The sequence below is a fragment of the Saimiri boliviensis genome, chromosome 4 (assembly GCF_048565385.1).
Source record: "Saimiri boliviensis isolate mSaiBol1 chromosome 4, mSaiBol1.pri, whole genome shotgun sequence".
Lineage (NCBI taxonomy): Eukaryota > Metazoa > Chordata > Mammalia > Primates > Cebidae > Saimiri > Saimiri boliviensis.
The window spans coordinates 75281715-75353803 of record NC_133452.1 but is presented as its reverse complement, the minus strand read 5'-3'; the positions used below and the strand labels follow the sequence as shown (position 1 = coordinate 75353803).

At 36.0% G+C, this 72089-nt stretch overlaps 1 pseudogene; it reads right to left on the bottom strand.

Annotated features, from left to right (window-relative positions):
• Positions 1 to 34760: 34760 nt before the first annotated feature.
• Positions 34761 to 58808, bottom strand: LOC101046791 (glutathione peroxidase 1-like; annotated as a pseudogene).
• Between the last annotated feature and the right edge of the window lie 13281 nt (positions 58809 to 72089).

Genomic DNA, 72089 nt, shown 5'->3' with positions numbered 1-72089 from the left:
GATAAAATAAGATAAACATAATAACACAATAGGAAAGCAGACCAAATCAAAACAACTTTTTGCCTCTTATACGACATCCTTAGAAGAAACTTAAATGTGGCTGAGTATAGTTGTGCCCTGTTTAGTTCTATATCCAATATATTCTTATTTACTAGTAGGTTCAGGCATTTTCTGTCTGTCTCTTTTATTTTTCTTTTTTATTGTTTCTACCCTTCAACCCTCACCTTCTCTCTCTCTCTCTCTCTCTCTCTCTCTCTCTCTCACACACACACACACACACACACACACAAAGTTTATGAAATCCAGAGTTATATATCTGGTAGATATTTGGACCGAGTGAAAATTACTTTATAATTTTATTAAAATTATTCCTTGTAAAATATTTCTTTGATAAAACATATTCTAAGTGCTAACACATTACAAAGGCACAGTTCTTTTTTACAACCACCACCACTACAATTGCCTAGTGTGTTATATTTGTCTTTTTGGGTATATACACATTGCTAAGTACCATAAGCATGCCATTGAAAACTGCTTATGGCCTATTTATTCTTCTGTCAATATTTATTTGTTTCTCTTCCATTGATCAATATTTCTTGATCTTAATTTCCATTAAATTTGTATTCATATATATTGTTCACTTTTCTTTCTTCAGTTGTTTTTAAAATTTGACAGACTAAAAAGCCATTATAATCTTGACGTTAATAACTCAGAAAAGGGCATGACTTTAGAATTTATACTTTTATAATAGTAATACATTATGCTTTAATGCATCTAAATATACAAGCAGCTTATTCTTAAATGGAAATAAGTTTTAAAACCGTAGTATAAACAGGGTTTGAAATTTCTCGAATATAAAATGACAAAAAAGTAATTAACTTAATATATTCATTCCTCCAAAAGCTTTTATGCAATGCCTTGCTGTTATTTATTTTCTTCACAGAATTGTGCACTTTAAATATTTAATCATAAAATTTCTATGGAATTTAAACAAGTGTCCTCTTCCAATTGTCTAAACCATTGAGATTAAGGCTACATTATGCCATTCAGATGCATCATTTAAAAAGGAAATTTATACTAACAACCTCTGGATTATAATTAACATTACTTAAAATAATAGTTGCCTATTCATATTTGATACATGCCTTTCTTGTCAATAATCTTATTCTATACAATTAAAAATTAACATGTTTGTTTCCATGGATATACTGTATATTTAGGTTACAGTTTAATACATGAGGCAGCTGTGCCTCAATGTTTAAAGAATGAATGAATGGATTAATAAATGACATAGGTAAATTAGTACATCTATAATCTATTGAATGTTGTATACTGTATCTATACTAAGCACTTGACTCTTAAAAATAAAACAACAAAGAAAACAAGTCTCTTCCCCAGGATGCCAAGGGCAGCTTAATTGGATTTGTATGATTAGATTATTTTATATTTCATCTACTTTCATTTGATATTTTGTGTTATGAGACAAGGTCTTAAATTCAGGTGTTAAATTAATAAGGTGTCTTTGAACTAGATCCATATTGCTCTTCCCCTAGTTTCTGAATTTTTCACCTATTTGCATCATATTTTCCTGCTGTTTCATCTCTTTTACTCGAGTGGTGATGGTTAGTTTGCTTAAACTGAAGCAAATCAATACAAATCGACATGAACATGAAATGATAGGTAGGAGAGACAGAATCTAGATAGACTGACTCAACATCTGTCCTAACTCACCCCAAAATTGTTCCTTAGCTTTTCTCTTCATATCATTATACTTTGTTTCTTGAAGATCACGGTACTCTCTAAGTAATGAGGAGTCTCCACACATTATTGGGAAAAACAGTTCTGTAGTAGAATGTTATAGGAATTTCCTGCTGCTCAATGAAAAATTCTTTGATTTCAAAATTTTCTGGTGAAACCATTGATTATGAAATAATGGCTGATATTTTTCATCATAGTAAATATTCTCAACTATGATTAAAATTAATTAAAAATTTCTTCCTCTATAGTGAGAAATTTTAGCTGAAAATATATTTTATGGTAAATGTATATATAATTCATATTCAATTCAAATGTGATTTCATAATTTATATGTCTTCAATTTTCAAAATATAGGTACAAATAAGGTCTATGCGTTGTTTTATATGCTGTAATCTTGGTGAAGCAGCAATACTTTTATCAAGTTTGTATCAACATTGTACAGATTAGCAATCTGTCTCAGGATTACAGTAGGCCCCACTTTATCCATGGTTTCAATTTCTGTGGTTTCAGTTATCCTCAGTCAACCAAGGTTCAAAAACAGGTGAGTACAGTGCAATAAGGTATTTTGAGATAGAGAGAGAGAGAGAGAAAGAAAAAGAGAGAGAGAGAGAGAGAGAGAGAGACCATATTCATATAACTTTTATCTCACCATATTGTTATAAATGTTCTACTTTGTTATTAGTTACTGTTAATTTCTTACTAGTCTTAATTTATAAGTTAATCTTCATCATAGGTATGTATGTATAGAAAAAAACACAATGTATATACGATTTAATACTATTTGTACTTTCAGGCATCCGCTGGAAATCTTGAAATGTATTCCCTGAAGATGAAGGGAGGGTGCTGTATTCATTCATGTACAGCTTTATATATGGCTCAAACCATACTGGCACATAATTTGTACACAACCAGAAATTTTTACTGTCAAGCTTATGTAAGCTAAGAATTTTTTAAAAGTCCTTGTATTTCCGTAAGTTCAAATTCATCCAGTGGTAAAGAGAAGTAAATTGGCAAACAGTGAATTAAGAGGAAGAGACTCTATATTCCAGTGCACTGAGCCAAGGCATTATTTTATTATTTCCTTAAATGTAAGGGCTGAATAACTTATTTCATTAAAAATGACGGTACAGTAAGTTGAGAATCTATATTTGCATATTCGGCATTTATGAATTAACATTTGATGTACTCTCTTCAGTCAATTTGTGCATATGCACAGACAGATTTTCATTACATCTAGAGCAAGCTGCTGCCTGAGATCCTTCAGACAGTCAAAGGACAGATCCTTCTCAAATTGTTTAGAAGAAATATTTGTGTTTAACAAAATGGCAGTTGAACCCTCCTGGACTTAAAAATTAAAGATGAAAGAAGAGAAAATATAACAAAAGAAAAGGAAAAAATTACACAGTCAAGTTCTTCTGTGGTGAGTTTACTGAAGCAATTAAATATTACTCCAGAGTAGAATATACAGTTCAGAAAACCACTAAAACTGAATCGACTTTAAGTATAAAACACTCATCAGGAAGCAGCAGTGACTTACTTAAATGACTTGTTTGAAAGCAAACAAAAAGTAATATAAAGGGAGTATTAACACTGCAAAGAGTAAATACTTTTAAAACATTGTTTCTGTGGAAAATCAGAGATTTCCATGGGCTACAAGTCTACCCCTTACTTGAAGGGCTTGGTTATTACTTCAGAAAAATTACTTTCTCTGGTCTTGCAGCCCCATGCAGAAACTGGGCAAAGTGCCCTGGCTGATTTCTCACCATTTGCAGCTAGGGTGACTGTAAACACACTGATTTCTTTCTTACCTAACAGGCTTCTTCAAAGATATTTCTTATAGGATATATGCCTACTTTGCTTTAATCACTGAGTAGAGAAGATTAAAATAACTAGGGTTCTAGATTTAAAAATATATCTATAGTTTCTACTGCTAAGAGTTCCAGCTTTTCTCTACAGGTGGCTTTTTTTGTTTGTTTGTTTTTAACTTTGTTTTTATTTTTTTCCCAATACAGAGAGTGAGATTAGATTTCAGAATTCCTGGTTGAGCAGAGAAGTCTCACAAATTCAGTGGTTTTAACTTTTTCAACAGTGTACTAACAATTTATTGAACAAACTAGTAACTGTTAGTTTTCTAACAGTTTAATGAACGACTAGTTTACAGAATAAAGATACTACCTTAAAGGACAACTAAATTGCTTTTAGTTTGATTGCAGTTTAATTCATTGTTGAAACATGACACATATACACACTTAAAACCTCCATTCAACATCGAAGAGAGTAGGGAAAAATAAAACTCTTTGAATGATCATCCTTGCTCTGTAAAAATGGGAGTGGGCAATTGGCACAAAATAGCTTTGGAAGTAGCTAACTTTGGATCTTGTCTCTGAACTGATATTCATCTAGCAATATTAAGCTAACTTGGAAATTTAGAAAAGACCAGAATATGACCCAGGCTTTAAAAATTAACATAATGAAATTTGGTGTATGCTGTGTGTGGATGTGGTAATGATTAGGTTAATAAGTTTTTACATTTTACATAAATAACTTTATTAATGAAATTAACCAGTAATCACAAATACAAACTTCCTGAAACTGCAACTGGATCTATTTTTTTTTTTTTTTCACTTTTAACTTTTTCAACTTAGGGTTATCCTTAATGTAATTAGATATTGTAGCTGTTTGGGTTTGTTGAAACACGTTTCTTATCTTTTCTAAATCTTTTTTTCTGAAACAAAAGGATTATGCAGGATTTGGAGAGGAGCTGGGAAAAACACAACAGATCTAAAGTCCTTTTATCTTCATCTCAGCAAATCTCTCGCCTGGACAGGACCAAGAAGTACTGCAGCTTTCTGTGCTTGTAAAGAAGTCCTAGTGAACTAATCTGCCAAGCATGGCATAAAAAGGCAGGAGCACAACCTGGTTCTCACTTCGCCCTCACGCTGTTGGATGCCATTGAAAGAAATTAATCTGAGCAGATTTAGGACTGAGGGCTTTATGTCCATATGGATTGGCAGTTGGTGAGACCTCACTATTAACGGTGCACAATTAATAAATAATATGTCTCTGTTTGCTTCGGTAGCTGTTGAAGCAATAAAAAGCTTATAAAAAGATTGCTTAGACAAAAGCCCCACATATGGGCAAGGTCTTGATCCATGCTGGATGTCTTCCATTCAGGAATCCCATTAGCATTTTGCATGGTACATCGCCTCCCAAACACCAATTTGTTATTCATTTTACCAAGATGGACCAAATGAGTTAAGTACAGTTATTAATAATTCTTTACATAAATAAGGAAGTGAGCAAATACATAAATAGTATTAAAAATATAAATAACAATGTTATCCTAGAATGGCATAATGTTATTGTTACAGCATGCAAGCAGAGATTGGGATAGAAGCAGCTCCCATTTAGGGGTGAAGCTACTGCTTCACAGGGCACCTTTGTTCACTTGCATGATAAATGACTCTAAGACAGCACTTCAGTTCTGATTTTAGAAGCAAATTAAATTTCAAAATTAAAACAAATTTAATTTTAAATGTCGCTTTTGTATCACCTATCTACAGCAGACCTTATCAAGAAAATCTGCAGGCTCTGTGATCCTAAGAGATTTTTGACCTGATTTAAATCCTGGCACTAAAAAAGATGAAGATACCAACTTATGAAGGCTTCTTTGAAAATATGTTATCTAGCAGAATGATGAAGTATGTTTGAGGACTATTCTGTATCTGCAAAATTATAGTCCACATTATATCAACTGCAATGCATAAGTAAATACATTTCAATTGTGTTTATTTTGTATTGGTGGCATAAGAGCGTATGCAACACCGTTTAGAGAAAAACAGTCTGATCACTTCATAATAACAGTGACTTTGGAAACCAGTTGAAACAAATAGAAAATGGAAATGAAAACACTTGTATCCTCTATCTTCAAAGGTTAACTCAAATATCATGGACATAAGTTGGCAGCATAGAATATGGCATTACAAAGATACCTTAACTTTTACTCATTTTCCTCTAATTTTTCCAGATAAGAGAGATTATTATCTGTGAGTACATGCTTGAGTTTTATTTTTCTTTTAATTTCTTTTCTTTTCTTTTCTTTTTTTAAGGAAACTTTTACACTTCTACAAGTAACACTTTCCAAGAAAGCCTGTCTGGCATTGGTGATATATAAATGACATTTGCAAATATTGAGCATAATTCGCCTTCTTTTGAAATTGGTCACAGCTTTTTCTACAAGAAATTTGGTTTAATGGATAGGTTGTATTGAGTCTGCAGATAAAATCAGGTTATTCTAGATATACAACATAAACTTCCCACATTCTCTTACACTATTGTAATTCTATATAATATACACAGTTAAAATTAGCATATAGTTAAAATTATTATATTTTATTTCATTTGAAATAAGTAGAATAATTGTATTATTTCAGTTGAATTATTAAATTTATTCATTGTCAAAAATCTGGGAGAATGAGCAAATACAATCATCAAATGAGAGAGGAAAAAAATAACTCTACAACTTTTCTGGAATAACACTTCTCGGGCTTTCAGTAAGCGATTGTTGAAATAGTTGTCACATTCTCTTAGAAATTACATAGTTGTAAGCAAACAAACCTTTATTCAGCATTTTTAAAATAAGATGTATAGGAGTAACTTTTTTCCAATGGGCCACATCCTAGGATTGGGAAAAATTATATATTATATTGCAATTTAGATTTCATATAATCATGGTAAGATGTGGCAGGCTAGGGCTTCTGTTAGTCATTGAGTTACTGCTTAACTGTTGGAAAACACTTTGGAACAAGTTCCCCTTCCCCCCAGAACTGTCATAAGCTCTTTTTTATTGTCAAGATGTCAGAACAGTCCATCAGGTAGCTTCTCACCTTAGAAGTGATTTATGATGAAAACTCAACTAGAGATTAATTTAGTTTTATCATCTTAAAAACTGCATAAAAGAATCTTTAAAATTACATATTTTTTTCCTGGTCTGTTAAATGCAATCCACAACAGAGCAGTTAGTTCATAAAAAGAACATACATTATGAGAATGTTCTAAATCTTCACATTCTGTTTATATTTTATTGCTCTTACTTAGGTTAACATGTGGTATATTCTTACAAAGCCTGATTGTTCACATATTTAATTTCTATGCCCATAAAGCCATATATTTTTAATACAATCCAACCAGCAGGAAATGATCAGACTCTACTAAATATTTTAATATTAGCCTGAAGTTGTGAAGTGAAATATAAAAAGGAAAGTGGTTTTAGGGCCTGTGACATTTCACACTATTCCATCAGTAATAAAGATATATAAATCAACCTTCTGGAATGCCATTTGGGAATTTTAAAATTCTAATACCTATACTATGAAATAATTAATGAAATAAGATATGTAAAGTCAACAATGAACCTAACACAGGAATATATTTCTTTTTGTTACTACCCCTTTTCCATTACTAATGCAATAATTTTTAATTTAAGGGATGATATATTTGTTACACAAACAGGAATTCTGATTGTTTCTAAATTGGAATCCTGTATTATTCTTATATCTGATATATAAAATTGCTGGTGAGTTTATTTCATCCTATGTTTTAGGCATATTTAAGAAATCACATGAAAATTACTATTTTTACAATCCACTTTCTTCTTCTATTTGTAAATTATTGGACTTTTATATTGTTGCTTTGAAGCACATTTACTTTGCTGATCATTCCAATTATATATTAAATGAATGGTTTAGTTGATGCAATCTTTGTGTGATAAGCAGAAAACAGCCAAATAGAAAATCTAAAAAAAAAAAACAAAAAACATGCACTAATAATTTTTAACTCAACTTCTCAAGTCAGGCTACATTTGAGAAACAACAAATAAACATAAGGACATTTCAATTTTTTAATAATAAAGGTTGATTATCTAAAGAGACTCTTCAAATACTCCTTGTCTCCTATATGGGTTGAAAAAGGCATTACTAAATATTTTGTAGATAATCTTTACAGAATTTATTTTGCAAATTATATTCACATTGGAGAAGAGTGGCATCCCCTAAAATTATTGCATGAAATTGGTTTGTACCATATAAAAATAGAAACAGAAAAAAAAAATCTCATTTCAAATAAAAACACCAAACAGTATTTGAGACAACATTTGACACAGTTGTTTCAAGGCATTAGAGTCTAATTTTTGAGCAATGTCAGAGAGAACGAGTGGTTCAGTTTAGGCTCAGTTCTGTTACATGGGTAGTAATATGTATCACATGCGCAAGGACTTCAGGGGTATACAACCTGGGGGAAGAGAGAATGGGGAATCTGGTAAGAGGGATGTCTGACGATTGACACTGCTGTTAAAAGATGTTCAGGGTTTCCTTAATTTCCTAAATATGACATGCTTGACTTTTATACACATATATATATATATTTAAACAATATATACATACATATATATGTATTTAAACAATACATTTCCTGCCAACTAAGTTTTAAACTTCCTGACAGGACAATTAACTTATTTTTCCTCTATGTCTGTAACCAGTGCATATAATTCATTTATTGCTCCTGTCTGTCTCATAGCTTAACTATTTCAAATGTTATCAATATTAGTCATTATATTATTTGAATGTCATCGCATATTTTATACATTTATTACATACACCTGCAGCCCTGACTTGGTCCCTGAACATTCACCTGAGTTTCTAACTGCCAATTGGATCTTTAGCTATTACCTAATTTTCAATGATCTGACAACATATTCACTCTCTTTTCCTAAATATATTTCACATCTCACATTATTTTATTTCTATCATTGGCATAATAATTCCCCCAAGATCCTAGCTTAAAAACTTGGAGCCATACCTGACTTCATTCCCAATGCCTGTCTGTATAGACATTAAATCACCATGCCCTTTTCCTATTTACTTCTATATCTTCCTTTTCTTTTTCACTTCATCTGCCTTGGTCCAGATCCTACCAGGGTAGCGGAGAGTAACACTGGAAGTGCAGATTAATTAACCTCCCTTAACCTTCTTAATAAACTGCTTTGACACATCTTTTCCTTAAACATTTAAAAGGAATATGGCTGCTGAAATGGTGTCCCATTTTCAGCTTACAATTTAGCAGCCTGTACCCTTTGATTACTTCCTATCTCTCTAAAGATATCCTCACTGTATTCTCCTAACAATTTCCTTTCATTCCTGCCTTATTTCTAGTTCTGAACATTTGTTTATCTTTTGTTGCCCAAAATGCCCTCCCCTTTCTTGTCTTTCCTTTGGCATCATATTGTCTTGATGCTTTAACTTAAGCTCCACTTACTTCACAACACTCTGACATCCACACTATCCCATCTCTTCTCAGCTGCTTTCCTTCCTAGTGTCCATGTTACTTGCTGGGAACTTAGCACATGTAGCTCTCTACTTTAATGTATGGTTTTCATGTAAAAATCCTATCTTTTCAACTGGGTTGCAGATGTGAAAAAAGGACTTTTTATTCATTTATATAGTTTAGTCTTATACATTTTATTTATATTCATTATCACTATGATTGATTGAAAGCTTTTGTTCAGGATTATGACTTCCATTTATTGCACTGGATACTATTTTATACTTTAACTTCCATAAAGGCAGTGTATCCTCAATGGCACACTGACTGTAGTTCACTGATTATTGATTACTTATTAACACTGCTTGTTACTAACTACTGTTCTTTATTTCATGTTCCTGGACTCTGATGTGGCACATGTCCTAATTGTTTCTTACCTAGATTATCAGGATAGCATCTCATTTTCAGTCTTTCTCTTCTTTAATGGTTTTATTGAATACTATTAACTATAGTCTGTGTGACTTTTCAGTATTACTACCAAAGTTTTTTGTTTCTAAAATGTTAAGTTTGGTAAGTTTATATTATGCACACCCTCAAAACTCTTCAGTGACTCCTAACTGTCCATAAAAAAGACATCTGTCTCCTCTGGTATACCTTGCTCTGTTTGTGACCTCTCCCTTTATAAATTTATACATTTGCAATAGTCAAGTCCAAGCATATATAATGTGCTGACCGCTGACCTCTCTACACCAGATGCACCTTAATAATTTTATGTCTTTGCTAATGAGATATGAGATTCCTTTATCTTGGAATTCTATGCTCCTTTAAAATACTAGTAAAATTTCTCTGCTTCATCCAAAATATCGCTTTATTGAAAGAAAATGTTTTCCTCTTCTTTGTTATCAGAGTATTTTGTTTGTACTTCTATTATGGTGATATTTTAGTCACCTTGTGTCAGAGTCATTTGTGAATACATATTACTTTTTCTGTGCTAACTTCTAAGACTTTTGAGGTTAGTTATTATGTAAATATGTCTCTGATTCCCATCAATGCTCGGCTCCATCACCACAGTCTAATTGGCATGCAATAAATTTTTAAGACATAATTTATTTTATTTTATACTATTTTTAAGAATTTATTATGCATGTTTCAATATAGAATTCTTTTTCCTAATTTCAGTTCTTACACTGTCTCAGGCTCATATTTTTATGTTGAAAACGGGATAATAACATCTGGTATTTAGAACTGAAGTATGTTTCCGATAAGTGGCTCATTCACTTCTTTCTGAGCACTTTCACATCACCTTCTCACTAATGACTGTTGTTTGCTTGTTTTTGTAAAGCAATATATCTTGGTAGAGTTTAGTTGACATTCTGGCTTCCCTAGCAGGCAGTTTGAGGAGAGTCAGCTTGTAAGAACTTTTTGAAGTTGGTTCTTTGGAGATAGGGGCCTTTATATGTATTTCCATGAAACTTTAGAAGAAGCAAAGACTATTTCTAAGAGCAATCCATCTCAAGTTTTAATGGGATTCTATAAGGGTCAGAACATTTTCTGTGCTTACTGGGGGTAATTTCATTAGTTTTACAGAGTACCAGAGAAAAAGACCGCTTTCTTCATGTGCCTTAGTTGAGTCATTTGACAACACTTTAGTTTATCCCATTGTGGTGAGATATGCCATCAAATTCCCTCCTGCTGCCTATACTGGGCCTAATCAATAACCTATACAAAGCAAAAAGAAAGAAATTGGAATTATCTGAAGTAGCAGCATGGTCATTCATACTAATAATTTATACATTTTGAAATTCAGTTTGGAAACATGCTAGGCATTCTGATATCTGTCTCTTAAAAAATTTTATAACTTCCAATATGCAGCTCAATGTACTCAACATAAGGTCCTTCCGGGGCATAGTTTGCAGCCAAATTCAGGGTTCTAAAGAAATACTGTGTTTATAGAAGACATATTTATGGATAAAGGTTCTGTGTAAACTTTAAATCAAAACAGTCTTTTTGTGTTAAAGTATCAGAGCTCATGGGCCCAGTCATCCTGTTTTCCTCACATGATCTGAGTGAGAATTCTTTGTTGAATTGAATTCAAATTTAAATTTCTTGTCGAATTTCTTGACAAGATCTTAAACATTGTGGCTGTTTCTACATTATCAGAATTTCAGGCTTCTACACAGGTTTATACTCAGTGAATTATGGCTTTAAATCTACTATATCAAAGAATTACTTCTAAATTGAAATACCTGACTAGTACTCAAGGCATATAAATCACTGCTTCATGCATAGGGCAATATGAGACATGAAATAAAATCTCAAGTAAATCAATGAGCAAACAGAACTTTAGGACAAAGGAAAATGACAGTGAAAGAAAAGAATAAAACAGATAAATAGAGAAAACATGAGGTTTTCTTTTATGGTCATGAGTAGGATTTTAAATCTGAGTCTACTTTTGATTATTAACTTGCCACAGTTCTGTGAAGGTCATTAATTTTCTATTATCCTTCCTCTATTTTCTGACTGGGAGGAGAATTCCTGTATGTAGTACTTTAGATGACATTAGGATTGGGAATTTGAGAAATTCTTGTCATAGTAGGGGCAGAAATTTTAAAAAACCATGGTCACATACACAAAAGAAAAAACAATTTCAAGATAGAGAAAGTAATTAAGACGGAGGAGTGGATCATTAGTGTCCCAAGCTTCAGCAAAGACAGTAAAGATCAACAACCAAACTTGTCATTCGATTTAACATCAAGCAAGTCACTACTGACCATATGTAAGAAGTTTTAGTCAGGTAAGATTAAGGGGTTAATGGCCTGTACGCAGTTTGGAGGTTTGAAAATGAAGGTTTCGGTAATAGAAAATATGCATAGGTTATGTTTTCAGCAATGTTGATGATTAAGAGAAAAAAATAGATGAAATAGAGGGCCATGTAATTGTGGAGGAAAAGTTTTATTTCAATTTATTATTTTGAGAAACACTTGAGCAAAGTTAAATTCTGAGAGATAGAGGGAGACATGTGTATATGTATATGTGTGTATGTGTGTGTGTGTGTGTGTGTGTGTGTACATATGCATGCATATATATATATACACATATATATATACATATATATATGGAGAGAGAGAGAGAGAGAGAGAGAGAGAGAGAGAGAGAGAGAGGAGAGAAGAGAAGAGACCTGAGAAAGAGAAAATATGCAAGGTAAGGTAATTTCTGAGTAACTGCTCTGGGATCCAAAGTAGTAACGTGATGAGTTTGGTCAGGAACCAAGGGCAGTGGGGGAGGGGGGCCTTGGAGGTTGGGGGAAGAGGGACTTTTTCCCTAGAGGAAAGTTACAGGTAAGATGCACTATGAAGTAAGAGGCCCATTGATGCGTTTTAGGATAAAGTCAGCTGGGAATTAATATTTATTAAACAGATATTGGCATTAGCTAAAGATGAAAAGGAGAATAAAAATGAAGAAAGATGTAGGAAGAAGGGAGAAAAGGAAGACAAATACTATAACAAAAGATTTGCTAAGGCTGGGTGCAGTGCCTCATGCCTGTAATTCCAGCAGTTTGGGAGGCTGAGGCAGGTGGAGCATAAGGTCAAGAGATCGAGACCATCCTGGCCAACGTGGTGAAACCCCATCTCTACTAAAATACAAAAATTAGCTGGGCTTGGTGGCACGTGTCTGTAGTCCCAGCTACTTGGGAGACTGAGGTAGGAGAATTGCCTAAACCCAGGAGGCAAAATGCAGTGAGCCAAGATCGAGCCACTGCACTCCAGCCTGGAGCCTGACGCCTGGAGACAAAGCGAGACTCTGTCTAAAAAAAAAAAAAAAAAAAAAAAAAAAAAAAAAAAAGATTTGCTAAATTTTTTTAGAGATGATAAGCATCAAACAACTCTGCAGAGCATGACTTAAGCATAACAGAGCTTTGAAATTTTGTTTTCATTCCATCCCAAACTGTTATTTTGCATGATATTTATTGTCAAATGCTTGAAAAGGATACCCTGAGTCTAAGATAAAAAGTATTTCAGCTGTGCCCCCCAAGTAGTTCCCTGTTTCTCTACTTTTTCCATATATATAATTTCTCCACTCCTGGTTGAGATGTTCTACTTTTTGATGGTGATTTTTTTCTTAAACCTTTTACATGCGTAATTGAATGAACATGCTTACAGTTAAGGAAGGCCTTTAAAACTGAGTGTTTCCAAGGGAGTGAAAGCATCAGCTTAACTCTCTGGCTTTCAATGTTCTCTTTATTTTTGGCCTTGGGGAAATCTCCTTGATTTCTCAAGAGCTAAGCTGTACACTTAAATTGATGTTTGTTATATATTACTCAGAATGTCTTAGTGTTTTGAAGTAGGATGATATTAATGATGTCTTATCTTCCATATATTTAGAAATAAAAATCTTGGTCTCTTGCTTCTCATGCTAGAATTATTTTTTTCTTTGCTCGTATTCAGTACAATTTTCTAATTCCAAACTGTTCCTAAATTTTAATTTTAATTTGTAGAAACGCCAATGAGAAATTGTGGAAGGTGAAGGAGGAAGTGCTAGTATCTACCTCTGTTGCTTTTTGTGATGGGCTCAATTTCCCTACACTGTGCTTTGCAGCTGTGTCAGACATCTGTGGGATGCCCAGATTCATTGTCATTTGGACCATGTGGGAATTTTGCATTCTCAGTTCTTCCTGCTCTTGGACGCCAATCTTGTCAGACACTTATACTCCTCTCCTGAGATAGTAACGCTCTACCTTACTTGGTAAGGCAGGGTGAAATCCCTTTTCATGGAAATAATGTTTTCTTCTTCAACTCTGAACTGAAACTCGGGATTCTGTTTTGGCAGTACCATGACATTTTTTTGTATAGCACCACATATGCCTTTATTTCCCATACCCCCACTCTGTCTCAGTTTCCTTATCTGTAAAATAATCACTTTTTCCATAGTAGGTAGCAGTGAATTTAACCAGTACTACAGTCATAAATGACTTGGGTCATACTAACAGAGCGTTTAGTTTTTTTAAAGAAAACTTTTTTATATATCCCATGTTAGTTTTTGTTAAATTGAAAATATTAATTCTAAAATATATTTATTTTTAGTTTAATATTTATCAAAGTCATATCATCATAACTTAAAAATTAACTACTTCCCCAACACATCTTACACACACATACATAAGCACACATTGCTGATATTTGCTGGATTTTTTTAATAACTTAATAAGAATTCCCATTTTAAGATAGTAGAAAAAATGTTTTAATTCCAGTTGGCACAAAAATGTCCCCCAAAGATGTCCATGTTCTACTATCTAGAACCTGTGAATGCAGAGTTTCTCAACTTACAATGAATAGACCCATAATAAGTTGAAAATATCATCAGTCAAAAATGCATCTAATACACCTGACCTAAAGAACATCATGGCTTAGCCCAGCTTACCTTAAAAGTGCTAAAAAACACTTACATTAGTCTACAGTTGGGCAAAATCATTTGGTCACACAGTACATTGTAGAGTATTGGTTGCTTACCTTTGTATAAGCATGGCTGATGAGTAGCTACAGTTCAATGCTACTGCCCAGCACTGTGTGAGAGTATTGTACTGTTTATCTCTGGCCCTAGAAAAGACCAAAATTCAAAAATTCAAATTACGGTTTCTGCTCAATGGCATCACTTCCCACTATTGTAAAGTCAGAAAGTCCTAAGTAGAATCATCATAAATTGGGGACAATATGTGTGTATATGTTACCTTGCATGGTAAAAGTGGCTTTGCAGCCATGACTAAATTAAGAATCTGGGGGTGGAGAGACTATCCGGATTGTTCTGGTTGGCCCTATATAATCATAAGGGGCTTTAGGAGTGGGAGGCAGTAGAAATGCAGTCAGGAAGGAGAAGGCAATGTGATGATGATAGAAGCAAAGGTTGAAGTGATGTGGCCACATGCCAGAGTGATGAGAGCCTGCAGATGCTGGGAGAAGGAAGGAACAGTATCCCTGGAGCCTTAAACTCTACCTCTTACATAATTTTCTCTTGAACAGAGTCTCCCCTGCAGATGTTGGAGAAGGAAGGAGGAATTAGCCTGCTGACACCTTGATTTTAGTCCTCTGAGCTTTCAGACTTCTGTCTGACTTCCAGAACAGTAAGAGGATAAAGTTTTGTTGCTTTAAGCCACTAAGTTTGTGATAACTGATGGACACTAAAACAATTAGCAACTTAAAAATGCATGAGAACAAATATTTATTTGCCTCCAAGAATAAAAAAAAACAGTAAAAATAGATATTATAATAGTAGTGGTAGAAGCTTTCAGAAACTTAGATTCCATTGTTTATCAGACATTATTCTGGATGACTTTATTTTATTTAATTCTCATAACAGTACTTTAAGGAATACATTACCATTCTCCTTTTGTAGAAACAAAAACATAGAAAGTAATTTCCTCGCAGAATAAGTGTCATGGCCAGGATTTAAACAGAGTACTGTGTGTCATCAGTTTAAAAACTGGTATATTATATAAGCAAAACACAAACTAATTAAGATAATAATTTAAACATGGTTGAAAGAAATGTTGAAAACCTGTGATAGGCAGAGTTGTGGATCAAATAACGGTTTTCAAGAAAGTTATGTTGAACTCCCAGTATCTCAGAACGTGATCTTATTTGTAGATAGGGTTTTTTTTTGCAGAAAAATCAATTAAAATGAGGACATTAGATGGGTTCTAAATCAATGTGATTGGTTTTCTTATAAAAAGAGAAATTTGGAGAGAGAGACTTTCATATAGGGTGAATGCTATGTAAAGATGAATGCAGAGATGAGGGTGATTCTTGTAGAAGCCAAAGAATGTTGAAGATTTCCAGCAAACCACCAGAAGCTATAACAGAGGTATGAAACAGATTTTCCCTCACAGACCTTAAAGAACTACATCTGAGGATATCTTCATCTTGGATATCTAGCTTCCAAAACTGTGAGGCAGTAAATTTCTGTTGATTAAACCTCCAACTATGTGGTAATTCATTACAGCAGTTTTAGCACACCAATAAAGAAAACCATAGTGATAATTATGATAATAATAGCAAAAGACACCGTAGATGTTTTTAGAATTTAGTACTCAACTCATTGTAGTTATAAAATAAAAATGTAGTTTTTACAAATTTTGTATTCTATTTATTAGTCTAGCACACTGTAATAATCACTTTAAGGAGACATTTGAAAAAAAATTTCTCATTTAATTAAACATGTAAAAACATTACAAATGGCATTTATATAGATAACATTCGATTTCCTTTTAAAATATTTTAATTGTTTGTTTTAAACAAAATCTTCTTGAGTAATTAAATAACTTTCAATCGATTCAACTTATAGATATGTTGACTCCTAAAAGCTATTAATGTTCCAATGCTATATATAAATGATAACATTTAAACTTAAAATTATAAGCCTAAATCCAGCACTGAGTTAGACGTTTTAATTTATTCTCACAGATTAAACTCCTTTAAATCTTTAAGGAACGTAAAATATCCAATATGTACTAATTCCTTATCCCAAACACATAAAAGTTATGAGGTAGATTCTCTCAAATGCTCTTACGTGCTTAATTCTAAGTCTAGGTTGGAAGATACAAGGGAACAGAAACAGTTTATCATTCCAAACAATTCTGGGGTTACTTTCTCAATTTGCTGAGGTTACTCATATCTTTGCATAAGTGGGAATTCTAAGCCTTATTAACAGCCTGTAACGTGCACTTAAAGAAGAAAATAGTCTTCTGTTTCATATGTCTAAGACCTGAGTCAAATCCTTACTTGCTTTTCAAGCCAAAATGAATTCTGCATCCCCACCCATGTGGTAAACCAGCTGATGATTTTTTACTTTCCGTGGCTCTTAAAAGCCAGTATCAATAGGATGTTAGCAATGTGCTGAGCACAGGTGAAAGTACCCAGGATTACTAACTCATTTAATCTGTGGATTGTGATTCTAACTCCCAATGGGGGCTCACAGGTTACCAGCATTAGTGAATAAGGAATATCTACTTTGCGTAACCGAAATATGCTATAACAAGATGGATGAGGTGGTAGAGCTAAAATTTGTTCAGTAATAATATCTAGGATCAACACATTAGATTTAATTTGTTTGAATACAACCAATAATACTAATAAGGGAAATGGAATACTACAGAGCAACAGATCTCAGGGAATAGCAGGCACCGCCGATGAGGCCCAGCACAGGACTGATACACAGCAGGCCTCCGGAGAGAGCAGGTGTTGGCAATGAAGAAATGACTAACGGGCCATCACATGCATCCCATCGAAAGGTTAAGGCCCTCTGTGGCCTTCAACATCCACTCTAAAGCATCAGAGTGTGCTGTGTTTGTTGGTTAGAAGGTTTATTCTGGATAGATGAAATAACTTCATAATAAAAAATTTTATGGTAAATATTTCAGATATAAATATAAAATATTTTAAATTTTACCTCTTACATAATTTTTTCTTGAACATACAAACAGGTGAACTGAACATAATGTGGTTCAGTGTAGCATTCTGACCCCACACATTTGATAAAGTTTTACATGTATCTTATAATGTAACGCAAACCCGTATGAGTTACCAAATAAGGAATTATGTCTTACAGAAGTTAGTGAGGTTACTTCGCAAGGAGCAAAGGTATTGAAACACAAATCTGTTTGAATCCCAGGCTAGGAGAGAGCTATTGGGTACTGCGTTATTTTCACTGCCTAGTGATTTTAATGAGGTCTTAGAGCCTTGCATTTTGTCCAGGAATAAGATATCTTCTATACCTCTCTATCCTGAAATTATTTTTTTAAAAAAGGTGTTTGAAAATTTTGTAAAAACCTATTCTTCCTCTCCCTGGAATTTGTAGTGAATAGGAACTAAAAATAGGACAATGAATGAAAAGATAAAGATACATCCTCACTACATTTCCTATATTTTCTTTGGATTGAGAGGGAGGTTCATTCCCAGATGGAAAATAGGAAAGGGAGGTGGTAAAAGTTTGGTATTTCAAGTGATCAAACTTGAATAATGGCAACATTTCAAGTCACGGCCTCATAATGGCTGCAAATCTTGGTGCAAATCTTCCCATTATTGCAATGATTTAATACATACAGCATCCCAGCAACTTACATTTTAATAAGATGACAATTTATTGCTGAAAGTCTTTCAAAGCTATTTTTACTTCTTTTTTCCCCTCTTGTTAACTGTGGAAATATTCCTGTCAGTATATTCCATCCTGGCCTTGTTATGGAAGTGGTACATGCTGTTGTGGTTTGTAGCTTTTCCTTTGTTAGGGTCAGAAAAAACATTCTGGGTATCTAATTTGTAACATTCCTTTTTCTAACAGTTTGTGTTCATTTTTAAAGCAGTAAGCTTTATTTTTTTCTGTCAGACAATCTACGAATTATAAACATAGCACAAACATTCTTGAACATGATGAATCCAAACATTTTGCAAACAAAAACCAAAACTTCAGTTTACATTTTTCCAAAACACTGATCTCTATATTTATTGGTTTTAGCTTGTTTCATTTAAAGCATGGTCAGAGTCAACATTTAATATAATATAAAGCTACCCAGACTTAATTTTCCCTACCTAGACAGACTCTGATCTTGTTCCAATCCTACCTTGAAAGAGGATCAGCATTTTGGTGGGTTTTAGCTCCACAAGACCTGAGACTTCTCCCTGATGACTTCATGGGGGATGAAGACATTAAATAAAGACTCTCTGGGCCACGTCTCCTTTTCCCCTGAAGATTCCCTTTGACTTTAGTCAGACACTTTGCCTCCTGTTTCTCAGATATAACACCCAAATAACACACCAAATGACTTTTTGAAGTAAACCATTTTAAAGGATTGTTATAATATTGCTTTTGAAATTATTTTGCTGGAAGTGACTTAAAATAAAATTACATTTGGCTCTGCTTGTACTGCATTAATCAAAACTTATGGATTCTTGCAAAGTGAAAAAATACAACCTAAAATTCTCATGCATCATGACTTTTTTTATGAATTCAAATTTTAACAATTAATGGAGTTGACATAGGTTATGCATTTGTAGGCATTTAATTAAAATTTAATTAAATATTTATTAATTTTCACTTTGCAAATTTCTTTTTTGTTTTGGAGCTGATGGTTTTCTCAGGTCGGACATATTTTCAGAAGGCCCTGTAGATCTGCAGATCCTTGGCATTATGTCTTTGAGTGCTGTGGATAAAATGGCCACACCACTGGAAAAATTTACCCAATACTCTTATCTTTTTAGCCATAAAGCTCAACTAGCATCACACACTCAGAAAATCTAAAGCCTTGCAATTAGCAGCCCCTATTCCTCTTGAAAGATGTATTTGTTATTGCTGTTGTTTTTGTGTATCCCTTTACATGTTGTGGAAATATAGAACTAATAAAACCAAATCCTTCATGTGAGAGAATTCTACCCTTTTGAAATAATGTTTCTTTTCATATTAAGTTCCTAATCTCTAACCAGTGAATATTTGCAGCCCTCAGCCAATCTACATTAGCTGCTTTTATGTAGGTGGAACATCGTGAAAGATACACTTTCTGGCACAGGAGAAAGTGTACCAGCAGTTCGGCCATCACCACCTGCTGTCTCTACAGCTAAAACACAGCCAGAATTGGACTGGCCTTCACCACCTCCTTTGCTGGCACCTTGTCCAAGCCCCAGTGGTCTCTGGCTGTGCTATTTCACTGGGTCCTAATTGGTCTCCTGCTCAGGGCTTGCTCTTTTTCGGTCATTTTTTAATGCCACAGCCAGAATGGTGGTCAAACTAATGTCTGGTCATGTCACTTCCTTGCCATCCACCTTCATCTTTTCTGTCTCACTCCACGTGGAAGCCAGAGTCTCCAAAAGATCTCACAAGATCTAGGTCCTTTTTGCTTTCTAACCTCTTCTGCTGTTGTCCATCTGTTCATTCCCCCGCAGCTGTGCTAACCCCCGTGCTGTTTCTGGAACATAAGACTCCTCTTCTGGTTCTTCATACTTGATCTTCCCTCTGCTTGACACCCTATTCCTGCAGGTGCTGACACAGTTTTTGCCTTTATATCTTCTTAGACCCATTATCAGTTTGATTTGCTCTTTAGCACTTATCACCACTAAAATCTACCATGTTCCTAATTCATTGATCTTGTTTGTTATCTCTCTTTCCTGATTAGCATGTAGGTGCCATAAAAGCAAGGATTTTGTTTTCTTCTTTATCTGTATTGCGTAGTGCCAAACCCTTAGTGCCTAGACCAGTGCTTGGCTCACTTATGTAAAATATTAATATCTTTTCAGTTAAGGGATGTATAATAATGTGTTCCTGTTTTATTTTTTATTTTCTGTGTAGAGACAGGGTCTTCTTGCGTTGTCCAGGCTAGTCTTGAACTCCTGGGCTCAAGTGACTCTCAGCCTCCCAAAATGCTGAGATTACTGGCATAAGCCAGCATGCCTGGCCATATTCCTTCTTTAAAAAGTCAGTGAGAACATTCACATGATATTTACTAGCAGTATCCAACCCTCCACCAGCTAAAGTTTCAAAGGCTGTTCTTTTAATCCATCCCCCATTTTCTCGAAGCGCTCTCAAACTCACCTGTGAGGTCCTGTTTGGAAGAGTTTTCCTCCTGATTTCTACCCGGAGAATGTTCATGTTCCCTGTTCTTACAGGCACTTTGCCCTGTAAGCAGCCAGGCTATATCTGATCTTGTCTTGTCAGTCAACTCTGTAGTGATTCATGTAATAGAAACAGTATTCACAAAGGATGGAGACTGGGAGATAGGCTTTATTTCTCTCTGGATCTTCTCCCTATGTTTGATGAACTGTGTGAGAGATGCGTGTTTGTTTCTCCTCACTCCAGATTCTCTGTCTCTAGTAACTTCAGAAAGCCAGATAATTTACTGAGATGCTTTTCTCAGTGGCAATTTGCCAAAAGAGCTGCTTCTTTAACATAGGCATGAAAAACAGGCATTTTTTTTTCATCTCATAAAGTCTTAATTCATTTTTGTTTTACCCTAAATCTGTTCTTTACCTTTGGACACCTGAGAGTGGTACTAGTATGTAACACTGATCCATTGCAATGAAACTCACTACATCAAAAACATATTTTAGGGCAAAATTGGAGTCTGTTATGAGGCTCATGGGAAAATGCTGGGAGACCATCTGCCTATCCTGCCCTCCCCAGGACCCTTGTCTGTGGAGGACTGAACTTCAAGGGTGAGCATCTGATACAGTTTGGATGTTTGTCTCCTCCAAATCTCCTGTTGAATTGTAATCCCCAGTGTTGGAGAGAGCCTGATGGGAGATGATTAGATCATGGAGGCAGCTCCCTCATGAATGGTTTACCACCATCCCCTTGGTGATAAGTGAGGTTTTTTTTCTCTGAGTTCATGTGAGATCTGGTTGTTTAAAAGTGTGGGGCACCTAGTCTCTCTCTCTCTCTTACTCCCACTCTCAACACATGACGTGTCTGTTCTGGCTTTGTTTCTGATATGATTGTAAGCTCCCTAAGGCCCTCACCAGAAGCCCATGCTGGCACCACACTTCTTGAACTGTGTCTGCGTAACTGTGCGGTGATTAATCCTCTTCTATTTATAAATTAGCCAGTCTCAGGTATTTCTTTAGAGCAACATGAGAATGGCCTAACACAGCATCTGTCCCTGCTTCTCAAGTCTCCACCACCACTACCAATGTGGTAGATCTTATTCCTTTTAGAAGGCACTTGTTACCAGTCTTCCTTTACCTGTTCTCTCAGAACAATGATATCTCAGGCAGCCTTGGTGACATTTCTCCAGCAGTGTATCCATACTCCACAGAGATCTCTCATCCAATGATTTACACCTTTCAGGCCTCCTGTTTCTTCAAAGACCTCTCATGAGCACTTTACACCAGTAAGAGCCCTGTAATATTCTGCAAATCTCTCTTGTCTCAGAGCCATCTTTTCTCTCCTTCTTATAGAATCACTATTGCTCTTTTACAGGGTAGACCATCTGTGTGGCTCCTTTGGGACACAACTCATATTTCTTCTGGTCCTTTCTACTTCAGCACCAACCCATGCTCCATCTCTTCACACTCTGCAATACACACGAAGGAATTGTGACTACCTTCAGTTCATGTGACTGGTTAGAGTGTACATTATCTGAATCTCTCAAGGTCTCTTTTAGACATTAAAAAATGTCATAAATGCTACAAGACAGTTATCATGCTGTTAGTGTCCACTGAATGAGTACATTAGAAAACACTGTGGGTGTATCCATATGAAATATTTCATATTGGTCTACAGAATTGGTGATTCAAGTTACGACAAGTATATTGGAGTCCAGTAAAAGCATGGCATGCTCAAAGAAGGATAATTTGAGAAAACTTCATTGACAAAAAGGCAATTTACTTCAAAAGTGTGAGTCTATGTGAACCACAAAATACTGTGGAGCAAGACAGAGAGATAATAACTGCCAAGCTATGACTACCCCCCAGCTGTAAACAGGTAGGGAGAACAGGTTCACAAACCTGGAAAATGAGTACAAGTTGGCACTTTGCCAGCTACAGTGACTTCTGGGCAAGTATCATAAGGGAGCTATGGAAACAAATGCTCTGAATCCAATTTTCTTTCCTTTAGACCTCCTGCTAGAGTTTCCATTGGCTCAACCCAATTGGAAGTCTAAAGGCATTGAAGCCCTTTTATTCAGTCCCTTTAGATTGGTACCCCCGGGGTAGAAAGCAGCCTAGAAGAAGAATGGGGAATGGATTTGGAAGGGAGCGCACAATAAGCTTGTCTATATCTATAATTCTGTGGTAATTCTTCATGCCACAGACATTTATGGCTCTCAGTGGTTCAGCAAGGCTAGGCCTTAGAAGAGCAATCTTATACCTACACTTTTTATCATCTAATGAGATTTCAAAAATAAGTGCTAGTTATTAAAGTTTAATTATTAAGACATGAGGATAATTTAAGAAGACAAAATAGAAAACACTATACTGAAGACCTTTGTAACAAAGAATTAAAAGATAGTAAATTCTGCAGAGAATTTCAGAGGCTGAAATTTTAAAATAAATTGAAGCCTTCTAAGATTGATTTAGAAGCCTATATGTATAAAGATTTTTTTTTCTTTTTGAATTTTCATTCAAGGTTTTCAATGGTTGATGTATTGCCTACAGGGAATAAACTGCAATTCACAAGGCAGTAGTCTGGACTAAAGAACTCTGCAGCTTTAAGTTATATTATCAGATACCCAGACTTTGGATTTGTCAAAAAAAATATTTTGTGGAGGTCCTTGCTGAATTTCATGGTTCTCTTTGCATATTGATACTGAGTACATAGATAACAGAAATAGATTCTCAAATGTATGCATATCTTTCATTTAAAAATATGTATTAGACAAGTTAAGCTTATTTTAAAAACAGGAGTATTTTTTTGTGGAACAATGAAAAAGAATCACAATCCAGTTAGGGTAATTAAAATTTTAACAAAAATCTAGTAAGACTATGGGGTTGTTGAAAATTACATAATGGGCACTTGGGAAATCACTTTTAAAAATTATTTCTAATTATGTTTTAAAAGGTGTATATATATGTATATCTGTTGTGTGTGTGCGTGTGTGTTAGATTAGTTCAGATGAAAACCAGCTATAAGAAAAAGCTGAATTTTTTAAAGATGCATTTTAATTTGTGTCTGTGCAAATAACCACATTTCTATGTTTAATTTTGTAGCATTTCTATTTCATGTTTTGATGAAAAGACTCAATCTTTTGACTTTTCCATTAACTGAAGTGCTTTTGTATTAACCTACTTGGGAGAAAAAAAAAAGAAGAAAAGAACAACAGACTTCATATTCCAGCAAACAAGCTGTTCAAGCCAAACGTTAGAGTGACACTTTGTGCATATAGGGTGGGCAGTTTTATAACAATGTTGCTATTCTGATATATTTTGAATTTTAAAATGAATAGTAGCACTTTTTTATTTAACCTTGGGCTAAATTTTCCAAGATATGACTAAAGTGAGCCTATCTCAATCATGTTCTTATTCAGCCAAATCTGAAATTGTCTTTGGTATATTCTATCTATGTCCTATTGTAATGGGTTGTTGTCAAAACATATTATTTTTTTTTTGAGAATCAGTTGATATGGCAAAGAATGATACATTTTAATGTTTCCTAATTGCATGGTTGCTTTTGATATTAAAATTTAACTGGCTATTTGGAATCTAAACTAGTTATAGCAATACGTTTATATTAACAGATTTGGTTTAGAGCTTGGGGAGTATTTTAATCCGTTCAAGCTGCTCTGATAAAGTATCAAAGACTGGGTGGCTTATAAGCAATAGAAATTTATTTGTTGCAGCTCTGGAGGCTGGAAGCATGATGTCAGGGAGCCCACATGATCAGGATTTGAGGAGGACCCTTTTCCAGGTCGCAGATCGCTATCATCTCCTGTATCCTCATATGGTGGAAAGAGGGTGAGAGAGATTTCAGCATCCCTTTGATAAGGGCACTAATCTCATAAAGGAAGAGTCCATCCTCATAACCTAATTATCTCCCAAAGGCTAAACTTCTGAATAGCATCACTTTGGGTGTATTTCAACATATGACATTTCTGGGGGAAATAAACATTTAGTTGATTGCAAAGAGTATTTTGGAAAAGCATTAAGGGAAAGACTGATATAGAGTCAAGTAAAAATTCTCTATACAATAAAAGACATGATTAAATTAAAGATAAGCATCAGAAAGAGAATAAATTTTTAATGTATCTAGTATACTAAGATTTGCTGTCCAGAATATAGAATATAGAAACTATATTCTCCTAGGAATAAAAATGAAAAATATCAACAATTAGAAAACAAGTAATGGGCATATATAACTTTTTTAGAGGGAAGTTAGTTGTTAAGTGCATATAAAATTCTAGATTTCAATGGAAGTTTTAAAAATGCAATTTTAAACTAAGATAATGCTTTTCACCATTAAATTGGCAAAAACTAAATATCAGAGACTAAGAAAGTGCCAGTAAAATTGTGGAAAGGCAGAATTCCTTATATACTTCAGGTAGGAGTGCAAATGCTATCTATTTAGACAAAATCTAATAAAAGTATGAATGCTTATGGTAGGCAGAATTCTAAGACGGCCCCTGTGATCTTCATCCCCTGATTCTGTGTTCTCTGTATCCCCCTTTCCTTGAGTTTGAGTGGGACTTGTGACTTGTGTAAAACCAAGAGAATATGGCCAAGATGATAGAATGTCATTATTCTGATTAGGTTATGATTTACAGTCACTCCTTGCTTTGCAAAGTTCTCTTGTGCAAAAATTTCAGTTACCATAGTTAAGTAAATAACACCAGTCCCCAAATACATGATCCAAATTCAGTTACCACTGTGTATTAAATGTAATTGCAAAAATACAAACATTGCTAGCTTTTCAGACTACAAATCACTATGTAAATTACAATGCATATATGATCAGTGACTAATCAGGTCACTGCTGTTGAAGTCTCCTGGTACTTGGTCATTACATTACATAAGCCAGCAACTTCATGAACAGACAGAAAAGCCTTTAGTTGTGTTGTCTCCTTGTTGTGCTGTGATAAGCAACAACAGCATTTTATAGGAATGGAAAATTGATAGAGATATTTGACTAACAAAGATGAAAGAACGGCAAATAAATGACAAGTGAAAATACTGGGAGTAAAATTGAATTAGATTACATTTGAATATCGAGATGACAAGGCAAACATAGGACGAGATCAATTTTTGCATGAAGATACTTTTTATCAATGACATTAAATAAGTACAATGAATTTTTTTTCAGGTTAAACAGTCTCTCTATTTATTCTGATTTAAATGTAATGCAAACTTAATATAATGTTATTTTGGAAAACACAGATAATTATAATGAGGAAATTAAAAATTACAAAGATAACCATGCTTAACATTCTCATGTATTCTTTAAACAATATGTATATACACCTATGAATATGTATGTATGTGCATGTGTGTGTATTCTTTTTTTTATTGCATTTTAGGTTTTGGGGTACATGTGAAGAACATGCAAGATTGTTGCATAGATACACACATGGCAGTGTGATTTGCTGCCTTCCTCCCCATTACCTATATCTGGCATTTCTCCCCATGCTATCTCTCCCCAACTCCCCACCCCCTGTTGTCCCTCCCCTATTTCCCCCTGACAGACCCCAGTATGTGTTGCTCCCCTCCATGTGTCCATGTGTTCTCATTGTTCAACACCCACCTATGAGTGGGTGGGTGAATATTTTTTAAAAAGGCAAAGTTATTTCAACATTGTCTGTTAAAATCATACAAGGAATTGAGCATTTATTTCATCTTTGGATTGAATATTATAATAAAAACAATTCCGATCAGTTTGTCTAGTATTCAAGACAATTTTTTTTATTATTATACTTTAAGTTCTGGGGTACAAGTGCAGATCTTACAGGATTGTTACATAGGTACACACATGACATAGTGGTTTGCTGCCTCCCTCCCCCCATCACCTACATTAGGTATTTCTCCTAATGTTATCTCCCTGCCCCCTGCTATCCCTCCCCTAGCCCTCCACCCGCCAATGGATCCCAGTGTATGATGTCCCCCTCCCTGTGTCCATGTGTTCTCATTGTTCAACAGCTACTTATGACTGAGAACATGCAGTATTTGGTTTTCTGTTCTTGTGTCAGTTTGCTGAGAATGATGGTTTCCAGATTCATCCATGTCCCTGCAAAGAACAGGAACTCATATTTTTTATGACTGCATAGTATTCCATGGTATATATGTGCTACATTTTCTTTATCCAGTCTATCATTGATGGGCCTTTGGCTGCATTCCAAGTCTTTGCTATTGTAAACAGTGCTGCAATGAACATCTATGTGTAAAGACAAAGTTTTGAAGTTTACTGCCTCAAGGGGCTAAAAAAAACTAATTACTAAGGCTGAAGAAGTAATTTTTACTGTCTATAAAGGTTGCTTTTCTTTTGGAAGTTGCATAAATTGATTAATTTTAGGCTATCTGGTGAAGCAGCTGGAGCCACAGAGGATGAAGCTATGAAATTTGCACCTATATACCAAGGTTCATGTAATGATTATGAAATATTTAACGTTGATGAGAGGAGTCAGTTTTGGGAAAAAAAAAATTCCCATTAAGAACTTATAGGAAAAAAGACATAGAGTTTGTAAGTGCTTGTGAGGGAGAAAATCTAGATATGCACACTGAAGAACTTAGTGAAGGTGAATGTATTGATATAAATGAGAAAATTTGTTTTGATTAAAAAAAGTGATGGAAAGGTTCAGAGGAAGTAACGGTGAGAAAACACTTCCCATCCAAGATGTCTTGGAGACAGCTAACGATATTTAACTTGAAAAGTATAAAACATTAGAGGGTGACTTAAATTTTAAAAGTATTGTGATATTTCGCCAAGGTGTATATAGTATGCTTATTTCATTTAAATGTGATGAAAGGAGGAAGACGAACACTATTCAATCTCTTCTTGGTAAGTTATTTTTTAAACAAAGAAATAAAGCACTTTAATTATTAATGTTTCTAGAGTTTAAAATTATAATTCTAAATATATTTTAGTTTTTTTTTCATTTTTCTATATTTTTCAATGTATAGTAAGAGTTTTTTTAAGGGCACAGAACTATCATAAGGAAAATTTTAATTTTTCATCAATTGTTAGGATGCTTCTAGTTTCAGCTTGCACCATAATTTTTTGTATTCCCACAATACCCTTGAAATAGAGGACTGCATGTGTACAAAAAACTTAATCTTACTTGCATACACACCTGAGAACACTCATGGTGGTTTTGAAAAATCAAACTGCTATGTTATGGACTGCCAGTGGAGAAGGCCACATGAAAGGGAACTGTGAGCCTCAAAACTACTGGAAGGAACTGAATTCTGCCAAAAATTAAGTTAACATGGAAGCAAACCCAAGCTCCAGATGAGACCACAACCCCAACAGACAACTTGATTGCAGCCTGTCACACCCAAATAGAACAGCCAGGTAGCTATGTCTGTACCGTTGACCCACAGACCTACGAGATAATAAATGTGTATTGTTTATACTAGATTTATCTTAGCATGTTGTTTTAAGGTAGATATCTTTTTAAATTTTAATTAGCTGGGTGTGGTGGCGGGCTCCTGCAAGTCCCAGCCACTCAGGAAGATGAGGCAGGAAAATTGCTTGAACCCTAAGCTAGATATCTTAAATGCATGTTGATTGAACTAGATTTATCTTTGTCAAAATGAATAGATTAAAAATCATGGTGATGAATGAAATCAAATACCAAAATGAAACCAATAATATAATGTTATTTATGTAAATACCAAGAAAAGTCCCCAAAAATGTCATATGCCTATGAGCATATATGCATATATAAAGGTTATAAAATTTACTAGAAGGATTACACTGCATTCCAAATAATGGTTATTTCCTGGGGACTGGAATGGAGTGTGGGAATCAAACCTGCAGTATAGAAAAGTAAGGATTTAAACTTGAACTGGAATTTATTTTTCTTTAAGAAAAAGGGGCACAGAATATTAATAACTGTAAGTTTAAAATATCAGGTTCACAAATGTTTATTATTTGTAATTTTCTATATTTTTAATTGCTAAAGAAAAGAATGACTATAAATTTGAATACTTGGCACACACTGAAACCCTAATTTCTATCTGATCATGAAAGGAGATGCTGAGGAGTCAGGAAAGAAAATATTTAAAATGTTTCATTGAGGGTGGGAGAAATTAACTGTTGGGTTCTAGAGAATAGGAACCAGACTGAATAGATTTTCTCTTTCTGCTCTTAAATGGTTGCTGTCTGATTTTTAGGAGAAACTTTCTTCCTTCTAATGGCGTACACTTACACAAACAGAAGCCAGACTCAGCTGGCTTCCCTAGGGAGGAAACTCAAAAGCGCTTCAGTGTATCTCACCAGGTAAGTTGTTGATGATCTGTTTCAGAATCACCCGGAGTGCTTGTTAATGATACAGATGCTTGTGCCCCCAGTACATTCCATGACTCAGAATTTTGGGGGATTGTGGCCAGGAATTTTCATTTTTGTAAGCTCTCTGGGTAGTTCTAATTTTTGCATTCTAATTTTTTTTTTTTTTTTTTTGCATTTTCATTTTAAAGCATTTGTTACCATTTTAATAGTAAAATAGAGGTCATAAAGTATTTGCAAATGTTTATATATATACACACACATCTATGACATTTTATTTAAAATAAATCTTTAAGGGAGAAGAAGGTGTGGCAATTATGATGCCATCATTAAAAATGTCTACTTTTCCTTTTGTTTGATAGCTTCTATTCCCATTCTTGTGAAATGCATGGGTCAGGCTCAGGATGAATGAAAAACTCTCCCTTCCCCTGCTCTTTCAATCCTTCTTTGAACTTTTAATCTGTAAAGCATAAAAATAGATAGAGAAATTGGAAGAAACTCTATGAACTTTCTTATTGTCTTAACCCATATTCAACAATTGTTAGCTTTTGCCACATTATCTGTGTGCATGTGTATATACATGTTTTGCATTGAATAATTTTGGAGTGAATTGAAGACATTATAAGCATTTATTCCTAAATATTACAGTATGTATGTTTCCTAAAATATAAGATTATTTTATATGCAGTGCAATTATAAAATATAAGAACTTTAATGTTGTTTAAAGTACTATTATTTATCATACCATTCATCTTCAAATTTTGCCAGTTGCCCCCAATAAAGTCATCTACAATTTTTTTAAAATATAGTCTTCATCTCTCTTTACTCTCATTTCCTCACCTTTTGCCATTCATGACATTGGTATTTTCTAAAAATACTAACCAGTGGCGTTATTGAATTTATTTTATTTTTTTTATTATTTTTGCCTCATGAGTAAACACAGGTGATTCATTTTGTTAGGAGTACTATATTTGTCATTTTTAGTATATGGCATCAGGACACAAACAATGTCAGTTTATCCTTTGATTTGGCAATGTTAACTATGGTAATTTGGTATAATACTGTTTTCCAACTTCTCCTCTGAAAAGTTTCTATTTTTCTTGCAATTAATAATTAAGTTATGACATACATTGAGATGGTAGATACTCTATTTCCCATTAAATATGTTTAGTTTTAGTATCCATTATTTTTTTCCTGGAATCCGTTATTTCTATGATTGGAAAAAGAAATTTTGTGACTATAATTTCTTTTACATTGTATTATTCTTGTCATAGGCAGTTAGGCTATTTTATTTTTAATATGAAATTAATTACCATATTCATTTTGATGCTTATATTGATCAAGATTTAGCCATTAGAACCCTCTTTATATTTTTGGCATAATCCACTTCCTGATACTAAAGAGCAAATTGAAGATAATGCAGTTGAATGAATGGGTCAGTCCTTTATATTATTCAAGCCATAATCCAATTCGTAAGTGAATAAAAAGCAACTATCTTTGTCTTACAAATTTGTCTCTATAGAAACAGATATGCACCTCTAAAAGTTACTCAAGGACCACCCAACCTTCTTACCAACCAAAGAATCATTCTTATTTGGCCTCTAGAAGTTTGCAGATACTAAAACTTTAGACATTGAACACTGAACTGCTCTGCTCTTAAGAAAAGAAAGAAAAATAATTTTTAAGGGAGCTACATTGTCAAAAAGTCAGCTTAATTAAAAGCTAACATTCCGATTACATATTTGAAACTCTACTTTCTTTTGCATTGAGCTTGCCGATCACTATGACTTTGGGGGATATCAAGGGTTATTTTATACTGTGAGGTAACACTCAGTCTTTGGGTATATGGTTACTGATGAGACATTAGCAACAGCTGCAACTTTAAAGGTAACTGGGAATAATTACAGTAGTGGTTATTTGAAGGCAACAAACTCCAACTTTTGTCCTCTCCGCCTCTTTGCATGCTTAGGTAAACACACACATACAAAACAGAACAAAACACAATCTCAAGTGTCTGACATTCAGTCAGCCATTTATTTTGCACAGGCTTATGAATATTCTTTTAGGCTCATTTGTATACTTCCTTGTAAAATCCTGTAATAAATTATCTTGATTTTATTTTGCCTTGGCATCCACTGTAGATCTCACTCTGTGTCTTTCCTAGCTTACACATTCTAAACTCCTCTTGAAAGAATTGCAATATTTGTCTATGCCTTCAAGATTTAAAGATAAATGTCCTACCCTGTTTCTCCAGAACTCAGTAGATGCTTTAGCCATGTGAGAGATAAACTTGTTCCATTTACAGTGGCACAGTTTAGCTCCAACTGTTTAAACTAGTTTTCTTATCTATATCATGGTTAATATTTTTGAAAAGCTGTAAGATCTCTGTTTCTGTTTGCATTTTTATATATGTGTGTGTACATGTGTGTTTGGCATGTTGTATCTACATATATGTTTGTTTCTTTCACGTGTTTGTATATTGTCTACATGGTACCAAATTCACTTAAAAACAAATGAACATTCGTAAATTAAATAAGTACAAATACTTTTCAAGGTCTTGTGACTTTGGTAATTCTTGGCAAATAAGAACAATATTGATTTCATTAAAACAGGTATGTCTGTCAACAGTAAATCTAATGCAGATACAGAGTTTTTACCTCTAGATGACATTTAAGATCAATCTTATAAAAGCATGAATTTGACCTAAGAACAAATGAATTAAATATATGAAGTGGGATACTTGCACATAATTTTAAAATAAAATTATTTATGTTTAATTTAAAAGTTTCTCAAATATCTTTGACAACTATGGCTTTAGAGATTTGCTAAGTTAACTAATATTCATAAAATTTCTAGACAATTTCAAAATAAAATACTAAAACATCAATTATAGAACATGAGGTTTATGTTTTTCTACTTTCAGTTTCATACTGCAAACAAACAAAATATATCTGAGTCTATTAGTATTCCCTGTTTCACATTTTAAAAATTGTGAAAAGATATTTTAAAATTATAAAACGTATATTCATAAAATGTTAGTATATGATAATTAAAAATTGCTTTCTAGGATTTCAATACAAATTAAGTCTACTAAGAGTTAAAATTCTAGTGAATATACATAATTAAAATTGCTAAAAATAAGGGAAACAATTCTGTATGCTAATTATACAGGAAAAGCACGATGTGTTTTTGGTGAGGAAAGATAAAAACGGCATAGAAGATATGTGAGTGTGAGTGTGATTTTAAACAAAATAACTTTGTCTAAAGTGTATTCAAAGATTGTATCAGAATATATAAACGGAGAAAGGAATGTTATAAAAAAGAAATGGATATAAAAAGTTAGAAAGAGGAAACAGTGCAAACATGAATCTTATGTGGTTAAACTGATTAAAGCTAAGTGAATTTATTAGAAGGGCTTAAAGTGAGCCTTAGTATAAAAAGTACATGGATATACAACTGGATTTTGTCTTCTCTTTTTCTTTTTTGAGACAGAGTTTTGCTCTTGTTGCCTAGGCTGGAACACAGTGGCGAGATCTCAGCTCCCCAAGTTGCAGGATTGCAGGAGTGAGCCACTGCACCTGGCCTAAAGCTTTTTAAATAAACTTGCACTCCTGCTCTGAAACTTGCCTTGGTCTCTTACTGCCTTGTGCACCTCAGATCCTTTTTTCTGAGAAGGCAAGAATTGAGGTTGCTGCAGACCCATACGGATTTGCCACCAATAAGTTAGAAATCTTCCACTGGTAACAAACCTGTATAAACAATCACTATTCTTCCTGCAATTTATGCAAAAACAAACAAAAAACAAACAAAAACCCAGGCCAAGTTAATGAGACTAAAGTCAGTTTGCAATTAAATTGGATTTAATCTAATTATCTTTGATAAAAATGGGGGGATGGGAGAGAGAAAAATTATGTTTCAGAAGAAAGCTATAGGTACCTGTTATTAGAATCTAGCCCTGCCTATTGTTTTCACATTTTAATTATTTACCTACAATCTGGAATGAATCCTGAATTGTTAGTATCTCCTAATATCTGACTGTGAGTCTCCAAACTAACATTTTAAATCTTTCTCCCATCCTCTGACTTGGAATCACTAAAAGTAAAAACTGCTTTCCTAGAGCTCTACAAGCTATAAATGGCTGCCTTGATAAACAGGTGTCAGAGAAATTATCTTATATTTAAACTGCAATTCAGGAAAATCGGTTAGATTGCCTTTACATCCTTCTGTTCCAACTGAAGGTACTTCAAACCTAATCTTGGAATCGTCTCAACTAACTGCCCTCTAAACTCTAGAGACTAATTTATCGTTCAGGCCGCTCCAAATAGTAACCTTTGTTTTCTTCTATTTCCATTAAAATTTAATGTCTCTCTCTCTCTCTCTTTTTTTTTTTTTTTTTTTTTTTTTTTTTTTTTTTTTTTTTTTTTTCTTTGACGGGGTCTTGCTCTGTCACCAGGCTGGAGGGCAGTGGCGCAATCTCGGCTAACTGCAATGTCCGACTCCCTGGTGCAAGCGATTCTCCCGCCTCAGCCTCCTGAGTAACTGGGACCACAGGCATGCGACACCACGCCCAGCTATTTTTTGTATTTTTGGTAGAGATGGGGTTTCACCATGATGGCCACGATGGTTTCAATCTTCTGACCTCGTGATTTGCCCGCCTCAGCCTCCCAAAGTGTTGGGATTACAGGCGCCAGCCATCGCACCTGGCTGAAATGTGTCTTATTAAAGACTTGTTGGCCTGTACCATGTAGAGACTGAATTCTGATGGGATCGCCTAAAATGAGACACAGCTGCTTAACTCGACTGACCTTTACCCAGGAATGAGAGACTGGTTTAATGAGATCCTTTGCCACTTAGCTACCAACTCCATTTTTCTCTCTCCATAGCCTTCAACTCAACTTTTAGTGTGTAAAACTTCTAGGGAAGTTTCAGACAGGAAAATGTTAGGCCCAATCGAGCAAGATCTCAAATTATGGTGCTCTGGCATGCTGAGTACCTTGAATTAAAAGAAATTGGGTGGTCTTAGAAGCTGCCTCTAAGAAACATTTTTTTTTTTTTCCTGTACTTTCGAGAGGAGTCTTACTGCATTCTGGTTTAAATGTAAAATGTCATCTTTATAACAATTTCCAAGACCAATTAAAAGGCTTTACTGTAAAGTATCAAGACAGAAAATAAGATAAGAAACTGACTCAATTCCTTGGATTATACTTTACATTTCCTAAAAAAATTATTATAAAAACAATACTTTTACGTACTGAATTAGACGTGTAGAAACATTTTCATTTCAGTGTGAAAGCTGTTAAGAACTTGTTCTTTTCTGTAAGAGCATGAACATGATATACATGTTTTATTTTTAATTTATTTTTTAAATTAGGAAACAGGTAAATTTTTACTTATAGCAATATAACTTGGAAAAAAGATGAAACAGATGCTGAGTCAATGCAATGTAATAAACTACAAATGATGATGATTGTGGTTAATGATAATGATAGCAAAAATTTATACCTTACAAAGGACTTACCGTGTACCATGAACTTTAATTAGGTGATGTGTATGTGTGTTTGTATTTATAGATGTAGAACTACTTCTCGAGGTTAGTGCCTTTTTTGTTTGTTTGTTTGTTTGTTTCTAACACCTGGTACTTTATTAGTGAGGAAAGGCCTCTTGGTGTGGCAGAGAGACTGGGATGGACAGGACCACCGCGCATTCTCCAGCGGGTATTTTCTGGAAGATCAGGTGTTCCTCCTTGTAGGTTTAGAGGAAACACCCTCATCGATGAAAACGCCTCAGAGAGCAGCGCTGCAACCGCCAGGCAGCCGGGGCCGAGGGGCGCCCGAGGCGTAGCTGGGCCCTTGGGACAGCAGGGCTTCGGTGTCAGGCTCGATGTCGATGGTCTGGAAGCGGCAGCTGTACCTGTGCACGGGGACACCGTCAGGGCCCACCAGGAACTTCTCAAAGTTCCACACAACATCGCTGCGGCCTCCCGGAGTCCCGGTGATGAGCTCGCGGTCGGTCATGAGCGCAGTGGCATGGGCGCTGGGCGCTGGCAGGGCCTCCCGCGGGAGGGCGAAGAGAGGGCGCGACCCCGCACGGTTCACCTCGCACTTCTCCAAGAGCATGACGCTGGACTCGAACCCAGCACGAGGCGGGACGTACTGGAGGGAATTCCGAATCTCTTCCTTCCTGGCGTTCTCCTAATGTCCAAACTGGTTGCACCTGAAGCCGAGCACCGCCAGGCCCCGGGGCCCGAGGCGCCGCTGCAGCTCGTTCCCGGGTGGAGTCCCGGCCCGTGGTGCCTCCGAGGGACGCCGCGTTCCCGAGAAGCAGCGCCTTCCCCGCGGGGAACCCGGGCTCACAGGCCCCCCGGCCAGCGCACACCGACCGGGTCGCCGGGGCCCAGCAGCACACGTGGCGCGGCTCTCCGAGAGGCCAAGGGAGCGCCCCGAGACAGCCGGTTAGTGCCATTTTTTTTTTAATTGCATTTTAGGTTTCGGGGTACATGTGAAGAACATGCCAGATTGTTGCATAGGTACACACATGGCAGTGTGGTTTGCTGCCTTCCGTCCCCTCGCCTGTATCTGTCATTTCTCCCCATGCTATCTCTTCCCACCTCCCCACCCGCCCGTCCCTCCCCCATTTCCCCCCAGCGGACCCCAGTGTGTGATGCTCCCCTCCCTGTGTCCATGTGTTCTCATTGTTCAACACCCGCCTATGAGAGAGAACATGCGGCGTTTGATTTTCTGCTCCTGTGTCAGTTTGCTGAGAATGATGGTTAGTGCCATTTTTAACCTCCTTTTACAGGCGGGGAAACGAGGCCAGCGACGTTTGGGTACCTTGTCCAGGTGCGCACCGTTAGCGAGTACCCACTGTGCTGAAGACCTAGCAGTTAATCCGTATGGGGAGTTAGGGGCAGCTGGGGTAGCCCAAACTGCTTCAGAACTGGTCTTGGATATTCGTGTATGTAAGCACAGGTAAAACGTGTCTTTAAGAAACGGATTACGTTTCATGAAAAGCTGGCATTAGAAAAGAGTGGGACAAAGGTCAACATGCGAAAAATGGAGAAACAAATGTAAAAGTCTTTGTTCCGTAGCTGGAACTTTTTATTTAAAAAATTTTAAGGTACGATTGACATAACATGGCTTTGGAAGCAGATGGATTTGAGTTTGCAGTTCGTCTCTACAGTCTTTTATATTTTCTACCTTAGTAACCAGAGATAAATTACTATCTTGTCTAAAATCTTGGTTACTCATTAATGGCTGTACATATTTCCTTGTGAGATGTGAAAGGATTTTATGTGAACCTTGTGCAAAGCCTCCTAGCACATATGGTTGGTTCAAGAAGGTTATTTTACTACAGATTTTCTCCTTGAATCATTGACTTCTGCAACACACACATTTTCTAAATCTTAATCTCCCAGCCTTCCACCTCTTTCTTCTCAACCTAAGCAAATCACCTTGCCTCCTACCCACAAAGAAGTATCTATCAGATGTAAACTTTATCAGTTTTACTGGATCTAGTTGGAAAGACTCATTAAACTAATAAAGATGCAAATGGATCTTTAGTTATAATTACATATTCTTAATAGAAAATTCATATACAGTTCCAAGGATATATACCCTGATACTATTTTGAAGATAGAACATACCATCTGGATAAATGGTTTTTAAACTGTAGCCCATAGACTAATCAAAACGCACCAAAGTGTTTATTAAAAGGAAGACTCCTGCTCCATTCAATAACTTCTGAATTAGCGACTCTGGGATGGGACCCAGTATTCTTAGCAAGCTTCCCAGATGTATCTCATCAATTGAAATTTGAAAGTCTACATTTTAAGGCCAGGTTTATGTATTGTTCACTCACCAGGAGACTAATAGAATGCCTGCTGCATAGATAATGCCTAATAACCAATAATCTTTTGATGAAAAGCTAGGTGGAACAAGTGGAAGCCTTTCCCATTTCTGGAAAAAAAGTATTGCTATTAAAGAACATTCACCTCTGCATATCCCAGACAGTAGCAGAGCAGAGCAGCTTTGCAGTGAGACCTCTGCTTCAAGGCGCAGGGCTCTATTTGAAATGGAGAGTGCTTCTTTCACAGGCACTCTTCCCTCAGGGCTTTTGCACTTGTGTCTCTATCTTCCTGAAAGGTTCTTTCTTCAGATAATCACAGGCTTGCTCTATAACCACCTTTAATTTTTTTGCTCAGCTGGCACTTCGTAATTAAGGTAAAATTCTATACCAGAGTTCCTAATTCACCTTCCTTTTTTTTTTCCCCATGTAAAGCATTTATTATTTTATAACATAAAAAGTTCGCTATTTTTTTGTTTGTTTATTTGATCTCTCCTCAATCTGGATTATAATCTCCATGGAAGTATGGCTTTAGTTTGATTTGCTCATTGCTGTTAGTCCAAATGTCTTAAAAAATTCCCGACATATAAGTGCTCAATAAACACTTGTTGATTGTAACTTATATAAAATCTTAACCTTTCAATTTATGTTTGGTATCCAATAGAATCCATCTAAATATATATTTATACATATGTATATTCATATATATATAACAAGTGTAATTTCTCTCAAATTTTTAATCATTAGGTGATAAAAACAGTACTTTTTTAAAGATCATCAAATAAAATTTACATGCCAATCAAAAAGTATTTTTTTTTCTTTTTGAGACAGAGTCTCACTCTGTCGCCAAGTGCCAGGCTGGAGTGCAGTGGCACAATCTCAGCTCACTGCAACCTCCGCCTCCTGGGTTCAAGCAATTCTCCTGCCTCAGCCTCCTGAGTAGCTGGGACTACAGGCGCACACCACCACGCCCAGCTAATTTTTGTATTTTTAGTAGAGACGGGTTTTCACCATGTTGGCCAGATGGTCTCGATCTCTTGACCTCGTGATCCACCCGCCTCGGCCTCCCAAAGTGCTGGGATTACTGTGGTTCATGTAAACAGCAATCGCGAAACATGATCACAAATAAAATAGTATAAACAAAAACATTGGTACTTAATTGTAATTTAGATAGGAAAGTTGACAATTCCTTTTAATTTTGGTAGCCATGGAAGAGTCCATTATCTAAATATTGTAGGCTTTCAAAAATAAAATCAGAAGAATAACATTGAAGATAGGATAGTCTTTCCCAAGCTCGTAAATAAATGTAAGAAATATCCCTTTAGTGTTTTAGTGATAGAACGTTTGTTTTTCCTGATATGGTGAATTTCAATTCAAATAATTTATAAATAACTAAAATATATGTTAATTTCAAAGAATTAGGGGTACATTAAACAATATCTATCACTATATTTCTGTCCATTTTGCTCTTGTATTTCTCACCATTTCTACTGCTCACATTTTAAGGCAAGCTACTTTCATCTTTATTGCAAACAAACTTTACAAATTATGCAAACTTAATGTAATAATGTAAAAATTGTTATAGAACTTTTATTTTTTGTCTTTCTGATTATATGACCTTTGATCTATCATTTTGAAGGACCAGTCTGCTTCAGGATCTAGGCATTATGCTAAGTAGATTATAATTTATTGTTGAATAAAAACAGTGAAAAATATGGAAAATATATTTCACTTCCAGTGTGATTTTGCAGCAAGATAATTGTGCAGTAGTGAATTTTACTGAGATAAAAATAATTCATATTACTTTACTTCTACCTTTACATTTACAAAGGGCAAGGGCTTAGCACTTATTTTACAGTTTCCTGTTGTTGAAAAACGTTCTTCTTCCATTGTGGCAACAGGTGCTGTTTACTGGTGGTGGGAGAACTGGAGAAAGGGAGAGTAACCTGAAAATCTGTCTCTTTCTGTTTTGGGGAATAGGGATTAAAATATAGGGAGGAGGAGGAAAGGAACAGAGCCAGAGAAATAAGAAAAGTCTGAACACCCAAACTTAGGAGGACTCTTGGGAAGGCATGATTGTGTTTTGGAACATGAGGACATGAGATTTGGGAGTGGCTTTTGCAGAATGATATGGTTTGACTATGTCCCCACACAAATCTCATCTTCAGCTATAGTTCCCATAATCCCCATGTGTCATGTGAGGGACCAAGTGGGAGGTAATTGAATTAAGGAGGCAGTTACTTCCATGCTGTTCTCATGATAGTGAATGAATTCTCACAAGATCTGATGGTTTTATAAAGGGATCCCGCCGCCCCCCTCCACACACACACTTTGCTTTGGACTTGTATTTCCTGCAATCATGTGAAGAAAGTTGTGTTTGCTTCCCCTTCCACCATGATTGCAAGTTTCCTGTGGCTTCCTCAGCCATGCTGAACTGTGAATCAATTAAACTTCTTTCCTTTATGAATTAGTCTCCAGTATGTGATTACTAACATCATGAGATTACAGTACTCATCTGAAAATCCTATTTTCAATGAACTTTTTCCCCGAAGTTTTCACTCTATAATTGCTCTTACCTCATTATTATCACTTGTGCATTCTCTCCTTATCTTCCTAACACATACTGTTCTATCATTATGTAGTTATTTGCATATATATCTGTTTCATGTCTGTAAGCTCCATGTATTTGGGGAGTCAACCCATTTTACTTATTTACCACTACCTATTCAGGGCCTGGTCACTGCCTGGCACATAGTAAACATTTTATATTTTTAAGGAATTAAAGGGAAATTTTAAAATCCTAAAAACTAGGCATAACATTTTTGCAATGCAGCTTTGATGCCTGCTCCGTTATGTCTCTGTAATTATGATGTCAACACTTTGTAGTTATTTTTATTTTCTTTATCATCTAAATTAGTACTATCTGGTCTTGTCTTTGCCCATGTAATTGTAACCTCTTATATATTGTCTTAAGTGGACTTGATTTTAAAATGTGTATATATTACAGAACAGGAGAAACAAAAAGACAAAAATTTATCAACTACAACTAAATGATCTGTGGGAGCTTTAAAAACTTACCCAATTCTCTGAATCTGAGAGCCATTTCTTGTATAAAAGAGTTATTTATAACTAGCTTCTAGAATTGTTAATATTTGTAATGTACTAGACTGAGTCTTCACAAAATAGGTGCTAAACTAATGGCAACTATTTAAAATTATAGAGTAGCCCTCAGCTCACAGTGAGTACACAAATAGATACTGTGTGATGTACACTCCAGCCTTGAGGTCTTTATTTGGGCTACAGAAATACAAAGCACTAGAATAGCATTTTCTTTTAACTCTTTATTTTCTGAAGGTTCAAGTGATAAGCAATGTAACTTCCTTTTTTTGTGGGTGTGGGCATTGGGAAAACAGGGTCTTACTCTGTTGCCCGGGCTGGAGTGCAGTTGCATGATCTAGGTTCACTGCAACCTCTGCCACACAGGCTCAGGTGATCCTCCCATGTCAGCCTCCAATAGCTGGGACTAACAGGTATGCACCACCATACCTGGATAAGCTTTTGTGTTTTTAGCAGAGATGTGTTTTGCCATGTTGCCCAGGCTGGTCTTGAACTCCTAGGCTAGGGTGATCTGGCCACCTTGGCCTCCCAAAGTGCTGAGACAACTGGAGTGAGCCACCATCCTTAGCCAGAAGTGCTGGTTTCATCACTCCTCAAACCCACAGAATAACAAATAAAATGCGGATGCATAAATGACTATCTTTTGGTATGTCTACCTGAAATGGTAAAGCACTTATTATTGAACATGAGTCAAACATGGTGTTCAGCAAATAATATATGTTCAATATTCATTTTTAGCCTGTCATCTTTTTATTATAATAATTATTTCTCACATTTTAGCTTTTTCAATTTGCTCCTGGGGCTCCGTATCCCTCTTATATTCTTTAATATTGTTTGTATTAAATTTTTCCTATTTAAAAACTTGGACAGCTTCTGATTCAACTGTTTCAGGATCATCCCTGTTTTTAAAGTATAAAGTAGAGCTAGCTCAATGCCTTCTCAATCAAATTATGCCAAAGAAACAAGTCATAATGATTCTGTACACAAATACATATTAAGCAAACCATTTCATATTTGAATAACTTAACAGATCATTGACTAATTAGTAGTAAGTGAATATTAATTGGCCACCAACTGGGAATTTGCATAGTATCATCAATATGGCCTGGCCAGTTACCCCAGATGAGGATAATCATTCTGCATGTAAGGATATGAATGTGATGACATTGCTGACATTGGTGCTTTGGAATTTAAAACCACCATCAGAACTTTAATCAAATTCTGTACCAATAGAAAATTCATATTATAATAAGGAAATATTAGAAACATTTTTAGTGTATATATTGCAACTTTAAAATCTTCATGTCTACTTCCTCCTATGTCAAGAAGAGCCCCATGTAAAGATTTGTACACTTAATTCTTTTAGAGCTTGTTTCACATTGACATTAGAAAATAATTGCTAACAAACACAGAGACTCTTTAAGCAGAAGAGTTGTTAAATGTGAATTATATTAAGGAACCTGCTTTAAAAATGTTTTATCTAAACATTAGTGATACTGCAGAGGGCGAGAGAGTCATTCCTACTGTAAAGAGTGTCACTCGACAAGTGTAAAGAGTAGAAAGTAATTACCAACTAGAGAATCATTGGATGTCCTTATTGGACATGTTAAAATTATAGGAAATCCTCAGTTTTTAAATAAGTGTATTCTCTTCAATTCTGGATAAGAGGTTCATGACATCTCACTTTTGCATTTATTTGAATTATCTATTCTGTTACAATCCTGTTTGTTTTCGTAGAATTATGCCAACTTTTACAAATAGAAAACACATTTACATATTTTTGTGTGACGTTTGATAAAACATCAAGATAAGCAACTGAACTGCTGGTTTTACGTACTTTTTTAACCATTGTAAAGTGAAACTATTAAATAAGACCCTAGTAAGGTAAATGCATGGATATTTTGTTGATCTTATATAAATAGAAGAAGAAAGACTACACTGGGATGCTAGTTGTATGAGTTTTTCACAAATCATGCAATGGTAGTCATTCCCAAAAGCAAACACTGAGGAATGTTTTACCACCAACCGATTCAAAGTTTAATTTATGAAAGTATAGATTTCCCCATGAAATTTAAAAAAAAAAAAGCCTTTCAAAGTAGAGACCCTTTGGAATTCTGTTTCAAATTGAACACTGTTTCCCTAAATTCACCTTTGTGTTAAAGAAGTTGAAATCACATTGTAAAGTTCTAGGATTATCTTTTATCCTAGAAGTATTTTTGAACTGTGAGTAGGTGGGAGTGAGCTTATGCACACAGGAGACCCTTTGGAGAAGACTGAGTTGCCAATAAGTTCCTGAAGGTCCCTATTATGGGGGTCTTGCTGGGCCTTATAAAGCTGCCCTGTAATTTAAGCATGTGAATTTTAAGGTCTAAAGTCCATTAACAGTGGACACAAACATGGTCTAGTTAGGCACTAGACCTAAGACCATTTTGACATGTTAGTTTTATCAGTGAAACCTGATTATCAGGCATTTTCAAGGTAGTTTGTATGAAACACCTCTCTAACAGTACCAGTTATCAGAGCTGAGTGGAACAAGTATGCAATCAAACCTTATTTATTTAGCTGGAATATATGAATTAGTTCCTGCTGTTTTAACAAGTATCCAACTGGCATTTGCTGGAATTAAATGATGATCTCCAAGTGAGAAATATAGTATGTTAGTAATCATTAGCATTTTATTGACCAATTTGGAATCACTGAATAAAACTAAAATCAAACAAATGGTTGTTTGAATAGTAAATAAGACTAAGAAAAAATAAAAGATCATTCCCCTCTGGCACTGTTAAATCTTTTCAAATGATTAATGAGGAAATATTAATGAAGTCAAAAATAGCCTACCTATCAGATTTCGACTGGACCCCCAAAGAGCAAAGAACAGAAAATGAATTATTGAAATTCTTAGAGGCTTCCAACTCTTTTATATTTGGAAAACCATATCCCGAAAATTAACCAAATTGAAATTGCAATATTTATTGTTTGTAGTGAAACTTGTTTTAAAATTGTTTATATAGCTCATATTGCAAGGTTTTGTATAAATATTTGAGTCAGTATTTTCCCAAGGTGTTCAAAGAGCCTTTTAATACCTTCTCTAGTAATGTTTTCCCTTGTTTTGTATAACTCAAGGACATACAATGGTGTACCCAGCACATTTATAGTTCCTTAAAGTCAGGAAGCTTAAAGTTTTTGAATCTATGAGGTGCAGTATGGATAACAGCAATAATGTTTTGTGAGATTACCAGTGAGCCAGGTTAAAGAAAAGAGAAAGGTGGAAAGGGGAGAAGGTCGGGAATTACTAATAAGTACTTCTGTTTACTGGAATCATCCCATGTATTGACTCCTTTACTCCTTACACCTAGCAATGATAAATATCAGTGCTGTAAATTTTAACAACAAAGCAAATGAGGCACAGACAACTTAAGGAGCTGCAAGACAACTGGCAAGTCTACTAGAGGAAAGAGGACTCCAACTTAAGACTCACTTAAGCTGCAGCACATACTTTTTCACTACATTCTGAATGTCCAATACATCTCAAATGCTAATCAATATTTAGCAGCCCCCTAGACATGGTACATGAGGGATCTTTAGGCCCAACCTAGGTTTCTTAGCAGAGTACTGGGATTAGTTGGAGACGTTTATTGTGTATGACATAGTGGAGTGAGATGGGATATGTTTCGACCCTATCGTGCAAACCTCACAACATACAGTCCTCATGAAAGACTCCCTGGCCATAGTCCTGAACACCTTACAGTCCATACGAAGCCATTTTCTGTTCCTCTGTGTCTGCTACCTTTGAGAAGTCACAGAAAGCTCAGAAGACTAGTGGTGGGGCCAGTGCTGTTACTTTTCCCCTTTATACAAAGAAAGATACCCTCAACCCCTACTATCTTATCTATGAAAAAGGAGACTGGGTTCATGCCTCCTTAGCTTGGCATCCAATGGCTGCTACCAGGTGAACTCCTTGCATTTCTTTTGACAAGTTCTCAACACAAATCCTCCAATTTACCAAGCTGGTATATATATTAATATATTCCATAGGTACAGTAATGAATTTCTATTTCAGGGACTGATACTTGACTAACGGTATCAACATCTGTTCTTCTCTTTCTTTTCAGTAACAAAACCTTGATTTTATTTGGGATGGACATGCACTTCACTGAAAGATCACCTTTTCAGCTTCTTTTGTAGCCAGTTGTGACCATATGATTATATTGAGTATAAGAGTGTCTTACTCCATTTTGTGCTGTTACGAGGGATTATCTGAAAGTGGGTAATTTATTTTAAGGAAGGGCAGACACCAATGGGGCACAGAATTGGAACTGTCAAGTCTTCCTGAACATACTTTTTTGATGGAGGTATCTCCTACCATCCTATCTTTCTATTTCTGCCTAAGAGAACTAGTTTCTTATATCAAACAAAACAAATCAAAACAACCCTTCGTGATGTTACCTAGTACAGATATTTAATAAAGATATGTGGATTCTCTTGAGTTTCTACTCTAAACATTCTTCACAGACTCCATCCTTAGAATTAGATTTAAGCAGAGCACAGAGAGACAAATCAGGGCCTCTTCCAGGTAGAGATCACTTCTACAATGGGACAATTGTCGGCGTGTAGAAAATACTTTTTCCCAAAGCATTAAGAAATCCATTGCTGGCCGGGCGCGGTGGCTCACGCCTGTAATCCCAGCACTTTGGGAGGCCGAGGCGGGTGGATCACGAGGTCAGGAGATCGAGACCAACGTGGTCAACATGGTGAAACCCCGTCTCTACTAAAAATACAAAAAATTAGCTGGGCATGGTGGCACGTGCCTGTAATCCCAGCTACTCTGGAGGCTGAGGCAGGAGAATTGCCTGAACCCAGGAGGCGGAGGTTGCGGTGAGCCGGGCTCGCGCCATTGCACTCCCGCCTGGGTAACAAGAGCGAAACTCCGTCTCAAAAAAAAAAAAAAAAAAAAGAAATCCATTGCTGAGGGGAACATCAGAATTCATAAAAAAGGCTACAGTTGTCATTGTCTATAATCTAGAGAGGACAGTGAGCTCTGCTGCAGTGGAATTAGGTTCCCCAGCAGATTATGGTATCCCACAGTAGCAGGGGTCAGGTGGTAGCCCGTGACCTTCGGGCACAAGCTGTGGCTAATTATTCCCAAGGCTCCTGGGAGTGAAATAGATGGGCAGCCTCCTAATATGTTATTTAACTTATATAAGTAGAAAATTTTCAGGTTTACTGAACAAAAATAAGACGAGGTACTGCAGTACTGCAGTAGGGTTCATGGCCTCTTATTCAATTCTAAAACTTAAACTATCTCACAGACCTAGAATGATTTGATTGACAGGGAGGCCAGTTCTCTTTGAGGAAAGACCCTAGAGAAGAGCCTAAATTATGTACTGTGAATCTTCCTTCCTGTTCTCTCCAGAGGCTATTATCCCTTACTAATGTGATGGAGAAAAAGCAAAAAAACAGATCTTATGTGGTTAATAGATACCAGATATGAGTGAAACCATATGATCCAGTGGTCCAATTAAGGACTGATGGATATTAGGTGGAAGATGGAATTGTTCCAAAGTCAATCTTGTACTAAATTCATTAGAAATATTTTTCTTATTTTCCTAATTTTGGAATGTTTGGAGTAAATATGTATACTTAGTAAATGCAGAGTCCTCTCACTGGTTCTCTGTCCTATGCAATGAGAGCTATTAATGCAGAAATAGCCTCTATATTTTTATCTTATGGCATCCTTTCCTACAATTCTAAATCAAAAGTAACACCACATAACTGGTGGGAATTGCAGAGATTAGTGCCACCATCAAGGATTTAAGAGATAATGGAGTAGATATTTTTATCTATTTGTAAAACCAACATTATCTATTTTATCCTTATTTAACTTTTCTGTTTGAATTGTGAAAAAAAAATAGAATAATCTTAGAGAATGACTCTGGATTATAACAATATTACTCAAATAATGCAATAATTGTATTTGTTGTTCTGAATATGATATCTTTCCTGGAGCAAATAAATAAATGCTTTAGCTCCTTGTGTGCTATTATCCTAGAAATTAGTGTCTTTACTTCCAACCAGTTAACACAATCAGAAATAGTGTGCCTTCATGTATCAGGAACGGCAGCACTACTTACCATCTTTTCTAGGTACCCTTTAAAAAGAAATAGGCATAATGCCTGACCTCTTTAGATTTTAGAGCTAACTTGTAAAATATCTGAGCCTTTAAATACATGTATTTACCATTTGTGATAATTAATGTTAGATGTCACCTTGACTGAATTGAGGGATGCCTAGATGGCTGGTAAACTATTGTTTCTATGTGAGTCTGTGAGGGTGTTGCCAGAGGAGACTGACGCTGAGTTGGTGGGTGGTGGGTGGTGGGCGGTGGGCGGTGGGTGGTGAGAGGTGAGAGGAAGATTCTCCCATAATGTGGATGGGAGCCATCCCATTGACTGTCATCACGGCTAGAACAAAGCAGGGGAAAAAAAAAATAGGACAACTTAGTTTGCTGAATCTTCTGGCTCTCTTTCTACTTCCCATGCTGGACACTTGCTTCTGCTTCTGCTCTTAGACATCAGACTCCAGGTTCTTCAGTCTTTGGACTCTGGGACTTGCACCAGCAGCTTTTCAAGGCTCTTGGTCCTTTGGCTACAGACAGAAAGCAGCACTGTCAGCTTCCCTGGTTTTGAGGCTTTCAGACTTGGACTGAGTCATTACTGGCTTCTCTCTTCCCCAGCTTGCAGACAGCCTGTCATAGGACTTTGTCTTGTAATCTTGTGAGCCAATTTATCCTAACAAACTTTTTTTTTTTTTGTATATGCATGTATCCTATTGGTTTCGTCCCTCTGGAGAACCCTGACTAATACAGATTTTGGTACCAGGAGTGGTTATTAGGGATAAAATTTTAAGAATGATCAAGGACTTGAAAGATGCAGGGGTGGTGATCCCAACACATCCCCATTCAACTCTGCTATTTGGCCTGTTCAGAAGACAGATGGATCTTAGAGAATGATAGTGGATTATTGTGAGCTTAACCAAGTGGTGACTTCAGTTGCAGCTGCTGTACCAGTTGTGGTTTCATTGCTTGAGCAAATTAAGACATCTCCTGATAACTGGTATGTAGCTGTTGATTTGGCAAATGCTTTTTTCTTCATTCCTGTCCATAATGCCCACCAGAAACAATTTACCTTCAGCTGGCAAGCCCAGCAATATACCTTCACTGTCCTGCCTCAGGGGTAGATCAATTCTCAGGCTGTGTGTCATAATCTTGTTGGCGGAAATCTTGATTGCGCTTCCATTCCATAGGATATTATACTGGTCCATTATGCAGCTTGGACCCAGGGAGTGAGAAGTAGCAACATCTTTAGAGTTATTAGTGAGATACTTGCCATGTCAGGAGATGGAAAATAAATATGAGTAAAACTCAGGGTTCTTCAATCTCAGTGAAATATCTAGGGGTTTGTTGATGTGGGGCCTGTTGAGATATTAATTTGAAAGTAAAGGATGAGTTGTTGGATTTGGCTTTTCTTACAATCAAGAAAGTTTCACAATGTCTAGTGTGCCTATTTGTATTTTGGAGGGAACATATTCTTCACTGAGGTGTGTTACTATTACTCATTTATCAAATGACCAAAAAGGCTGCTAGTCTTGAGTGGGGTCCAGAACAGGAAAATGTTCTACAACAGGTCCAACCTGCTATCCAAGCTGCTCTGCCACTTGGGCCAGAAGATCCAGCAGATCCAATGGTGCTTGAGGTGTCCGTGACAGGGAGGGATGATGATTGAAGCCTTTAGCATGTACCCATAGATAAGTGACAGTGGAGGCATCTAGGATTTTGGAGCAAGGCCCTACTGTCTTCTGCAAATGTCTGTTCTCCTTTTGAGAGAGAGCTTTTGGCCCGTTACTAGGCCTTGGTAGAAGGTGAACCTTTGACTATGGGTCACCAAGTGTATTAATTCATTCTCACATTGCTGTAGATAAATATAATAGTTGAGACTGGGTAATTTATAAATAAAGGAGATTTAACTGGTTTACAGTTCTGCAGTCTGTACAGAAAGCATAGCAGCATCTGCTTCTGGAAGGCCTCAGTGAAAGGAGAACAGGTATGTCACATGACTAGCTAAGGAGAAAGACGGGGTGGTGGGGGAGAGAGAGAGAGAGAGAGACAGACAGACACACATACACACACACACACACACACACACACACACACACACACACACACACACATTTTAAAATGACCAGATCTCTGAAGAATTCTCCCACTCTTGCAAGTGCAACACCAAAAGCATAGTGCTAAGCTAAACCACTCATTAGAACCTGCCGCCATGATCCAGTCACCTCCTACTAGGCACCACTTCCAACACTGAGGATGCCACTTCAACATGAGATTTGATGGGAACACAGATTCAAACCATATCGCCAAGTTACCACGTGACCTAAACTGACTATCATGAATTGATTGCTTTCTGACTCACCTACCCATAAAGTTGGGCATGCATGGCAGCATTTCATCATCAAATGGGTGTGGTGCATATGTAATTGGGCTCTAGCAGATTCTGATGGCACAACTAAGTTACAGGAGGAACTAGCCCAAATGCCCCTGGTCCCCAATTCTGCCACCTTGCTTTGTCTCTCTCAGCCTGCACCTATGACCTTGCAGAGAGTTTCCTCTGATGAGTTCGCAGAGGAAGAAAAGACTAGGACCTAGGTGACAAATGGGTCTGCATGATATGCACACACCACCTGAGAGTGGACAGTTGCAGCGCTATAATCCCTTTCTGGGAGATTCCTGAAAAACAGTGGTGAAGGGGAATCTTCCCAGTAGGCAGAACTTCAAGCAGTGCATCTGGTTGTGCACTTTGCTTGAAAGGAGAAATGGCCAGGTGTGTGATTATATACTGATTCATGAGCTGTAGTCAATGGTTTGGCTAGATAGCCAGGGTCTTGGAAGGAGCACGATTGGAAAATTGGTGAGAAAGAAATTTGGGGAAGAGGTGTGTGGATGGACCTCTCTGAATGGTCAAAAATTGTGAAGATATGTGTGTCTCATGTGAATACTCATCAAAGGATTGCCTCAGTAGAGGAGAATTTCAATGATCAAGTGGATAGAATGATCTGTTCTGTGGATACCACTCAGCCTCTTTCTCCAGCCACCCCTGTTATCACCCAATGGGCTCATGAATAAAGTAGCCCTGGTGGCAGGGATGAAGGTTGTACATGAGCTCAGCAACATGAACTTCTCACCAAGAATGACCTGGCTATGACCACCTCTGTATGTCCAATCTGCCAGCAGCAGAGACCAACACTGAGCCCTCAATATGGCACCATTCCTTGAGGTGATTAGCCAGCTACATGGTGGTAGGTTGATTACATTGGACCTCTTCCATGATGGAGGGGGCAATAGTTTGGTCCTTAGTGGAATACTTACTCTAGATATGGATTTGCCTTTCCTGCATGCAGTGCTTCTGCCCAGACTACCATCTGTGGACTCACAAAATGCCTTATCTATTGTCATGATATTTCACACAGCATTGTCTCTGATCAAGGAACTCACTTCACAGGCAAATAAGTGTAGCAGTGGACTCATGCTTATGGCATTTACTGGTCTTACCATGTTCCCTATCATCCTGAAGCAGCCGGCTTAATAGAACAGTTAAACGGCTTTTTGAAGTCACAATTACAAGGCTTAGTAGGTGACAATACTTTGCAGGGTTGGGGCAACGTTCTTCAGAAGGCGATGTATACTCTGAATCCGTGTCCAATATATGGCACTGTTATCTCTCATAGCCAGTATTTATAAGTCCAAGAATTGAGGGGTGGAAGTGGCAGTGGCACCACTCACCATTACCCCTACCTAGTGACCTGCTAGCAAAACTTCTGTTTCCTGTTCCTATGATATTATGTTCTGCTGGCCTAGAGGTCTTAGTTCCAGATTGATCTGCACCAGGTAACACAACTATGATTCCATTGAACTGGCAGTTGAGACTACTGCTATCTGGTCACTTGGGCTCCTCCTGCCTCTAAGTCAGATGGCTAAGAAAAGAGTTACAAAATTGGTTTGGGTGACTGACCTGGACTATCAAGATGAAATCAGACCGCTACTCCACAAAGGAGGTAAGGAAAAATTTGTCTGGAATACGTAAGATCCCTTAGGGAATCTCGATATTACCCGACCCTGTAGTTAAGGTCAATGGGAAGCTACATCAGTCCAATCCAAGCAAGACTACACATGGTCAAGACCCTTCAGGAATGAAGGTTTATATCATGCCCCGAGGTAAGAAACCACAAACAGCTGAGGTGCCTGCTGGAAGCAAGGGAAATACCAAATAAATAGTAGAAAAAGGTAGTTACCAACACCAGCTACAACCATGTGACCAGTTACAGAAACGAGGAGTGTAATTGTCATGGGTATTTTTTCCTTATTTTGTTAATAATATGTTTGTGGATATGTATACCAGTACTAAGAAAATATCTTCATTTTATTTCTCTCTTTATTACTTTATCATGTAATATAAGATTTATTGACTTCATATCAGTATTTAAATGTTAATTTTGTGTAATATCATTTGGATTAAAGGATTAGTGCATTTTTGTTTGGTTGTATGAAGGGTAGTTGTATTATGTTAGGCCGAATTATGACTTTATTATTGCCCTTATTTGGAGATTAAGTATAATTTAAGGAGATGCGTATGGGTGCCAGATTGACAAGGAGTGGACTTGTGATGGTTAATACTCAGTGTCAACTTGGTTAGATTGAGGGATTACTAGATGGCTGGTAATAAGTTGCTTCAGAGTGTATTTGTGAGGATGTCGCCAGATGCTATTAATATTAAGTTGGTGGACTGGGAGAGGAGACCCTCCCTCAATGTTGGTGGATGCCAGGGCAGCTAGAGCAAAGCAGGAGGAAGGTGTGGAAAACTTAGCTGGCTAAATCTTCTGGTTCTCTTTCTTCTTTCCATGCTGGACACTTGTTTCTGCTCCTCCTGCCCTTGGACATCAGACTCCAGGTTCTTCAGCCTTTGGACTCAGGGACTCGCACCAGCAGCTTCCCAGAGGCTCTTGGTCCTTTGGCTGCAGACTGAAGGCTGCGCTGTCAGCTCCCCTGTTTTCAGGCTTTCAGACTCGTACTGAGCTATTACTGGCTTCTCTCCTTCCCAGCTTGCAGAGGACTTTGTCTATCACAGGACTTCGTCTTGTAATCTTGTGAGCCAGTTCACCCTAATAAACTCCCTTTTTTATATACATGTGTCCTAATGGTTCTGTCCCCCAGGAGAACTGTACTATATTATTTATATTTAGAATTGCAGTTTTGAGTGGGGCCCAGATTAAGTGAAGGCTACACATCAGGCCTAGACTGCATTACCAATTTTTCTGGCATATGTATCTTAGGACCCAGCAGACACAATGGTTCTGAATGGAACTGTGACAGATGCCTCATCAGATCTCTGGCAAGTCCCAAGAGGACAATACCAGCACATTCCTCTTGAAATTCAGATGGAATGTACGCCCCGTTCTGCCATTTGAAAAGCTGCTCCTGCTGTACAACTGAGTCCTGGTGAATTCTAAATGCCTGAAAAATGAAATAAAGACAAGAACATATACTGAGCGATAAAAGGAGGCACCTGATTGTTTTGTGTTTATTTTTCTAATTTAGTTTTTTACTTTTTTTTATCCTGTTCTGTGCCTTGAGATGCTCAAAGTATTCCCTGGGCTCTCTTGGCCTGTAGCTTCTAGTTGTATTTGACCAATGGCAGGCAATGAAATGGAGGAGAGGATGAGATTGATTATTTATTAACTTCCTATATTTTTTCTCTGCTGAACTGAGGTTTACTCTTCAAAGGCCACAGTTACTCTTCGTATGGCTGCAGCTCTAAGGTTTTTTTTTTTTTTTTTTTTTTTTTTTTGTTGTTGTTGTTGTTGTTGCTGTTGTTTTTGTTTTTGAGACAGAGTCTTGCTCTATTGCCAGGCTGGAGTGCAGTGGCGCAATCTCGGCTCACTGCAACCTCCGACCCCTGGGTTCAAGTGATTCTTTCACCTCAGCCTCCTGAGTAGCTGGGACCACAGGCATGTTCCACCGTGCCCGACTATTTTTTGTACTTTTGGTAGAGACAGGGTTTCACCATGTTGGCCAGGATGGTCTCAATCTCTTGAACTCGTGATCCACCCGCCTCGGCCTCCCAAAGTGCTGGGATTACAGGCATGAGCCACCATGCCCAGCCAGCTCTAAGTTCTTGTAACAGCATCTCCTTCTCACTCCTTCAGGCCTAAAGACGTTGTTGGCTTCCCCTGTTTCTATTTCTTGGAGTCTTCATCATTTTTTGTTGCTCTTAGCCATCCTTATACCTCTATACATAGTTCCTTTATTCAACTCTCAATCATGACTACTTTGGGTATGCAAACTGTTCCCCTGTCCCCTAGAATAAATGACAGAGCAGAAAGAAGACCATATCAGGTCATGTGAGGACTTTTTAGTAAGAGGTAATAAAATCTATCTCTTTTAAAGACATTGTCACTTTGGGGTTTTCTATTATAGGCAGGCAAACATTATCTCAATGATATAACACCTCACTTTGATGATTCCTGCTTTCATTTGTTTGGAAAGTGCTGTTCCTCATTTCTTTTTTATTGACATCATCCTGGCACCCATTGTGTCCCTTAGACACCCCTCTATCCTCTGAATGTCAATAGACTTAGTGCCTTTACCCTTCATTTTGAGTTAAAATGTCTAATTGTACCATTATCTTCCATTCATGTACCATCCACTGTTCCTCATCTAAAATGTAGCAAACATGTCCTGAACTTAGTAGTTATCAATATATATTATTGATAAGAATGGTACTTTCCCCATTTATTTAGAAAGAGTCAAATTTCACAGCCTTCTAAGTAGAGAAGACTATGGTGGTTAAAATATTTTCTTTCTGAATTCTTGCCATAAGTGTATTTTATGAGAAGATTATTTTTCCCCTGACTCGATTTCGAAAGTCAGAAGTAAGCAACATGGAAGAATATCACTTTGGAAGCAAGGTGAAAAGCAAGATGGAAGAATATCATTAGTGGCTGCTTTAGTAGAGAGCAAATAAGGGAGATGGCAAAGTCCAGTCCCAGCTTCATCTTCCTCTATGGTTATGTGGTCGGCCAAACTTTGGAACCTATAGCTCCCAAAGACATACCTGGAATGTGTAATCTGTCAACATCTGCTCACTTGACTCAAATGAAATGCCCTCTTATTTAGTCCCAACTATCCTCACAATAGCTTTAGATAACAGTTGTCAGCCTTTCACTGAGTAGTGATTTTGTATGTGTGTGTGTCTGACTGGCACATGTCTCATGAGATTAGAAGCACTAGAAGGGTCAAGACTTATCTTGGGTAGTTTTGTATCCTTAGCAACTAGCACATGTCTGGTTCATAACAGAAAGTCAAATAAATAAATCCAAACAAATAAGTTAATGTATTCAAGACCGCATTCAAAATTCTACCTTTCTTCATCACCTTCAAACCTGCCATAGTAAGTGTTTACTCCCTCTGTAATTTCGTAGTAATTTGTATATGATTCTCTTACAGTATTTTCATGTGACTTCATAATTACATATGTATTTCCCAGTAGCTTATGTAATTATCAAGCACAGTAGCTATACAGCTGAATGTTTAAACCTTGGGCTTTGAATCACAACTCAGCTGCTACATAGCTATTTCATCTTAGTTATGTTGTTCAATATTTCTAAGATTGTTTCCATATATATATATATATATATATATATATAATTTCTACACAAATAAAAGATTTATTGTTTACCTAACATGTAACAGGTGCTAATGTAGCTGTTGGCAATAAAGTTAAGAGAAAAGGGGGCAAAAAAGAAAAACAGAAAAGGAAAGTATGGAGATGAGGAAGAAAGAAAAGGTGGATGAAGAGCTTGTCCTCATGGATTATGCATTACGACTATAAATTTATTTATATTTTCTACGTCCATGTCTATATCTCCAAAGCAAACAATATGATTTCATATATTCATAAGTAGTCTGAAGAAAATAAAGAAACGTAAGGAAATAGAGCTTGACCGAGATTGCAGAAAGTACAGAAGTTTATTAGAAAAGCTGATTTAAGAATTGACGTCCTCCAAATCCTTAGGGCTGTGCAAAAATTTCTGTTTTTCTTCTTTTTGATAAATGGTAGGATTGCACTTCCTACCTTCTTAGGATCTGGGCATGGCCTTGCCAACCCATGAAAGTTGGATAGAAGGGAGTTGCATACAGAGATTTAAAAAGGTCTGAAAAAGGGCTATATCCAAAATCTGTGAATAACTTACATTTACAAGAAAAAAAAAAAATCAAAAAGTCAGCAAAGGATATGTACAGACACTTCTCAAAAGAAGACATTTATGCAGCTAGCAAACATATGAAAAACAGCTCATCAACACTGGTCATTAGAGAAATGCAAATCAAAACCACATTGAGACTCACACCAGCTAAAATGACAGTCATTAAAAATATCAGGAAACAACAGATGCTAAAGAGGATGTGGAGAAATAGGAATGTTTTTACACTATTGGTGGGGGTGTAAATTAGTTCAACCATTGTGGAAGACAGTGTGGCGATTCCTCAAAGATCTAGAACTAGAAATACCATTTGACTCAGCAATCCCAGTACTGGGTATATACACAAAGGATTAGAAATCATTCTATTATAAAGACACATACACGTGTATGTTTATTGCAGCACTATTTACAATAGCAAAGACTTGGAACCAAGCCAAATGCCCATCAATAATAGACTGCATAATGAAAATGTGGCACATATATAACATGGAATACTATGCAGCCATAAAAAAGGATGAGTTCATGTTCTTTGCAGGGACATGGATGAAGCTGGAAACCATCATTCTCAGCAAACTAACACAGAAACAGAAAACTAAACACTGCATGGTCTCACTCATAAGTGGATGCTGAACAATTAGAACACATGGACACAAGGAAGGGAACATCACAAACTGGGGCCTGCTGTGGGGCGGGGGGTTAGGGGAGGGATAGGAGGGGATGGGGGGATAGGGAAGGGTTTGCATTAGGAGAAATACCTAATGTAGATGACGTGGGAATGGATTCAGCAAACCACCATAGCACGTGTGTAACTATGTAACAAACGTGCACAATCTGCCCATGTACCCCAGAACTTAAAGTATAATTTTAAAAAACATAAATTCATAAACGAACAAAAAGAAACGGCTCAAGATTTGCCCCCTCTTCTTCACCTGATGAAATTATTTGAGACGTTATGGCTTTCATGCTAACCCAAACTGAACAGCATACCATTTGAAGATTGTTTTAGTATTGCATAAGCTATCCTATCTTTACTGATGCAAGCCTTATCACAAAGCCTGACACCCAGAAACTGCTTGATAAATTCTTATTATCATTGTTGCTGACATTATTATTTTTGATTTTATTATAGTAACATTTGTATTATCTATGTAGAAACATAGTAAAGAATAAATATCCTTCTCTTGAATGAGTTTTAAGGCAGGAAGGTGCAAATCTTTTGATCCTATCTTTAATTCAAATTACCTGTCAGGTGGCAGAGTGGCAACACTTAGTTCCAAAGAGGAAGCCCTAGTGCAAAAAATTAAATGTATGCTTTCAATGCTAAGTTTTAATTGATTGGCAAAGTAAAACTGGACACAAATATTTTTGAAGCTATTTGGCTTGGAGACCTAATATATCTAATTATTAATGCAGAAAACTTTTAAGAAACAATTACATATGGAAAATATATTAACTCATTGAAATACTATTAGGAATAGTAAAAATTATCTCAAAATGTCAATATAAACTAAGAAAGATTATTTGTAGGCACAGCTTAAATTATAAAAGAAAGAACTAAATAACTGGACAGAAATGTCAGTTTTAACCAAAATATAGCTCAGTTTCTTTTAAACCTTTGCATAAGAATCATAAGGGGAAAAAAAGCGTATAACTTTCTCTTGTGGCAGAAATTACTAACAACATTGCAGTAAATCTCCTTGTGTGAAACATGTAAAAACAGGTCTGGAGGGGTAGGAAAATGCAAAACATGTCAGAAGCAATTTTTTAGTGAATAAAATTAAATCAAAGGAGAAAGTAAATTTATTGGAATATAAATATAAATGATAAAATGAGAACTACATTTTATAAAATAAGAACATGGTTCTTTAATAAAGTATTTCAGTGGTATCTACAAAGTCAAGTCCATGATTTAAATTTCTGTAAGTGGAATTCTAAATATCCTATTTCAGATGCATACTAAAAACGAGTGAATTTGAAATATTATTTATTTTCTAGAGCTCACTATTTACCACAACAACAGCTACAGGGAAAACTTAATTGAATTTGCATTATATGTTAGTAACAAATATAGTACAATCACAAGAGTAGACTTTATAGGCTTAACTTGAAATCGTGTGTTTTAACAGGCTTGATTTGAGAATACACAGGTAATACTTTTTCTATGCAACAGAATTAACCAATGCAAAGTCCTTGCTCCTTGAACTAAAAAAGAAGACATTATTCAATAGACTAAGACACAGTTACTGTACTTTTTAATTTTCCTGTTGTTTGACATATTAATCTCAATAGAACACATTTGTGAAATGTGTTCCAGTAAGAAAGAAAAACTACCTTTTGCTTCACTTTGAGATTTCTTTCTTTATTCAGAGCTAATTGTACTGATTGTGTGCTATCAGCAGAAGTCTTAACCCAGAAGCCAAGTTTCTAACAAGCAGTTTCTAGATACCTTATGGTTTGGTTTGTATTTGTACTAAAATAAAGCACATGTAAGTTGTATCATGTAGTATTTGCCTTTCTGTGTCTGGCTTATTTCACTTAGCATAATGTTCTCCAGTTTCATCCATGTTGTTGCAAATGGCAGATTTTTTATTTTTATTTTTACTAGTTGAATAATATTTCATTTTATGCATACATTCATCCATTGATCGACATTTAGGTTGCTTCCATGTATTGGCTATTGTGAGTAATGCTATTATGAGAAGGAGTGTACTCATCTTTTCAAGCTCCTGATTTGGATTTCATGTTTCAGATGTGGAAATGCTGAGTTATGTAGTAGGTCTACTTTAATTTTTTAGAGGAAACTCCATGCTGTTTTCCATAGTCATTGTGCCACAGTCACCTCCTCTGGGAAAACTGGGAGGTAGTAGTCAAAGGGTATTGCGCTTCAGTTGTGCAAGATGAATAAGCCCAAGAGCTCTGCTCTACTGCACAGTGCCTATACTTAGTAATATTTTGCTTTATACTCAAAAATTTGCTAAAAGTGTAGATCTCATGTTAAATATTCTTATCACAAAATAATAATAAAGAGGGGAGAGAGAAACTTTTGAGGTCATGAAAAGTTTATGACATAGATTGTTGTGATAGTTTCACAGATGTATACTTATTGCCAAATTTATCAAGTTGTATATATTAAATATATACATCATATATCTCAATAAAGTGGTTTAAAAAATTAAAACAAGCTTATACACAAACTAGTATATCAAAAACAATCTGCCTTAATTTTGCATTAATAACTTATTTTAATTAATCTATGTATCCATTTCACTTGTTAAACAGGTTTTAGATTCTGAAAGTTAAATATAATATTTTTAATAATCATAAAAAACATTTTTTCATGTGGAGCTATGTATATCTTATATTAAACCATGTGTGGCATGTGTATGTGTATATGACTTGAATTTTATACTTTATATATCATATTGGAAATAGGAACAAAATTTGAACTAATTTAATACAATAAACAATGTTTTCTTTTGTTCTGAAGTGAGAAGACAGATCAGACCCTTTTTTTCAGTTCACGGAGGTTGCCTTAAATGGCTTGACACTGCTGAGTTAACAAAGTTAGACCCCCCTCAATTTTTTTAATGTATTAAAATAATAGGCTCTTCCACTAAAACATTCACTAGAATTATCAAACCTTCACCAGCAAAGATTAGTCATTAGGTAGATGGATGAGTTTTCACTCTTCCTATCATTTTTAATTGCCATGGAATTACATTTATCCTCCCTAAACCAGTACAATGTATGCTTTTTTTTTTGGTTCAGTTGAAAGGGATGCATCCAAGGAAAGATAAATTATTTCTTTATCACCAAAACATTTATTAAATGTCTATATTTTTAGGGGGCAGTGCTGAGTGTTATAAATAGGAATTAATTAGGCTAAATCCCTGCCTCTTTCTCTATTATGGCAGAAGATAGACAACAACAATGCAGGAATTTCAAGGTCATTCATTCACCATGGGGGATGAATTCAACATGGGGATGTAAACAGATAAGTTTTTACCATGAACATTTGCATCCTTGAGCAAAGTATATTAGTGTACTGGGTGAAAAGAGTGATGCATGCCATGTGATTAATTGCCACCCACCAAACATGGTACGAAAGATCCCTGCAAAAATTTTATGATGTCACAGAGTGCTGTCCAAATGAGAGCATGAAAAGAAGGTGTAGGCACAGTTGGACTTTTTCCTAAATCATCCATATCAAGTCTCAGAAATTACTAAAAGAAAGGGATAGCCGTCTTGCATTTGCTTGACACATTAAAAAAATCCTTCATATGCTGTGGGGAAAAAATGTTCAATAGGGAATAAACTAGTTATTGGAAAACATCACAGAGAAGCTCACTGGAGTAGTGGATACTTCTCATACACACAGAGACTTAAGCACATGCTTAGATAATTATACACATTTAATATATAAGACATCCTCAATACACCAACATATTATTTACCTTACCTATACTCCCCATCTCTGCATGGGAAGGTCTTATTAATCTTACCACATCTCTCTCTCCTGGAGCAAGATTCTTCAGAAGGCTCTGAATCAGAGCCATTATGTGGTACTGTTTCTCTGATAGCCAGGATACATAGGTCCAGGAATCAATGGTGGAAATGGGAGTGGCATTACCCGCAATTACCCTTGGTGACCCGCTAGCAAAATTTTTGCTTCCTGTTTCTGCAACTTCAAGTTCTGTCAGCTTAGAGCTCTTAGTTCCACAGAATCAGACACTTCTAGGAGAACAACAATGATTTCATTGAACTGGAAGTTAACACTGCCACTTGGTCATTTTGGGTTCCTCATGCCTTTGATTCAACAGGCAAGAAGAAAGTTATGGTGTTGGCTAGGATGATTAATCCTGACCACGAAGGGGAAATTGGGATAATCTTCCTCAGAAAAAAGTAAGGAAGAGTATGTCTGAAATACAGGAGATACCTTAGGGTGTCTCTCAGTATTACCCACCATACAATTAAAGTAAATGGGAAGCTATGACAATCCAATTCTGGCAGAACTACAAATGTCCCAGACCTTTCAGGAATGAAAGGTTAAGTCACCCTATCAGGTAAATAACCATCACGAGGTAAAGAAACATATATATTTCTACCACCTCACAAGAGGAAATATATATTTATAAATATTTATATATATAAATATATATATTTATAAATGTATATTTATAAATATATATATATATATATATATATATATATATATATATTTCCCCTTGTGAGGTGGTAGAAAAAAGGACATTCTTTTGAACATGACTTTCTTTGAATATCCATTAAATATCAGTATATTACAAGCCAAAAATTCCTTAAACTTTATTTATTTCATTTGGCATCTAACCTCATTGTGACATAAACTATGGTTTAACAAATGATCCAAACAAGTTATCGCACATTTTAGATATGTACTTTAGGGTAATGGTTCTTGAAATAATCATTGGAAACAACTATTACAAGCTGAGCATTTAAAAAGTCTTGTTACCAAAGTTCTAAGCGATCATATCCATTGTGCACTTCAGAGAAAGTAATCACAAATATATTTTGATATTGCCTATGTTAGTATTTTTATTTTCCTGCTATTCAAAAGACTGAATATTAATAGAAATAAACATTTGTGATTATTAGAACCAACTGCAATATGAACTAATGTTGTTTTTACATTTTTATGGTGAAAATAAACCAGATTTGTTTTTATCCTACATGGAGTAGGAGAGAATATACAAATAAAGTTTTCATTTGGAAATGAGACAAAGAAATGCAGGCATTGGTTGGGAGTCTCTAAAAGAAAAAAAAAAGGCTAGATATTTGCTTTAATGGAATAATACTGTGTTTTCATATGTACTGCACAGCTATTTCCATAGCTTTCAGTAGGGGCATATTGTTTTAATTGCTTCTATAGTGACTGCTGTGGTTTTATGTTGGTTCATTTACATTAAATTGCCAAATCCCTATTTGCATACATAAACTTACATTTATAAATAGATGCCTTGTATCTGTTAGTGACCTTCCACCCACCAACTCTGCACAAATTTATCTGAAAATTTAGAGCAAAATTTGGTAAGTAGTGCAAAATTCAGGAGAGAAGACACAAATCAAAACTAAAATCATAATTTCAAAGCCTTGAACTCTTTGCCATATATTGTTTTTCAATCTTGGGAGTCATTGAAATGATTACAGAGACCCAAACTATTTGAAATGCATGTCTAAAATCTAACTGGGATGCAACCACATTTGAGTAAAAGGCTATTAAAATGATGAAATCATTATATTGTGTCCAAGGATAAAATACGTTGTAAATATTTAGTCTTTCACAGTCACAAACCACTTAAATGAATGACTATAGTCTATTCATTGGTTTATGGTTCTAATAGCCGCCAGGAAATGTCAAATTCACATTCTGTCCCAGAACACAAGATTTAGCTTCTGGATTTTTAATTTAGCTAAAAGATGTGTAAAAGCACACAGTCATTCAGATCCCTGTTGGCTCCACATCTGTGTAAGATTATATACAAACAATATTTGAACTAGCATTGGCAAACACATTGGCTAACTTAACTTGAATGTAATTAATTGTATACTTTGTTTATTTTTTAGGGAGAAACAAAAAGAATGAAGGATGAAAATCTGGAGAAGCACTCTTTTCTGTAATAGTCTTACATACAAGGTAAGGCTCAAAGTTGCCAAAATGGAATCTGGAAATAAAGATCCATCACTCTTATGTCTAAAGTAAATCATAATTGTTCTGAAAATGATTAACACTGGGTAACAGCCAATGTTCCTTTGATAAAATAGTGCTTAGTCTGATTCTACAATTGAGTAGACAGGAAATGGCTCACCTTTTGGTAATGAATTAACTCTTTCATACAGGGCTCTAGTAATCCCAAAACATAAGCTGTGAAAATGGCTAAGATGCCAGGAAATTAAACAGAGTTTCCCAGGATAGCAGACAATTTTTTTTGTTGTTGTTGTTTGTTTGTTTGTTTGTTTGTTTTATCATAGTCTCACATTCCTCTATCTTTTGTCTTTTCTTTTTATCAACATATTTGGCAAACAAATTACCTATGGCTCAAGGAGCTTCCTGGAACTTCTTTGCTGATTTGGCTGCATCAAAGTAGAAGTTAGTAAACAACAACATGACAGTATTATTCAGTGACTTTTTACTTTGCAAACTTACACAAAATATTTTTAATAACTTTGTAATAAGGTGGAATCCAGGCAGAGCAAATTCTCATCATTTGTCAAAGGTAGTCATTAAAATTGTAATAATTTCTCAGGATCTCTTGTTTCCTGAAGTGTACAAAACCAGTAAGCTGGATATCTGTCATCATGTAGTGTATGTAAATGCTTCTTTTAAATGTGTCTTTGCAGTCCACACCACACTTCCTATATGCAATATTGCCAAGCTCAGCCTCTTTCTTCCCATAAGCATAACTTAAATGCATCTCGAAAATCATTTGAACTGCAGAGTGTATATCACTTCATACTGGAGAGAAGAATAAAGCCTTGGAGACAGCACAGTATGTGGTTGTAGTAGTCCAAGTTAAAAATGACGAAAGTGTCAACAAGGGATTTGAATGCTAGACTAGTGTGGTTATTAATGGACAAATACTCTTTCCTCAACCAAGGAACTGCTTCTATTCCTTGTGGTTCTGGGAATAGGAAATGGAAAGAGATAACACTTTACTGGCAGATATATTACTGACCCTGCAGAGGCGGCAAGAATAATGAGCAGAGAAAGCTTCAGAGACGAGAGTCCTGCCAAGCAGAATAATTGCTGCAGGAAGTACAGGATTCCTTGGACATGATGGTGACTGGGTTGGATAACCATCTATCAGAGTATAATGGGTCAGCCAATAGACTGTTGAATCAAATCATCCTAGAATGTTGAAATCACCAGGAAAGAAGCAAGACATCCTGTTTCCTGCCATTTCTGAGTCATGGGTATTTGAGAGAACCATCCTCTCTTCACTTAGGATACACATTGACAGTCATTTGCTAGCCATATATCTGGCATGGTCTTGAATTCAAACATTCATTTTGTAATCAGAAAACATCTTAATATTTTGCTTCCATAGGTATGGCTATCAAAGTAATATATTAGTAGAATGCACTTTTTAGACCAGTATAACTCTTCAAGACAGTGCTTAAAATAAATGGTTAGGAGGTTTTTAAATTACAGGTTCTGGGAAATATATTCAAGTTATAAAAAATATTAATTATATGTTTTTAGATTTAATATGTAGCTTATTTCACATCTCAACTTTGCTTACGTAAAATAGTAATCAAATCTTTATGAAAAAACATATTTGGAACTAGGTTCAATACAATAAAATGCATAAAAAACATGAAGGAGAAATAAATAGTAGAAGAACATAAATGAAAAGAATTAAATAAGAAAGCAAGCCATATTATTGCAGACTAAGTAATACCTAGAAATGGTCCTCTATTAAAAGCAGATACTTCGTTTTTCCTCCTCTCTCTTTCATTATGATATAGGAATCTAAAGCATAGTTTAACCTGAAAACAAAGACAAAATTAAAGGAGTCAGAGGGAAAACACAATATTCACCTCTTCTACTTTGAACTGGAGAGCTAAGTGGAAAGTTTATGAAAAAAATGACTTTTGTAGAACTGTGTTTTTGAGATGCTTAAAATTCTTCCACTAATGATGCATTCTTCCACTTGTGATATATTATTACATTTTCAAACAAATTTATCAAGGCTTTTTGAGTATTCAAGAAATAATTTATATAAATGAAACTGCCCCTGGAAAGGATCATAAAAGAATCAGCAGATATTGGCCAGTTTTCTTTGTAATAATGTTAGAAAACTTTGCTTGCTGGTAAGGAAAAAATAAGATAGTCTTCTAAGGAGCTGTGAGTAAAGAAAATTGGGTACCTGAATTGGGAAGAAATGAAAATAGAAAGGTATCAGAGGTGGGCTTTCCCTGGATCTGTGCCTTTTCTGCAGTTTGCTTCACTCTGTATACAAAGGGGTCCAGCTCTAGCTGTTCTTCCCGAATGATATTATTGGCAGTGAGCTGAATGTCTGCACAGAGAATGTCACAGTCACGGCAGGATTTTTTCTGTATTGAAAAAGCAGAAACCAACTTCCTGGCACTCCATCAGAAGAGATGTGACTTCCTAACTAAAGCAGAATGCTCAATCAGAAGAGTTTTTGGAACTTTTCCCTCTGCCATGGAACCTGGTGAATGGTTTGTGTTTTTCCAAAATTACTTGAAATTTAGCTGCTAGGAGGCTGTGCCGACCGTTCCAATTTTTCTTTCAATTTTACATTTTGTTGGATGCTTCCCTCAAGTATTCTAGCATAGTTCAGTCATTAGAGCTGGAAGGTTTATTATTTATTTTGACAGTCACCGGCCTATTTTGTCAAACCATACACATTACTGTTCCATTTGACAGGTGTTACTCTTAAAATCCTTCAGTTTATTTTCCCCCTTTGTGTGAGGATTCTATGTCTACTGTCTTGTTTTCCTTCCCAAAGGAAACACAATACGTTTTCTGGTTGATAAAAGCTTGGTTTTGTTGCTGCTTTTCAGTGACAGATTAAGCAGTCATTGGTCAAAAACTTTTCTTTATTTAATCTAAATTTTGGTGAAGTGCTGGGAAATAAAATAGAGGAACAAAAGAAAGCATAGTGAATGCAATAGAAGTAGAAGCATGAAAACATTACCATTTCACCTGCAATGTACATATTGCAGGGGATACCACAGTAAGAATTTATTTGCTCTAAAAGAGCTCTAAGTTTAATTGTATATTCCAAACTCTCATAGAAGAAAATGCAGGGAGCTATGATGACAGAGAGGAGAGCACTAACCCAGATTAGAAAAGTCAGGTAGGTCTTCCTGGAGAAGATGATGTCTAAATTGATTTGTAAAGATAAATAGTAATGCAGAAAAAAGGAAATGAGAGCATGGGCCTTCTATATGGATGCCAATATAGGAAGGATGGTGAATTTGATTTGACTATATTGCTTATAACATAACATTAAAACATTTGGGGACATTTTATATATATATATCTGATGTTTGTGACTCATCACTGTTAGGCATTTTATTCTGTAACTTCCTTTTCTGCTCAAATGTTATCTCTTTGGGAAGTCTTCTCTGATTACCCAATGTAAATACTTGTCTACCATTTCCTTGGTAACTCTTCATCTTTAAGCCCTGCTTTATGTCTCTTTTTGTTTGCTTGTTTGAGATGGAGTTTCGCTCTGTTACCAGACTGGAGTGCAGTGGTGTGATCTTGGTTCATTGCAATCTCTGCCTCCCGGGTTCAAGCAATTCTCCTGCCTCAGCCTCCCGAGTAGCTGGGATTACAGGTGTGCACCACCATGCCTAGCTAATTTTTGCAGTTTTAGTAGAGACAGGGTTTCACCACGTCGGCCAGAATGATCTCCATCTCTTGACATTGTGATCCACCCACCTCAGCCTCCCAAAGTGCTGGGATTACAGGCATGAGCCACAGTACCCGGCCTGCTTTATGTTTCTTATGGGAATGTTTCATTGTCAGGAGGGAAAACAAATATTTAATCAAGTAATTATTGTCAGTCCCCTTCTGTTTTTCAGTTATCCTGTGCAACACACTACTTTAATGGCCAGTGGCTTGAAATGCAACCAGTTTATTAGTCGTGATTCTGTTTTTTCAAGAATGAGAGCAGGGCTTGTCGGGCATGACCATCTCTGCTCTGTGTGACTTTGACTGCATTCACTCATTCAGGTGGGAGTTGGGTAGTGGATGGAAGGTGACCTTACATACGTGTCATGGACCACAGTGCTGGGGTCCTTTTATTCACAAGACCACTTTCTCCAAGTGGATAGCCTGGACTTTTTTTCCAGAAGCCTTAGGATAGCAAAAGAATGAATGAATCAGCTGCTATGTCTCTTAAAGTCTGGGCCCTGAACAAGCACAATCTCACTTCTGTCACATGGTTAAATCCAAAGCCAATCTGGATTGAAGAGGAAAATAAATAAATTCCATTTTTTTTTTTTAAACATGAGGAGTAGCATGAACCTACAGGCAAGGGAGGGATTGTTACAGCCATTTTTGATGACTATTCCCTATACTCTGTAGAATTCAAACTGCTCAAGGACATAATGTAGTTGTGTTGAATCAAAAATATAGTTGCTCATTTATTGACTTTTTATCATGTCTACATTGAAGAACAATTAAGTACCATATTCACATCTGCAGTCCTGATTTATTTTTTACTGAGACAGCATCTTGCTCTGTCACATAGGCTGGAATGCAGTGGCACAATCCTGACTCACTGCAATCTTAACCGCCTGGGCTCAAGCCATTCTCCCACCATAACCTCCTGAGAAGCTGGGAATACAGGCATGTGCCACAATGCTTGGCTAATTTCAATTTTTACTTACTTATTTATTTATTTTAGAGACAGGGTCTCACTATGTTGCCCAGGCTGTTCTCAAACTCCTGGGTTCAAGTGATCTTCTGCCTTGGCCTCCCAAAGTACTGGGATTATAGGCATGAGCCACTGTGCCTGGACCCAATATATTTTTAACTAGAATTTTAAAAAATGTTCTCTATTTATTGGACATTTATATTTATATGCCCTAGTATTCCTTCAGAAACAAAAATATAACAAATTCATCTTTCCTCCCATTTTATTTTTTCTTCTCAAATTTTCTACTCTGTAAATGATACTCTTTCAGACTTTTATTAGCACCAAGGATTTAAAATGTGAAGTTACCTTTCTCTCTTTTTTTGCAATCAGATGGACCCCAAATCATATTTGAAAACTGGTTCTACTATGTACTGACGATATGGAATTGAGTAAATCACATAACTTTTCTGAACCTATTTTATTCTTCATTTAAAATTGATATGATATCCTCATCTCAGGGTTGTTCTGGAGTTTAGTCAAAAGAAAACATTGTAGACAGCCTAAAGAAGATATTAAGCACTCACCGAATGTAAATTTTGAACTTTATAAAGTTTTCTTTCTAGCGATCATGTTCTCCACATGCTACAATTATATGTAGTTAATAGTGTGCTATATATTATAAATTGTATCTCTACAATTATATATGTATAATTAGGTTTATCTACAATTATATATACATTATATATAATTATGTTTATATACAATTATATATACATTATATATAATTGTAGAGATACAATTTGTAAATATAGTTAATAGCACATGGAGATATAAATTTTATATATAAATTGTAGAGATTCATCTATATGTATGTGTATATATATATAATTATATATAATAATTATATATATATAATATATAATAATTATATATATATAATTATTATATAATATATATATTATATATATAATTATATATATATATTATATATATATTATATATATATATATATATAATGTGTCTCTACAGCAAAAGAGTAAACTCCTTGAAGACAGTGACTCCAGAATGCTTAGGGTAGGGCCCCACATGTTTAGAATTTGGAGCACTATAAAGTCTGTCGATTGACTCATACTAACATCAGTTACAAAGCATGAACACCATTTTGTCGGGAGAGTAAATATAAACTCACTGCTTTATAGAATATTAGACAATGTATATTGCCATTTTTATTGTTGTTGCTTTGCATTCTACATTATGCTGTACTCTCTATAAAGCAAACTCTGTTTTAAAAGAAAAGTCCATAAGAAAATAAAAGGGGTATGTAAAGGGAACTACTGATTTTGACAGAGGAAAGTTTTCAAGACCTAATACCAGATGTTGGAGTGATTTTGTTAATCACTTTCCTTTTAGTTTTGCATGAAGATCTTTATACCTCCTTCAAAAAAGTTTAATAATATTGCAGCAATACATTTTTAAGCAAATACATTTCAGAGACCAAAGGCTTTTTTTTTCTTTCTCTCTGAAATATGATTATTTCAATTACTAGTAGCAACAATTAATCACTAACTGATTCATGAGCCTGCAGCTGGGATTAGAGAGCCGACTTCCTTTTTTATTCCTGTTCCACTCTGCTCAGCAGGGATTGAGTGATAGCAAACTAATAACCTTTCCCTATCCTTAGTACTTATTCTTAATACTAGCAAAGAAGAAAATTTTGAATATTTTCCCCAAGTTCACTTTTATCCTACACAATTCATTTTCATTATACTTTATTGAGATATAATTGACAAATATTTATATGTGTATATAACAATGAAATGTTATGATACACATAAACATTATTAAGTGATTTCCACAATCAAGCTAATTAACATGTCTACTTATGATTTAATGCATTTCAAGTAGATGTTACTATTAACCTTAGTCATCATGCTGTGCATTAGGAATCCAGAAATCATTTATCTTATAATTCCAATTGTATACTTTCTGCAATTACATACCACCAATATATTCCCATTTCTCCCACCTGAATTCCTGGTAACCAACTGTCTAATCTGTTTCAGTGAGGTCAACATTTTTAGATTCCACATATAAGTGAAATCCCGCAGTATTTGTTTTTCTGTGTCTAACTTATCTCACTTAGTATAATGTCTTTCAGGTTCATCCATGTTATTGCAAATGACAGAATTTCTCTTTTAATGCTGAGTAATATTTGATTATATGTATATATTTTATACACACAAACACACTAAAATGTCTTTTTTTTTTTTTTTTTTTTTTTTTTTTTTTGAGACCGAGTTTCGCTCTTGTTACCCAGGCTGGAGTGCAATGGCTCGATCTCGGCTCACTGCAACCTCTGACTCCTGGGTTCAGGCAATTCTCCTGCCTCAGCCTCCTGAGTAGCTGGGATTACAGGCACGCACCACCATGCCCAGCTAATTTTTTTTTTTCGCCCCTTTCTCCTGCAAGGGATCTAGCTCTTTTCTTTCTTCTTACTTCAAATTTAGTTTGGATAGACTTTTGAATTTTTAAAAAGAATATTTGGTAAACTTTGACCCACCTGGGTACTATTTTGTACACATTTATCGTGTGTTCAATGTCTAAGAGGTTATGTTCACATCCTTTTTTTTTTTTTCTTTGAGAAGGAAAAAAAGAATAATAAAAAGAATAAAGAGGAAGAAAGAGAAAGTGGAAGAGGGAGAGAGAATGGGTGTATTGCTTAATTTTTTGTATTTTTAGTAGAGACGGGGTTTCATCATGTTGACCAGGATGGTCTCGATCTCTTGACCTCGTGATCCACCCACCTCGGCCTCCCAAAGTGCTGGGATTACAGGTGTGAGCCACTGTGCCTGGCCCACTAAAATGTCTTTATCCATTTATTAACTGACAGAGACTTAGGTCATTCTTGTATCTTGGCTATTGTAAATAATGCTGCAAGAAACTTGAGAATGCAGAGATCTCTTTGAGATAGTGATTTACTTCCTTTGAGTATATACACAGAAGTGGAATTGCTGGGTCATATGGTATTTCTATGTTTTTATTTTATTATTTATTTTTATTTTTATTTTTGAGAAACCTCCACACTGTTTTGCATAATGGTTGTACTAATGTATGTTCCTCTTAATAATATATAAAAAGTTTCCTTTTCTCCATATTCTCATTATACGTATATTTTGACTTTTCAGTAATAGCCATTGGCAGTGGAGCAAGATGGTGGAACAGAAGCCTATACCCTTTATCCCCCTGTAGGAAAACAAAATTTTAACAACTATCTAAACAGAGGAAAGCACACTCAAAAGAACCAAAAATCAGTACCTTGTTTTAACTTGATATTGTTAAAAGAGAGGCATTGAAGAGGGTAGGAGAGACAGTCTTGAATTGCTGACACCACACTTCCTCCATCTCCCTGCATGGCCCCTGGGGCCAAAATAGTCTGTTTCCCTTATTGAGAAAGAGGGCAGTGATTGGGGGACTTTACACTGAACTTCATACTGCCCTGTCACAGAAGAGAGAAAAGACATGCTGTGCTTAGCCAGTTCCCATGCATGAAGGGAGCGTTTGGACCAGTCCTAGACAGAAGGGAATTTCCCATTCTAGTGGTTGAAACTTGAGTGTATTGGCAAGCCTTGCGAATGCAGGCCAAAGTTTTCTGGTGTCCTAGGTAAACTTGAAAGGCAGTGTAGGACACGAAGAATACAATTCCTAGGCAACTCTTAGTGCTGGGTTGGACTCAGAAACAGTGGACTAGGGTGGCACATGACCTAGTGAGACAACAGCTGGGGCAGCCAAAGGAATAGTTGTGACACCCTTTCCCCAAACTCAGGCAGCACAACTGAGAACAACGGAAGTGACACTTTCCTCCTGGTGGAGGAGAGGAAAATAAAGACTAGAGAAAATTTTACCTTGCATCTTGCATACCAGGTCAGCCACAGTAGAATAGGGCACTGGGCAGAGTTGTGAGGCCCCCATTCCAGACTCTAGATCCCAAACAACATTTTGAGACATCTCCAAACCAAAAGGGAATCTGCTGCCTTGAAAGGTAGGACCCAATCCTGGCAGGATTCATCACCTACTGATTAAAGAGCCCTTAGGTCCTGAACAACCAGCAGGGAGACACCCATGTAGTATGTAATGGGCCTTAGGCTATGAGACATGTTGGCTTCGGGTGGGACACGCCACATTCCGAGCTGTTGTGGCTACAGTGAAAGACTCCTTCTGTTTGAGAAAAACAGAGGGAAAAGTAAAGGGGTCTTTTCTTGCATCTTAGCCACAGTGGGATAGAGCAATAACCAGGCTCTTGGAGTCCCTGAGTCCAGGCTTAGGCTCTCAGAGAGGTTTGTGAATGTTCCCTGGGCCAGCAGGCTAGGTCCCAGGCATGGTAGCATTTGACTGAAGAGCTCTTGGGGCTGTAAGTGAGCACTGGCAGTGACCTGGTAGAATCCCCTATGGACCAGTGCTGGCAGTGGCCACTGAGAAATACTCCTCTGCCTGTGGGAAGGATAGGGAAGAGCAGGATGGACTTTTAATTGTGGTTTGAGTGTCAGCTTAGCTGCAGTAGAATAGAACATTAGGTAAATTTCTAAGATTTTTGACTTCAATCCTTAGCTCCCAGACAGAATCTCTGGACCCACCAGGGACCTGGGGGAACTCACTGCCCTGAAGGGAAAAAACAAAAATGAGGTTGGTTTCACCACTTGCCGATTCCAGAGTCCTAGAATCTTGATTGAACATAGGCATATGTCAGTTAGAGGATACAGTGGGTTTTAGGTGAGATTGAGTGCTGGGTCGGCTTCAGGTCTGACCCAGTGTAGTCTTGGTGGTGACCATAGAGGTGCTTGCATCACCACAGCCCAGTTTCAGGTGACTCTGCACACATGCAGAGACTTTGTTTGGGAGAAAGTAGGTGAAGAAAACAAGAATCTCTGCCTGGTAATCCAGAGAATTTTCCTGGATCTTATCCAAAACCACCAAGAAATTACCTCTGCTAGTCTACAAGTACCACAGAATTATTGGGCTTGGGGCCCAAATCCTTTCAAATACTTGGAAAACTTCCCCAAGAATGACAAGCACAAACAGCCCAGCTTGTAAAAACTACAATAAGTACCTAACTCTTTAATACCCAGACACCAACAAACATCTACAAGCAACAAGACCATCCAGGAGAATATGACCACACCAAATGAACTAAATAAGATACCAGGGTGAATCCTGGAAACAGAGATATGTGATCATGCAGACAGAGAATTCAAAATAGCTGTTTTAAGGAAAAGAAACGAAGCTCAAGATAACACAGAGAAGGAATTCACAATTCTATCAGATAAATTTAATAAAGAATTTAAATAATTAAAAAGAAGTAGAAATTCTAGAGTTAATAAAATGCAATTGACATACTAAAGAATGCCAGTTGTCAGAGTCTCTCAATAGCAGAAGAAATTAATGAGCTTAAAGACAGGCTATTTAATATACAGTCAGAGGACACAAAAAAAGAATAAAAAGCAATGAAGCAGGCCTATAAGATCTAGCAAATAGCTTCAAAAGGGCAAATCTAAGATTTATTGGCCTTAAAAAAGAGGTAGAGAAAATGATAAAGGTAGAAAGTTTATTCAAAAGAGTAATTTCAGACGATTTCCTAAACCTGGAGAAAGATACCAACGTTCAAGTATAAGAAGGTTATAGAACACGAAGAAGATTTAACCCAAAGAAGACTGCCTCAAGGCATTTAATAATCAAACTTCTGAAGGTCAATGAAAAAGAAATAATACTAAAAAGCAGCAAGAAAAAAGAAACAAATAACATAATACATCTGGAATCAGACTTTTCAGTAGAAACTTTACAAGCCAAGAGAGAGTAGCATGACATATTTAAAGTACTGAGTTAAAACAAACAAATGAAAAGTTTTACCCTAGAATAGCATATCTGGGGAAATATCCTTTAAACATGAAGGAGAAATAAAGGCCTTCCCAGACAAACAAAAGCTGAGGGATTTCATTAACACAAGATCTGTCCTGAAAAAAAAACTACAGAGAATTCTACAATCTGAAAGACAATAATGTTAATGAGAAGGATGAAATCATCTGAAGATAGAAAATTTACTGGCAATAGTAAGCACACAGAAAACCCAGAATATTAGAACCATATAATTCTGGTGGATAAACTAGTCTTATCTTAAGTAGAAAGACTAAATGATGAATCAATCAAATTTTATAACTACAACTTTTTAGACATAATACGATAAGTCATAAAGAGAAAAACAAAAAGCTAAAAAGTTAGAGGACAAAGTTAAGGTGTAAAATTTTATTAGTTTTTTTTTGCATGTTTGCTCATTTGTTTATGCAATCAGTGTTCAGTTGTTACCAGTATAAAGTAAGGGGTTGTAAAATAGCATTAGCAAGTCTCATGGAAACCTCAAATTGAAGAACATATAATGGATACACAAAACATAAAATACAAGATATTAAAGCATAC